Source organism: Tachysurus vachellii, chromosome 18 (genome assembly GCF_030014155.1).
Source record: "Tachysurus vachellii isolate PV-2020 chromosome 18, HZAU_Pvac_v1, whole genome shotgun sequence".
Classification (NCBI taxonomy): domain Eukaryota; kingdom Metazoa; phylum Chordata; class Actinopteri; order Siluriformes; family Bagridae; genus Tachysurus; species Tachysurus vachellii.
This window is the reverse complement of record NC_083477.1, coordinates 7,281,607-7,353,161: the sequence shown is the minus strand read 5'-3', so window position 1 is coordinate 7,353,161 and position 71,555 is coordinate 7,281,607. Positions and strand designations below refer to the sequence as shown.

General features: G+C 39.0%; 5 protein-coding genes across 12 annotated transcripts in view; 3 read left to right on the top strand and 2 right to left on the bottom strand.

Annotated features, from left to right (window-relative positions):
- The window catches only part of LOC132861421 (retinoic acid-induced protein 1), a 35,115-nt gene extending 29,145 nt beyond the window's left edge, over positions 1-5,970 (top strand). Inside the window, exons 1-4 of one of the 2 annotated variants that reach the window (XM_060892935.1) lie at positions 1-1,822; positions 2,619-2,712; positions 2,998-3,047; positions 4,539-5,970. The exon at positions 1-1,822 is cut by the window's left edge and continues 4,119 nt beyond it. In XM_060892935.1, the coding sequence (XP_060748918.1) occupies positions 1-1,822; positions 2,619-2,712; positions 2,998-3,047; positions 4,539-4,547 (1,975 nt within the window). In that variant the 3' untranslated portion in view covers positions 4,548-5,970. Of the gene's footprint in view, positions 1,823-2,618; positions 2,713-2,997; positions 3,071-4,538 lie in introns of those variants that run through there. The other variant, XM_060892934.1, reaches the window with a different exon arrangement.
- Positions 5,971-6,490: 520 nt separating this feature from the next.
- srebf1 (sterol regulatory element binding transcription factor 1) lies at positions 6,491-21,993 on the bottom strand. Of its 5 annotated transcripts, none has more exons than XM_060893283.1 (19): positions 21,523-21,993; positions 18,826-19,278; positions 17,092-17,279; positions 16,862-17,008; positions 16,179-16,397; positions 15,965-16,079; positions 15,603-15,757; positions 15,219-15,414; positions 14,880-15,064; positions 14,450-14,711; positions 14,197-14,363; positions 13,105-13,273; positions 12,877-12,985; positions 12,423-12,532; positions 12,207-12,339; positions 11,626-11,791; positions 10,868-11,062; positions 9,282-9,393; positions 6,491-8,514 (listed from the first exon to the last, which is right to left on the bottom strand). In XM_060893283.1, the coding sequence occupies exons 1-19, from the start codon at positions 21,629-21,631 to the stop codon at positions 8,294-8,296; spliced, it is 3,411 nt and encodes a 1,136-aa protein (XP_060749266.1). In that variant the 5' UTR covers positions 21,632-21,993; the 3' UTR covers positions 6,491-8,293. The 5 variants fall into 5 exon arrangements, with proteins under 5 accessions (XP_060749266.1, XP_060749267.1, XP_060749269.1 ...); XM_060893284.1 differs by having other exon boundaries at positions 17,092-17,276; XM_060893286.1 differs by having other exon boundaries at positions 18,832-19,278; positions 21,523-21,992.
- Positions 21,994-24,185: 2,192 nt separating this feature from the next.
- On the bottom strand, positions 24,186-50,208 carry LOC132860842 (TOM1-like protein 2). Of its 3 annotated transcripts, XM_060892119.1 has the most exons (16): positions 50,103-50,208; positions 43,282-43,366; positions 42,031-42,109; positions 38,394-38,543; positions 37,320-37,454; positions 36,977-37,132; positions 36,680-36,796; positions 36,217-36,350; positions 35,625-35,667; positions 34,810-34,972; positions 33,452-33,569; positions 33,287-33,362; positions 32,288-32,353; positions 28,978-29,037; positions 27,318-27,354; positions 24,186-27,209 (listed from the first exon to the last, which is right to left on the bottom strand). In XM_060892119.1, exons 1-16 carry the CDS (start codon positions 50,152-50,154, stop codon positions 27,061-27,063), a joined length of 1,620 nt encoding a protein of 539 aa, XP_060748102.1. In that variant the 5' UTR covers positions 50,155-50,208; the 3' UTR covers positions 24,186-27,060. The 3 variants fall into 3 exon arrangements, with proteins under 3 accessions (XP_060748102.1, XP_060748100.1, XP_060748101.1); XM_060892117.1 differs by lacking the exon at positions 32,288-32,353; XM_060892118.1 differs by lacking the exons at positions 28,978-29,037; positions 32,288-32,353.
- Positions 50,209-50,327: 119 nt separating this feature from the next.
- Positions 50,328-57,883, top strand: drc3 (dynein regulatory complex subunit 3). Its single transcript, XM_060892593.1, has 13 exons — positions 50,328-50,768; positions 51,696-51,866; positions 51,967-52,083; positions 52,195-52,361; positions 52,995-53,141; positions 54,032-54,151; positions 55,495-55,607; positions 56,254-56,428; positions 56,536-56,658; positions 56,917-56,989; positions 57,085-57,206; positions 57,323-57,454; positions 57,627-57,883. The coding sequence occupies exons 2-13, from the start codon at positions 51,707-51,709 to the stop codon at positions 57,723-57,725; spliced, it is 1,548 nt and encodes a 515-aa protein (XP_060748576.1). The 5' UTR covers positions 50,328-50,768; positions 51,696-51,706; the 3' UTR covers positions 57,726-57,883.
- A 1,005-nt stretch (positions 57,884-58,888) lies between these two features.
- On the top strand, positions 58,889-69,387 carry gid4 (GID complex subunit 4 homolog). Its single transcript, XM_060893295.1, has 6 exons — positions 58,889-59,263; positions 60,913-60,972; positions 61,260-61,367; positions 64,789-64,890; positions 65,153-65,283; positions 67,152-69,387. Exons 1-6 carry the CDS (start codon positions 59,075-59,077, stop codon positions 67,213-67,215), a joined length of 654 nt encoding a protein of 217 aa, XP_060749278.1. The 5' UTR covers positions 58,889-59,074; the 3' UTR covers positions 67,216-69,387.
- The last annotated feature ends 2,168 nt before the right edge of the window (positions 69,388-71,555 follow it).

Below are 71,555 nucleotides of genomic sequence, written 5' to 3'. Positions count from 1 at the left end.
TGAGCAAATTGTGTCAGTTTCAATCAAGAGAAAATCTAGTTTACAAGCCCCAGACTCAGTCAAGAAAAAGAAAGGTCTGAAAGTAAGTCAAACAAAAACACAGGAACCGCAGTCACATGAGTTAGTAGTAGAAGCCCAAGGTTCAAAGGGAAGACGAAAACGAGGCCATAAATTAGAACCATCTGTTTGCAGAACCTTGACCAAAGATAACCTTCCCTTAGAAGATATCAACGACACACCTTGTGTGCCTCCTCAGTGTCCTACTAAAACAAAATATCTGCCTCCTAGGAAAGGCAGAGGACTTAAATATGAAGCAATGGTTCAGAAAATCACATCTCCAGCATCCAAAAAACAGCCTCTAAATATCCAACCAGATGTTGTGATTGAAGAATTAGCACCAAAGCCATCACAAGAACTGCAGGTAACAGAAAAAAGAAAGGCAGTAAACATTACAATGATGACAACAGAAAAGGGTGAGAGTACAGTAAGCATTGATGAGATTCCAGACACAGTTTGTATCCAAACTCCTCGAAAGAAGCGCAGAAAGTGGGCCACAGTGGAGAGCACTGACACACCAGATATAGCGCTGGAGACTGGGAGTCTCATTATCAACACACCAAGGCTGGCCAAACAGAGAGCCATTAAAAATAACCACGAGATGCATCTGAAGCAACGGAAAAAGAGACGAAAAGGCACTGAGCTTGCAAAGAATGTGCCAATTGCGGAAACACATGAGCAGACTGATGTATTCATCTCTCCTCCAGCATCTCCACTGTCGTCACCTCCAACTTCTCTTTTTTCAAACACAGAAGAGAAGACACAGGGTGAACAGCTTTCAATAGAAATAGGCTCAACAGTAATTAAATCAAAAAGAGGCAGGCGGCCGTCACTTAAAAAGAAACAAGAAGACTTCAGTCAGCATATAGGAAATGAAGAACGTCAAAAGGTCAAAAAAAAGCCTGGGCCAAAAAAAAAGACCCAACAGAATAACAACAGTGCCATCAAGGTCACTGTGAAGGGACTCAAGGCCAAGGTAAAATTCAAAAAGGAGTGTGTTCCTATTGTAAAAGGGATATTGACAGATTGTATAAAAACAAATGACAGCAAGCATTCTTTCAAACCATACGTACATATTGACAGGTCCAAAAAGCTCGCTTCCCTTTGCACAATCATAAACAAACCGGAGGAAGAGCATCTGCTCGTCCAGATAAGAAAAAAGAACTTAGAAAAAAACAAGACAATACCAAACTCATCAGCGATGCTTCAGGGCCCCTTAGTTAACAGAAGCCTAACTGACAGGTGTCTAATATGCTGCTTGTGTGGAAAGCCATCAAATTACAGAGAGCTTGGGGATTTGTGTGGCCCATACTACCCTGAGAATACTATACCACGGAAAACACTGTCTTTAACATACCACGAAGACTTCAGGCAAAACAGAGACAGAGAGCAAGACAAGGTGGCCATGTGCACTTCTGAGCAAATCAGTGACATGAAGAGAGAGGGAGAAAAAGACTTACTTCAAGAGGGGACAAGTGAAGGAGATTGCAGGCAGGTGACGAGGGAAAGAAGGGCACAACTTAAAAGTCGTCTCGGCTTGCAGGCAAGGTTTAAAAGACTCCAGCTGTTGCAAGGGAGATCTGGGGGAGGAGATCCCCCTGCTGGTGAGGAGGGCTCTTACTCTGTTCTGCAGAGGTTACAGCTGGAGGCTGAGGTTAATGAGCACTGGGCACATGAGTCCTGCACTGTCTGGACCAGTGGTGTGATTCTAATCGCAGGCAAACTTTACGGACTGAAGGAAGCTGCACAGGAATCTACGCTCACAGTAAGCATAGGGGCGATATAATGTTTTATAATGTACAATTTAAACATATGTGATAGTTGTATAGATATAGATGTATGCTGCGTTTATTAGATTTTCATTTCAAAATGAAAATTTGGATGAAAGGTGGAAGGCTTGTTATTTTTATTTTTGTTTCCTTGGCACACACTAAAACAAGAAATGTAATAGATTTTTTAAAATCTATTACATTTTTTTAAAATTAGATGTTGAATGTTGTCAACATTACTTGTTTCATCAGACAAGTCTAGAAATCATATACTCAGTACCCAAATATGCCACTGCAGAACATTTAATGTAGACTACTAGCAGTTTAAAATGTGTATTCTATTTTCATAAATGATATACAAATTCAATCACCATATCTTTCCATAAAAGACCATGTACTAGCAGTAATGGCATATGCATCAGACACTAATGGCAATCTTTAATCTAGCTTTCTGGCTACTAGCTACTAGTATTATTTTTTATTGCTGATACACATCCAGGCTATTCGAGAATGTTTATTACATATATAAGCCACAAAATTCATTTAAAAATTAACAAAAAAAAAACAGACGAATGAAAAAAAAATAAATTAATGTAGGGGAAAAAGATTTTAACATAAAAAGATTATTTATTTATTTATTTATTTATTTTTTTAATTAAAGGATACGAGAAACAGGATAACCTGAACCAACTAATGTAAAAACGTAGTAACTGGCTTGGGTCAGAAGAATCTATTTTAAATATAACGATCCTCTGTTTTGAGCTGTTTTAATAAATGTATGTGTTATTACAGAAATGCTCTAAGTGCCAGACTGAAGGAGCCTCCATCAGCTGTAGCTGGAAGAACTGTATTCATAAATACCACTATGTCTGCGCCAAAGAGACAGGTATGCCATCAAGAATACATATACTGTTAACTATACAAAAATAGTAAATGTACGAGTTGCTTATACACTGTAAGTCCTTAAGACTTTATCTATCTATTTATCTCAGGCTTATGATTCCACATGGTAAATATTAATGATGTATAGATTTTTCCCAGCTCTCATTACACAATGCCAGCACATCTATTGACAGTAAAAATATGAAAAGAGGCAGATTTTCAGCATGAGCATCGTCTTTTTTCACCAATTCTTTTTTTCTTTTCTTTTTTTTTTCTCTGTCTCTGTCAGGCTGCATATTCGACGAAGAAAATTTCTTGATAAAATGTCCAAAACACCAGGTACGTGTCTGAGCCCATTCTAGAACATAAAAGCACATCTTTGATCTTTAAAAACATGCCTATTATGCCTTGTACATCAGTGGCCTTGCTGAAACATTTGTTGACCTCCCTAACAAAAGGGAGTGAATGGAGGTGTAAAGCGCCGCCGCTCATCAGCTCCATCTCCCAGGGCAACAGACAAGTCTAGCAAGGAGCTCACCCTTATTGATGAGCCATCTCTCCAGCAATAGTCATGCTTGCACAGTGGATGCTAATTAGATGCTCACTGATCTTGGCTTTCTGACACCTATTATCCCCAACCACACTAAATTAGCATTAGGGATACTGTCAGATTTTTAGAGTTGAACGTGTTGCTGAAGATACCGTGCTTCTGAGGATGAATCAAATAGCCTTAATTTGTACAGTGTTTATACCAGTGACTTAAAGTCGTAGTCGGATTTGACTGCTCTTCACTTGCACGTTGACGTGGATGTAAATCTAGGTGATTTGACTATGACTCAGGGCTACAAACTGCCTACAGGTTTCCGGCTTGCATTGCAGCGATAAGCAAGTACGGAGCGAGAGACTGTGCAGGGGTAGAGCAGTAGTTGACAACCAGTGAGAGAAAACCTGGCAACAGATCAAACCACCCTCCCATCTCCTTTCCTGTCCTACGTCAAAGGACAAAAAGGATGGGAGGGAGAGAGAGTGAGGAGTTCAGAACAAGCTGAAAGCACATTGACTCAGGGATCTAAAGGCTTTAGGTCTCAGCCATGCCAATTTGCTGTTTTAATGAAAGCAAGCAGTAGATATTCCACCCCCATGCAAGTCCCCCAGGAAATGTCTTCCTCTTTTTCTTTTTCTCTGTGCCTACACATGCACAGACTCGTTTTCTAGAGGGGGCTTTAGTGGCAGCATGAGCAAGACCCTGGATTACAGCACCATCGGTTTAGAGCGGTCCAAAAGCAGCAGAGGCAACAAGGAAACAAGAGCAGGGCTATGGCTCACACCTTTTCAAAGAGAATCAAGGGCTGTTCTTACATCATGGCTCGATACAGAGGGAAATAGATCCTGGCTGTTAGCCAGAGGGCTGGTTGGATGAGCGCAGAGAGGATGCAAGAGTGAGAAAAGCAGAGGCAGTGTTGGTGCAGGAGATGGAAGAGGAAGAAATATTGTGTATAAAATGCTGTATGCCAGCACAATTAGGGGGTAGTCCTGCTGGGTGGTTGAGGAGTGCTGGCCAGCTTCATTGGCCCACTTGGTACAGCCTTCACATCAGCCTTCACAGTGGCTACTGCCTCAGCATGGGCAATTAGAGAGATCACACCAGGCTGCTGTTTCAGAGCCAAATACACACACACACACACACTATAGTCTTCTACTCATAGCCACGGTATACTGTATGCACTATGGATAGGTCCTATTCATGAAGAAATTAGATAGGTTGACACGTGACTATAATGCTTTTCCTGCTTGCCTATTGTGATTCGACATATTTGTTTTATTTGCCAGGCTATGTAATATAGGAGTTCAAAGACTTTTAGCCAGCATGGACATACGTCTGCCTGCGCAACCAAGCTCAAACTGAAACCGGCTTCGGCTGAAGCACAAGGTTCTGTAGCAATACTGACCTGAGACCAGATCATCTCTGCATCCAACCTACAAGGCTCTGAGGCACCTGCTTACAATCCACTCTACCCCACCCCCCCTGCAGCATCACCGCCTGCCTGAGCAGCTCCTCTGTGAGAAAAAAAAGGGAAGCCGCTGGTCAAAAACCTGAATGTGCCACTCATCCGTTTGATTCCTTTTTCCTCCCCAATCTTTCTTTTCTGGAAGGGATGCTATCAGGCGGGGACACCTGGAGGCAGATTTGGCTGGCGGCCCTCTCTAGCGGCCTGAGCCCTGCCACCGTTTGGCACAGAGGCATGCCTGGTGATTTTGAAAGGCATTCAGATTCGAAGATGTCATGCATCAAGCACCCATTGGATGTAATTCAATATCTGCTTAAGTGTTATTTAAAAAAATGTACATGGTGTGCTATACAGGTCTAAATATTCTGAAAAAGTCAAAATATTATTTTAATATGATGCTCTTCCAAGATGTATTTTGATGTGCGTTTGCAAACACATGGCACCACTTAGACAGCGCTGGTATCTGTCCAAATATGTGATCTTGGGAAACAGTGCAGCAGTATGTACAGGTCTGCACCTTAAATTTAAGGGCCTTTCTTTACTGAAGACTGTTTCATTTTAACATTGAAGCGAAAGAACCGGAACTGAAAAAGAAACTGGAGAAAACACAAAAGAACATTAAACGATGCGCTCTATGTTCATCACTATGCTGTACGTAACAAACACAATATTGTAGGCTATTTTACGTTACTCCACATTCAGCCCATCACAGTATTACGCATAAACGATTAAGTTAAAGTTATTCTTACGATCATTAATTCGAAGTAATTGTGTATATAAGTATTTGCTGCTGTTTAAATGTAAGATGTGATGTACTATTATAATGGTGTATAGTATTTCTTAGAGATGTTTATTTTCTATAAAACAAATATGTTATTGCCTTTAAAATGTTATTAAAAACAATGAATTCAAATGCCTTTTTCAGAATTGTATTTGTCCACATTACCCATAGGATTTACTGCGATGTTTTGATGTTTTAAGAGATGTTTGGAATGTTATTTGTATTGCTGCCATCAAATACACTGGATTTGTGAACATCCACAGGTGTCTTTGCTATTGAGATACATCTTGTGGTTTATATTCTCTTCTTCTGCTATTGTTCTGCTGAAACAAAGCAATCCACAGTCAGCGTCCACCATCTTTCCACCACATCACTAAAGAGTCAAAATTCTACTTATTATAATTGACAGAAGCAAGCAGAATTTTCTTTAAATCTATGAGGCTCGGAAATCTTTCGAAGGTCACGTGAAGGATTCAGAGTTCCGTCGAGCACAACGGTTTTGCATAGCTGTAAGATTAAATGGAGACTAAGGATTTTTTTTTTTTTTTTTTTTTAATGAAATCATTTTTCAAAGTATATAAATCAGTTTAGAGCTTTTCTCTGAATACAACTATTCTCTTTGCATCAAAATGCTTTCTGAAGTCACACGTGCATCTGTTCACAAACTAGTCCATGTCCAAGTCATTTTGGGTTGGTCCATGTTCCAGAACACACTTTAAGAACACAGTGCAGTTAATCAGTGAGATCTATGAGATGCACCTTAAAGGCTTGAACCTTAGGAAACGGATCTGTTCGAGCGGAGTACAGATGAGGAGGTGAGAGTGTTGAACAGACTAAAAGACCAAAGTGCTGCTGCGTCATTCTTTATAGGTAAAGATGATGTCAGGTCTGATTCACCTCACTCACAATATTAATAATCTGTAAAAAGTAACAATAGTTACGATCATATTAATCTTTTACGTGCTTTAAACAAACCGACAAGAGATCATGCATATGTTACAAAACAACTTTTATTTACATTCTCAAGAATAAATCAAGAAGCCGACAATCAGAGAGACTTGTTCAAACGTTTTTGACTATGAGCTCTACACACTGATTAGCATACAGGTCATGAGTCAGCTGTTTACAATACAAGCTCTGAAACTTGACTGTAAATTTAACAAAGCTCATTTGAAACTTTACAGTGGCTGAAAGTTCAATAAAGACGGTATTTGGATCTCTAAAAATTTTGTTTATGGATAAAAGGTACGAACGAAGGTGAACAGTCAAAACTTACTGGCTCAGATATTTTTGAGACCCTTCATTTTATTATTCCAGCCATCCATTTTACCTGAAACTGTTCTCTTAAAATCGAACAGAAGACTCTTAGAGAACAAGCACACTGTAGGAGTCTCTCCCACCTATCTGGGACTAGATGTCCAGCAGTCAGGTTCTCCACTTTTAAAGTGAAACCCTAAACCGTTTCATGTTCGCACTGTTGAGCACTTTTTTTTTTTAACCCCACTATTCTGTTTCTTCATAAGTAATGTTTTCTGCTCCATCACTGTGTTCCAGTGAAACATCCAAGTAGTCCTTTTTTTTCTGTTCCTACAAAATACTTTTCATGAACATCTTTAGACAAAATTATAAATACATATCTTTAAAAATATATACAAGGAAAACGCTACAAGAAAAGAATCTCGTAAAGCCTTACACGCTCGTAAATCATGTAGAAGTCAGCCCCGGTAAGGGTAGTGCAGATTAGAAAGGTCTGTACAGATGAAAATGGTAATGAAAAGGAAATCTCTTCACACTCACCATGTCCCCTAACGCCTAGCTCCCTTGCACACTGATTAAACCTTGATTTCCAGTCAGCTGAGTCACCTGGCTATACTGCATTGAACCAGGAGACTCAGCAGGCAAATAACTAGGTGTCTGATGTGCTGCTTTAGACGGGATCATGCACACGCATGTACGTACACCATCGTGACCTTATAGCCGGAGACAGATTGTTCTGTGTGTGGAAAGCCAGTATTACATTTTCAGAGGAACTGCAATGATTCGTGTCCAATCACCCTCGAATGCCCCTCATAAGCGTTCAAAGCTACTCGATAAAATGCCATCTAGTGGACAAAGCTGGTGCTTACACCACCAGCACCTCATTATAAGTACACTAACAGCGGCTTTATTTGCTCTCTGTGAAATATTACTTTAAAGGCAGAGGAGTAATTTTTAAGAGAAAGATAGTTGCTTTGCTTTGAATCAAAAACAAATCCCCAACCAAAACATGCAGAAGCCAATGTTTGAATTCTTAGTGTGTCTGAGCAGGTTTCAGGATTAAGAGGTAAAATGAAACACCTCTATAGTTCTGATTGATTCGACGGTGTTTCATACCGGTATCCATACTCTTAATTTTTCTCCTGTTCCCCGAGCCTGGGACACCACAGACACTGAAGATTCTCTTCTCACCTTCTGACCTTAAATGGACATCAGCCTAAAACTGAGAACTTTGCCAAATCTCGCAAAACTACTTCTGCATTTAAAATTACTGACTGCACCTTTAAGTAAGATGTCAAACATGAACCATAAGCGCTTCAACATTCTGACAGGAAAAAACAAATTAAATTATTAAATTACTTAAATAGTAGCTGTTAAAGGTAAAAAGAAATGAACAAATTGGGGGGGGAAACGGATTACTAGCTGGTTAAACGATAAAGGCTGAAGCCTGTAGCCAGAAAATGTGGCACAGAAAATTTGAGATTGATGTGTTAGTGCAGGAGGGTGGGGTAATGTTGGGGAGGTCTTTTGCTTGGTCTCTAAGTGGAGGCAACCGTGGTCCCGCTGCCCAGTTTGATGATCATCTGCTGGCAGTCGTGAAGAGTACGTTTGTCCCCCAGCTTCTCAAGAGTGCGTGCAGCGTCTGCCAACATCCCCACCCTCTGGCCCGGGGCCGACAGGAACGACGGAGGCAGATACCAACATGCCAACATGGCTGCTTCTGCCTGCTCACGCTGGCCTGGCCGTGTCTCACACTCCTCTGCGCACACACAAACACACACACGACACTGAATGGATTCCTAATTATAGATGCATGTTACAGTGAATATTAAACAGCTACACATTTCACATCAGTGGAAATAAGCACATCTGTAGCTGAATGAATATTCAGCACATGCTTGCAGACTCACCCACAAATAAAAATAAAGTGGATAGATTCATTATTGGAATTCTCGACTGTTTTTCTAACTATTTTCTGTTAACCATCATTTATCATTTAATCATCAATTCACCTTCTTCCCTGCTTACCTACTTATAATAGAAGCCTTGGGGCAGATGTTGGGGGCCAGTGAATTTGAATCAATGAATTTGTAGTTGTGTTACGAATGTGGTCATGTGGGGAAAGTGTAATTAAGGTTTAATAAAAATAAATAAATGAAAACTTTGTTTATTGTGGCAGTGTTGGAAAGATAAAAGCTGCATAGGAAGCGTATTGATTAGACTCTCGTGTCTCAGTCTAAGAGCCGTTAGAGTATAATGCTTGTAGGCGGGAATTTATGATCTAGTCACGTCTTGAATCTGTTTACCATCTGCTCTAGAGTTCTTTCAGAACTGAGTCGAGCAAATGGGTTTTTCTCTTCTTTTCACAGTACTGGTAAACATCCGCATGTGTGAACTGAACAGGACTTAAAAAGCACACACACGCACACACACACACGCACGTGCACACACACACAACTCTGTATCTGAATATTTGCAAACAAGCATGTAAACACATCTGCCCACACACACCATCTGAGTCCTCACCGATTTTGCCTCCAGGTGTGGCACGCCGGCGCAGACTGCGGTCCAGGAGCTGGTGTGTGCGTGTTGGACTTGCTCCTGCCATCAGCCTGGCAGTGGCTTCATGCAGAAACAACTGGAGAGAGAGAGAGAGAGAGAGAGAGAGAGAGAGAGAGAGAGAGAGAGGAGAGAGAGAGAGGGAGAGAGAGAGAGAGAGAGAGAGAGAGGAGAGAGAGAGAGAGGAGAGAGAGGAGAGAGAGGGAGAGGAGAGAGAGAGAGAGGAGAGAGAGGAGAGAGAGAGAGAGGAGAGAGAGAGAGAGGAGAGAGAGAGAGAGAGAGAGAGAGAGAGAGAGAGAGAGAGAGAGAGGAGAGAGAGAGAGGAGAGAGAGAGAGAGGAGAGAGAGAGAGAGGAGAGAGAGAGAGAGAGAGAGAGAGAGAGAGAGAGAGGAGAGAGAGGAGAGGGAGAGAGAGAGAGAGAGAGAGAGGAGAGAGAGAGAGGGAGAGAGAGAGAAAGCTTAACAAGCTGGCAGACAGCACACCCATGGGGGCTAATCCTTCCTTCAGAAGCTGACACGTCTCTTCCTCTCTTCCTCTCTCTACTGTCTCCTACTCTTTCATCTTCTATCCAGCACATTTTCCCAGCAGCTCTCTCTGTCCTTTGCTCTGCTACAGTTATTAAACTGGAGTCATATGAAAAAGTGGTATATTAATATATTATAGGTGAAACAATAGCTTGATACAAACTGGAACTGTGACTACGAATGAAATGTATATTAGAAAAAAAAATAAAGTTTAACATATACAGCGACAAACAGGTCGAGCATGAATAAATCTAACTGATATCAGTATCATATTGTTTGAAAGTACAAGAAGCCATGACTGTTTCTGGCCCCAAGATTGCTTCATTAGCAAAAAAGGTGAAAATAACACAACTGACTATTAAATGGTTTGATCAGTAAAAAAATTAAATTCGACTGTTTTTATATTCGTATCTGTTATTAAAATTCAGGACTTACTACAAACTGCTGCTCATGCTGCATCACAGGGCAACGTAACACACCTGGAAGACAGTGCACTCTGCCCTCTTCCACATACAGGTGCACTCTAATGCCCTGAACCAACTCTCTCCCTCTCAGTATATATACACAAGTGGCATTCAGGACCAAACTAAACCTTCAGAACTTACTACAAAAATCAACTGCCCAGGATTTAATTATGTAAAACGTACTAATTAATTAGACCAAAACGGAACATGCACGGAAAAAGTTAGCAAAAGCCGAGGATGACAAATTATGGTATTCGAGTTCTATTTTTGAGCGAAATGCTGATGTAGAACTCCACTTCTCACACAAGCTACAGTGGTTAAAAACAGCTCCCCAGCACTCAGCGATTTGCAGAGCAGTGGCCTATTTCAGCGCTACGCCTGAGGAAAATACCAGCGTGTCAGCATGAGAGCATCTAAATCACTAAATCCAGATCAAGAGCTGGAATCCACTCCGACTGTGTCCAGCTGTGGCCACATGCCTCCTCTGTGTAGCCTTCATCAGCACATCGGCAGCGGATTTGTGTGTGTTTATAGTGGATGTTTGAGCGGTGTGCGCGTGTCTTACCCTTCGCATGGCGGGTCGGAAGCTGTGGGCGAGTTTGCGCAGAGAGCTCAGGTCCTGCTGGAAGCCCTGAAGCTCGGCTGGAGAAGCGGCTGAGGCCGAGCTCTGCTGAGGGGAAGCCGGAGAACAAATCTGCTGCTCTCGCCACAGGCTGGTGCGCGTCACCAGCAGCAGATCACACAGTAACAACTGCACTAACTACAGGCATGAAGACAGAGAGAAGGAACAAGAGACAAGAACACAGTATAATGTTATTAGTGTCTTTAGATTATTAGAAAACAATACACAAAATCACCACCACCACCACCATCATAAGCAGTTATTTAATTCTTAAACTACACTGTGTTATATTTATAGGTTTAATTAACTGTTTAACCGATCCAAACTGTAATAACTTAAAATAAATCATGTTAGTAGAAAATGTTTTTAAATTGCTCCATTGTCCTAATACATACGCAATGTATTAAAGTTCTAGACTGATCAGAATGTGACAAGCTCACTTGAATCAGAAATAAAGCATCCTTTGCTCATCATTGGTCCAAGAATTAAAGAGACTCAGCTCTGTGCTGCACTGCAGGAACATTGCACTCTGTTCAGTCACATGCAATGCAACTACAATGCACCACAGCTCAGGCCAAGACACGACGAGTTCACCTCTAACTGTACATGGACTCCAGGTTTCCCCAGGTTTGTTTGTTTTTTTTTACACTTGTCATATTTGAACCCTGTGTGTGTGTGTGTGTGTGTATATATTTCTGTACCTTATCTAAGGTGCTGCTGCTGCAGTGTGGCCCCAGGTTAAGGCTGTCTCTGAACAGGCTGCTGGCTTTCTCACAGTAGTTCAGGCTCAGCTGTCTGTTCTCTGGTTTGGCCAGCAGGGCACGCACTGCTTTAAACATGTTCAAACAGGCTTTGGGTAATGGACTTCTGCATGCAAAAAGAAAAAGAAGAAGAAAAAAAAACAGACAGAAAGGCAGACAGTCAGAAAGGGTGGAGCAGAAAGCAGCACAGACTCACAGAGCACTTCAAATTAAAACAAACCATCAAGACAGAGTTTAGGGTGAGTGGATAGAGAGAAGAATATAGTGATAAAGACCGTGTGACAAAACCTCAAGGATTATAAAGCCTTTATAAATATATATATATAAATAAATAGAGATAGATAGATAGACAGACAGATAGATAGATAGATAGATAGATAGATAGATAGATAGATAGATAGATAGATAGATAGATAGATCATTACTATTGGCTTCTTACAATAATTAAACATTAAAAAAAAAGCTTACAACAGTTATTGTTATAACAGTCTGGACCGCTGTGTGTGTGTGTGTGTGCTTACTCGTCTGCCTGAAGACTGCGCGGAAGGTGCTCCACCGCTGGATACAACCTCTCTGCCGCTACGTCATCTCCCTGCAACCAGTTAATAATCACCACGGCAACGGACGACCACCATTTTGAGTGAGGGTCACATCCTAACACATACAAAAAAAACCCTTCAATTAACCTGAACGATAAAAATGGAGGCTTTGTTGAAAATGACAGACGTGGAACCGACCGGTGACGGTGGCCATGTTAGAGCCGATGGCGAAGGCCTGTGTTGTAGCTCCTGCAGCATCAGATGCACTGTTTAGCAGCTGCAGGTACTCCAGGGCATCGGAGTACTCGCTATAGGACAACATACACATATAATTCACACACTGCCCATCAAATTTATTATCAGTGAATAGGAATATGAAAACAAATAAATTGTGTTATCTAGATAAAGATCTCCGAGCTGTCTTCACACAGGAATATCTTTCTCCTGTTTTATTTTAAGCACAATTGCTCCAAATGCTGTATGGGGAATTGTTCATTCAGCTCAGAGCAGAACCAAACTGTATTCTAGTGTGTACATGGTGCTCACACGACGGCAGACGGCAGTGTGGATAGAAAAGCAGTGAGTACAACTCTAAGGTCTGGAGTGTAGAGTTATAAGACAATGTGTGAAAAAAGAGCTCGCTGTGACTCACCCTTGTCCTTCGTTGGAGCTTTTGTCTCCACGTGGCTGAGCGACGCAGTACAGAGCCTTCTCCAGCAGGTGCTCCCTGAAAGCCTGAGTCACCTGAGCCAGAGGATCCACTGAAACCAAAAACAAAACATTACTTAAAAAAAAAAGCCTTTATATGTGCACATGCTCCATTTTTAATTTATTAGACTGTATGATGTGTGTGTGTGTGTATATATATATAAGGGCACACCTGTGTTTCCAGCCTGGCTGTAGATGCTCTCTTTAGGGGTGCTGCGTACAGACCAGTCGCCATCCACAAAGAAGCGATGACCCAGAGGGTGGCAGAGCCACTGCATGGCAGGAGGAACACTGCCACTAGGGGACAGACAGGCCTGTCGCGCACGACTCAGAAAGCCTCGCTACAGAGACGGACAAAGTCGAGACATATACAGTTAGGGACAAGAAGAGACGGAGTCAACTGTGTCAGCATGTGAATGTCCTATAGGCTGTGTACACTGTGAATGCAAGGGCGTCAATACAAATGAACTTAAGGCACTGTTTACATGTACTCTCAACTTGGCAGCATGTTAAAAAGTCGGGGTTATATATTCAACATACAAACAAATGAATGCGCATGCACTGAGGGACATTTAGTGTTAATTTCCTGTCAAGTAACCAATTAACCAATGTTAATTCTGCATGTTCAATGTATATGCATTTTAAAATCTTTAAAATATCCTGTTATATTAAATCCACCATATTTACTCACTAAAATTCGTAGCATCTCTCAGTTAGTGAGAAAATGCTTTATAAACTACTCTATAAACTACACACCTTTCCTGTGTGTTTTACCAGTAACAAGTCAGGATTAATCCACACGCCAATTACTGAATAATATTCCTTTAGAAGAATAACTGAATCAAGTGTTTAAAGGGTTAATTAGATAGAAATGTCAATTTAGCTTCATGCATTTTTTATACAATCTGATTATTAATGGATGATCGGCCTAGATGTTAACACACACCGACAGACACAAAGGAGAGAGAAAGGAGTGAGACTGTAAGAGGGAAAGCGGGACAGACATAACAGACAGAGAGAGACAGAAACAAAGGCAAGAGTGTAAGAGTGATGAATACAGACAGACAGGCACAAAGTGGAAAATAGAGTGAGTGTAAGAGTGAGAGACAGACAGACATGGAGGGAGAGTCTGTGTGTGTGTGTGAGAGAGAGAGAGAGACAGACAGACACATACATAGTATGCTCAGGGTGAGAAACAGACGGAGAGGAATCAATGTGAGAGATGACAGAAGGTGAGGAGACAGAGCACAATCAGTGTTCTTACAGAGGTGATATGCAGCAGGCGGGGCAAGCTGGTTTTCACTCTCAGGGCAGCAGAGACATAGATCTCAGCCAGCGTGGCCACAGACAGACAGTCTCCAGCACACTCGGCTAGATTGACCGCACTCAGTGCCATGTGCATCGCGAACAGGTGGCTGCCACCCAGCTTCCCTACAGACACATAGGAGCCAGTCAGATTAAGCAGCACCTGCATGAATGTCACACACTATCAGCTATGTGCTAAGACTCTCTCTGACCGGTCATATGCAGCTGATGCAGGCGGTGGTAGACGAGGGCGGCATCACGGCTGCTCTTGCGTGCATCCTCCTGTAGGGGGCGATCGGCACACAGAGTTCCAGCCCTGCAGGCCAGCCAGCGACCTACCCACAGCCTCTGCAGCCACAGACGCAGGGTGGACCAGAGCACAGCACATGCCAAATCCAGCTGAGAGGTGGGCAGAGGACGTCCAAGAGCCTTCAAACATGTCCAAAGGTTCTGAGAGGCCTGGGCAAAGTCTCCCTGCATTGAAATGATAAGAGGAAAACAGACAACACAGGAGATTTAGATAACTGGCTAACATGCAAGGTACTAAATTAAATTTAAATGATGCTCATTCTAAAAGACCTAAAAAAGTGTGTGTCTCTGTGTGTGTGTGTGTGTGTGTGTGTGTGTGTGTGTGTCCCTCACTCTGGCCAGGTCGAGATCAGCCTGTTTACGGTGTCTCCAGAAGAGGACGGAGGATTCAGAGTGTGGTCTAGTGATGGGCTCTCCATACACCAATAGCTTGATCAGAACACCAGCTACCAGAACACCATTTAGCAGCCACACCAACAGAGTGGGCAGCATCCAATCCATCCAGCCCCATGAATCAGCTGCAAAATACACACTCCGTAAGTGCCAATAGTGTACGTCAGCGTGAAGGAGTCTGCATATCTGGTTTAGTGAAAGCCTGACATATCAAAATGTTAAATAGATGTGGCCACAGTGTGTATCAGAATTCATCCTGTATGTTACAGGGAACAGAACCTGCATTATCAACAGCAAGCATGGTCCTGCCAGTTCCTGCGTGGCCTGGAGAAACATCTTCTGCAGCCCTGCTTTGGCTCCCACACATCAGAGACGCCAGCGGGTTGAAGGAGAGGAAGAGGAGGGTGAAGGCGCACAGAGCCATCCGTGAGCGGTCCAACATCCCTCCAGCAGCCTTCTCAGCATTAGCCATAGGCTGTGTGGGAAAGAGAGAGAGAAATATTTATATTAAATTTTAAAAAAAAATCAATGTTTTCTGAAATCTATTCTGAAAGCTGTGATATGATCAGCATGGTCTAAAAACAACTTACTGTCCGTTATGAAAAACTCTTTTATATGGACCTTTTTCCTAAATGTACAATACTAAAAACTTAGACACACTACCTTACTGTCCTCTCCCATGGGACTGTCAGGTTCAGAGTCACTGCTGCAATGGGAGAAGGAGCCGCTGGGCTCCGGAGACCCAGCATCAGAGGCTGGAGGAGTGGGAAGTTCAGCCTTTACATCAACCTCCATGGCCACCAGGTCTTTGAGAGACTCTGTACACAAACACAAAAACAGCAGGCTAAAGTCAAGACCCGCACTGTTACACTGTTACACTGTGAACATCAGCTGGATTTAGATCTTCAAGTTTCAACTGGGTGTAAACATTTAAGTAGTTAAACCTGGCAGTGCAACCAGCCACAGAGGTACAGAAGTCTTTGAAGCATTATTAAAGTAAACACATGATACATGAATGGACTCACTGTTCTTTTGGTTGGCCATTTTGAGAGCCATGTTCTCCTGCTTTAGTTTCTGGTTGGACTGCTGAAGGTAGCGGATGTAGTCGATGGCTTTCCTCAGCACTGCAGATTTATTCAGCTGGAACACAGAGATTCATTCGCCCACTGAAGCCCAAATATCAGTAGAAGGCATTCGACATATTACATTTGAACAGAAAAAAGGCAGTAGCAGGCAGACCTTAGCCTCAGTGCCAGCCACCAGGTCTTTGAGCTCGATGATCTTGTCGTTGATGGAAGAGCGGTAGCGCTTCTCGATGGCGTTGTGCGCTGTGCGCTTCTCGCCTTTATGGAAATGCATGCCTGGCTTGCTGCTAATGGCTATACGGTTAATGGGCAGCTTCTCTGTGTCCACCATGACAGGAACTGTGGTCAGGATAGTCCCGCCATTCATCAGAGCCTGACAGGGAGAAAGTGAGAAAGTGAAGAGAAAGTGAACAAAAACCAACTGTGACTCAAGAACATACAGTGATGTACTTTTGCAAATGTAGTTGCATAGATTAGATTAGATTAGATTAATATTAGAAAATATTTAAATTCTACATTTAATAAGGTATTATACAGTTTGTTATAAATGATTTATCAAAATGCATTAAACTTTACAACTCTATTTATTACAATGCCTCATACATTGTTGACTATAAGCATCATAAATAAGAATTTACTGCTCTATGTCTATTATGGGTGCCATAGATAACTTTATTATTCATGCTTAATATCTTAAAGGAATTGGGATGTAATGCAGAGAAAGCGTCAAGAAGTCTTCTGGATTAGAAAGGAAATTTAAAGCTTTGGCGGAATATTGAAAGACTTTGTTGTAATGAGTAATAAGTAAGAAAGTGGATGGAGGACCAAGAGTGCTACCTGCAGTGAGGTGCTCTGCATCGGAGCTGTGGATGTGGTCAGAGACGTGATGCATGGAGACGCGACTGTAGTTATCATAGACACGTCCGGCTTCAGGGTGGTGAGGAGGAGAGATTCTGCTTTGATGAACTGAGGCTGCAACAAGACCTGCAGATCACACACACACACACAATTAATCACAAGGTGTAATACAGAACTCAGTAAATGGCACAGCGTGCACATGTACTCACACTTACAGGAACTTGCTGGACATGAGTCTGTGCTGGAGGACTGGAGGAGGCGGCGAGGATAGGAGTTGGGGACAAACTCTGGACCTGAGCCTGGATGGCTACCGGCTGAATGTTCTGTGGAGAGCTGGCGACACTGGGCACAGGCTGGGGCACACTGGGCACAGGCTGAGTGCCCTGCTGAGTAACTACTGCAAATTACAATTTAAATGTTATTCCTTGTGAAAAGAAAAAATAATCTTCCTTTTAAAATCTGATTTGAGTTGATCTTTATCTTTATTTTCCCGAAAATAATTATTCTTATTATTCTTATCCTCAGTTGGAAGAATTTTATGATTACATTATAAATTTTGTGTGTAGTTAAACTGAACTACAGAATGTAGTTTCACTTCACAACTTCTATTATTAAAATCAGAATGTCACGTAATTTAAGCGGCCAAACAACAAAATCTCTTTTATGCTATTAAGCACTTGTGTGTGAATATTTTATCTATGATCTATGAAGTGGTTTCATCCTTTAATAAGGCAGTCACTTAGATTTTTAATTAATTTCATGTAGATCTTTCCTTATTTAATTGCTATTCTATATCATAAAATTTGTCCTATAGCAATAAAAGTTATTAACGTGTTATATAATAAAACCTGAACTCTGGATTTAAAAAGCAAAAAAAAAAAACAAAACACCTGCAGAGTCACATACACACTGGATATCTACCCTTACCACCATCATGGGGCTTTTATTTAGAGCAGGTGCTAAATGAGTATTAGCGATCTTTGTGCAAAACACTTAGCTGAATCGGAGAGTTTACAGGATGTGGTAACAAAATAAATGATCCAATAAATTGAACACAGATAAATTTAATCATTGGCTCTCACTTTATATTCACCCGAGAGTCAGTCATATAATCTACATGGATGACTCAGACTGCGATCAATCTACGTGTCTGTGCACATTGACCTGTTCTTTGGCCTTTCTGCATCACTTTCCCATAGTGAGATCAAATTTGACCTGCATATTAACATACTGACAGACAAGTGTAATGCAATACACTGATGGTCTGAGAACTAAACACAGCAGCTTGATAACAATATGGGGCAAAGGGCCACTCCGCCTTCCTTCTTTACTAACACTTTGTTGAGTCACAGGAGTGTCAAATTAGACAAGCTGCTTTCTACTGTCCTGTTACAGGCCTATACACTGTCAGAGAAACACATTAAATTAAAGCATATCCAACCACAACAGCTGTAACAGGACCGAAATATACATGTAAATAATGTGCCACTCAAATTCGAGCATACGTTATCATGAAAGTATCAAGAGTTTTCCTCTTTTATTAAGTGACTTTAAAGTTTTTCCCTAATAAGCAGGCTTGACATCGTTTCAACCGGCTTCATGTGAGTTTTTTAATGTTCCAAAAAAGTTCAAGCTCCTTATTGCTTCTCCTAAGTTCTAAATAAAAAGTACTACTTGTTTAGGAAAACAAACAAACAATCTAATGTTGTGTAAAATCTATTTGTTAATAGATTTTGATACTGTAATAAATTTATACACAGATATTAACATTGGTCTTGGAAACAAATTCCAACCATAAATCAAACTGTCTTTAACATGTAGTTACCTGGTAATAAATGGTATTTGTTTATTATTATATTTGACACTATGACAATGTGAATATCATTACAAGATGATCTAGCATGAGCTTATTGCTTAAATATAAATGATAATGGTAGAAGCACCTATACCAGTGTATCCATTCGGGTTTGTGTAGTTAGTCACGGGCTGCTGAGGGCTTGAGGTGAATGTAGGGCTCTGAGGAGCCTGGCTTGGTGGGTGAAGTACAGGTTGAGCTGTTTGAGCTTTGAGCTGCTTCACCTGACTTGAGGCCACAGGAGTAGATGTTACCTTGGTGGAGGAAGACTGCTGAAATTTTGGAGCATGGAAGGTCTTTTCTGGGGTGGAGGAGCTGTGACTGACAGGGGGACCCAGCAGAGCATCCAGATGTGGGCTGCTGCTCAGGATGGTTGACGAATTGGATGAGGTGGAGGAAGTGTGAGAAGTGAGAGCCAAGCTGGAAGGAGCCAGGGTTGAAAGGTCATGTGTTGGAGCTGGTGGTGGAGGAAAGGTGGTGTGATCAAACAAGAACTCCGGGAACTCCTGGATCTCCTGGTTGTGGATGAGCTGGAGCATATCTGGGAAAGAATAAAAAGAGACGAGCTGATGAGAAATGGTAATTATTATTAAATTTACCTGGAAGTCAGAAAACATGAATTAACGACTCAGTATATACACTATAAAGGTTTGCAAACAGCTGAGCATCGTAACCATTTTGTAGGCCTTCCCTAAATTTGTGTGCCCCATAGTTAGAAGCACAGAATTGCCTAGGTATGCTGTAGCATTATGATTTACCTTCACTAAAAATAAGAGCCCAAACTTGGCGCACAACAATGTCCATTTGCACAAAGCAATGTTGTGCAAGAAGTCAAGCGACCTCAACAGAGCCCTGAACAAAAGCCCAATCAGCACCTTTGGTATGAACAGGAACACCAATTAGACTCCAGAAAGCCTCGCCCAACATCAGTTCCTGACCTCATTAATGCTTTCATGTCTGAGAGAGCACAAATCCCCTCAGCCATGCTCCAAAATCTAGTGGAAAGCTTTCACAGAAAAGTGTAGGTTATTATAACAGCAAAGACGATCCGACTCAATATTAATGCCATGGTTTTAAAATGTTTAACATGCACATGTGTGTGTGATGGTCAGGGCTCCACAAACTTTTAGCCATAAAGAGTGCACCCAAATACTGTAAAACAAAAAAAGCTATTGATGGCTATTTACTTACAATTAAATTGTAATTCTATTTGATTCTTAAGATTCTACTGCAAAAAGCCAGCAGTTTGCTGATCATTGGGCAGGTAACGTTGGTTTACGGGGCCCAGTGAGGAGACTGCTAATGGCACAGGAAAGCATTACATATTCAGGGCACAGACACAGGCTGAAGAATCTCATTAACTTTCTCAAGCTCTGACACAATCAACCAAATACTCTAAGGAGGAATTATTCCACTGCTAAATTCCCAAGCGGTGTGGTATTTCAGACGCCTTCCAAATCCGGCTTTTCTCCCAAACTTTTAATCAAAGAAGAGTCACATTAAAAGTTATTTAAAGCTTCTTTTTAAATGAAGTATTAACTGTTAAAAAATATCTGGAAATGTGAATCAATAGTAATAAAATATGTAGTCGACTCTATGCAGAGAGGCAGCCATTGAATCTGAAGTTCAGAAGCTATGTTGCTAATGTGTTTGTTATTACTGATGAAAACTACCTGGTTTGTTTTGTTATTGTTTATGAAACCAACAGACAATCTTAAATTTACATGTATTTAACATGTCTCACACACACACACACACACACACACATACACACGTGTCTGTGCACAGTCCTGACAGGAATCTGTTCACCACTGTTTTGGATGAGGTGATCGCTCTCCACCAATCAGAGAGCGCGCGAGCTCAACAGCACAGTCACACACGCGGTGGGAGGAGCGCGCGCACAGCTCTACTAACTACGGGTTACTATCGGACACCGGGGTTACTCGAGGTTATACAGCTCCTTATTATGTGCTGTATAATTGCTCGCCTGATAGAGAAAAATACACTAAAATGCACAATGGAAAAAAAAAAGCACACCATAATCATACAATATCACAATATTTAATACCATATTAAATGGAATGTATTTTATTTATTTATTTATTTTAAAATGACACAGGGGAATTTTATTTATTTATGAATTAGAATTAAATGGAAATGATTCAAATTAGGTTTGGGTGAAATAATAATAATAATAATAATAATAATAATAATAATAATAATAATAATAACAATAATAAAGCAGTGATCGTGATGAAGCATGCTGCTTAGCTAGCTTGACACAGTAAGGGGAATGAACGGAAGTAACCTCTGAAGTTCTTGGGGGCGTGGCCTTTAGCAATATGCAACTCAGAACTCAAACAATGCCTACACATGATACACTCAATACAATGAACAACTCTTTTTTTCTTCTTCTTTAAATTGCTTGATTTATACCTTGTTTGTACAGGTTTACGTAACGTGTGCTCACTAATATACGGCTCTGTGTTGCTATACATTGCATTATACACAGTCACGAGCTTCCTATTCATACAGCAATTCCCTTCATATTCACTACACGTTATATGTTATATATATATATATATATATATATATATATATATATATATATATGTCAGATATGCTGTAACTTCCCTCCAGTGTGTATCAGAATGTGTCTAACACGTGTGCATTTGTCTGCACGACTGACTTTAGCTTCATTAAGCCAAAACACAAAGCATCAGTGAACGTTAAGGGAAGTAAATAAGTAGGTTAGGAAACGGACTCCAAAACAGCTTCATCTTACCGTCAATGTCGTTCAGCAGAGCTGTGTCAATATCACTCGGATCATTCAGGGATATACTTGGATCCAAGCTATCCAGTGACGGATCGTCAAAAGACATATTATTATTCATTTTCTTGCAGACTCTCTTCTTTCTTTCTCTCTACAGCTGACTTGTGTAAGGTTTAAATCCAAAGACAAAACGTTATTCCGTATAAACTCGAAAAACTTCATGTATGTACGTGCAGGTTCATTTGTTTATAACAGAATCGTCCAAATCCAACTTTTTGATGTTTTTTAATCTGTCAGCATCCTGCCTGCTTCCATTTCCACACCGGTGTACAAGACAAACTTGTCTAAAACAGAGTTTAGGTCGGTGCACGCGCGTGCTAACGGGGCGAGCAAACCCAAAAGAAACCGACGCTTTTGTGTGACACCGCCTGAGACCAATCAAAACGCAGATTTGATCTACGTCACGTTTCCCACGCTACTTTCAGCACCTTAACAATCTTTAAGGTTTAAAGTATAGGACGTTATTTTACATTAATAAGCTCGCTGTGGAGCCACTGGTTTATATAAAATTTTGTCTGTATTTAGTTTAGAAATCGTCTGTCGTTATGCATATGATCAGGTAATTAAAAAATGGCAAATAATACACCAACACGTCAGGGGATGTACTATTTTTCTTACCGTGATCATAATTAGTATTACAATGATTTACGTTAACATGGATATTAAACATTTTCAATAAAAAAAACACGACTGAAATTAAGCAACAATTCACTTGTTTACAATACGTCAACCTCTGACAACTGCGGTGGGTATGTCTCATTCAGCCAATCAGAATACGCGAGGGGCGGGATCTATATAGTCAAGTTTTCATGATCTGCAGACTCGACACCGCCTGTAGAACCAGAGAAACTGGCCAATAGGAAGACAGAAATGGAATGGGGTGATATGACATCACGACTGTGGCTCCCGTGGTTACGTCATGCATTTTAGCTTATAATAATAATGAAGCTGCTCGAGGAAGAATAAAATATATATACATTATATATATAAAAAAATAACAAAATTGTACAATACAGTCATTTTTTTTCCTACTTATGATATAATTCGTCATAAAATATGATGGATCTGATTATTTCTGAATAATTATTTTATCATTTTTTAATATATTTTAAAATATAAAACAGATATTGAGATAAACAGTTAGATCACTTCCTGATATGCATTATGATATTTCTAAACAAAACAATTAGAATCAAATCTGGGGAAAATGTCTGAAATAAGGTGAAATAAGGTTAAGTGGGTCAATGACCGACAGTAACACAGGCGATACATGAGTCGGTTCTCAAGATTCACTCATATTGTGTAGAAACTTACAGAGCCTCCATTAGTGAAATAAGAGATTATAGTGGGGTGACAGGATAATAACTTCTTTTATACGTACAGGTTGTTGTTTTTTTACATTATTTGTTACATGCAATTGTTAAATTAAGGATGCAATGTTTTTCTTTTATAGTAAAATATTTCATATAACAAAGATACACCATAGTGATTTTCTCCAAGCTCTATTTATTTAAATATATATATATATTTATTTATTTATTTATTAGGATCTATTAGAAATGTATTTATTATTATTATTATTATTATTATTATTATTATTATTATTATATAAATATTTTTATTCTTTCTACCCAAAATGGCAAAACATTTACATTTATTTGGGAAATAAAATTGAAATGAATTTTTAATACTGTGTAATAAGTATTATAAACAATACTTGTAATTTCTACTGTGAAAAGCTGTGCTCAGTATGACACAGTAACTGATTTACAGTACTATATACACTTAAATGAGTACTAGTTATTTAACTAATAATAATAATAATAATCATATCTTCTTCTTCATCATCATCATCATCATCATCATCACATATTGCTTTGTTTGTTGGGGGAAAAAACTCCTTCCTTTCTAACAGGAATTTATCATGGTTCTTGGCTTGACCCTGGGAAATGATTTCGAAAGAGACAAAAATAACTTTTGTAAGTTTGCAAAACTGAGATGAATGAAATATGTTCTTCTGGACTTTTCTAGAAGTTCCTATATTCCTATAAGTTAGTGGTTTCTGCTAGTAGATTTGGAATATAGGAGCTTTTCCTACTTCTGACAGCTAATAACTTTATCAGCTAATTGTCACAAGCTACATTAAAGCAGATATTCAGACCAGAGATGTACAGTATTTTGTGTAGATATGTTTGGGAATTGCTACGTATTCCCAAACATATACCAGGTACAGGTTTAGCAGGAACAACAGGATCAGCTGAATTATGCTGAACCTTTATTTAAAAAAAACCTTTAATCTTATATTGATTTATATCCTAGTTCAAAAGTGCCCTGTAATTTATCTTTGCTTTATTACACTACCTGAAGTGTATTATTTACTTGATCCTTTGTGCACTGAAAACGTTTTGTACATGTTGCGTAATTTTAAGCATAAAGCTGCATCAGTAATCAAAGCATATCAAAGTATTCAGTAACTTACAGGTAATAAAGTACATTCAATTGCAGTAATTTTCTTCAAATATAACTTCAATATAAATAACTTGTTTTTGTAAACAATGTTAACCCTATTTTCAAGACTCAATTTTTTTTTCTTTTCTTATAAGATGACACAGACATTCACAATAAGAATCTTTATTACATATCCTAAAATACACAAAGACGTCTGAGACAAAAAATCAAAATAGTTAGGACTCAATGTCACATTCATTAAAGCAGTTATTAAAAATAAAAGATTGCCACCTTATTGGAAAGCAAAGCTTTTTTTATAGGACATAGTTACAAACAAGTCAGCTTTATTGTTTTAAATTATACAAAGCTATAAACAAAAAAAAATTAAATTATTCGATAAATAAATGTGACTCGTTGAAAGTTTCTTTTCGGACACGTGTAATTTAAGTGTTAATGTCTGTTATCATCTGATTTATGCTTTATATTCACATAAAGCACATCTATACTCAACATTTTATCACTGATTTAGAACAGATTGTATTGTATTAAGACATTATATTAAGTGCTGTCAATCCGAACAACCAAAATGTTAAAATCTCAAAATATTTTCGTCTAGATTTGACCAATTTGTGAGTAAAGGTACAATGAAACACACTATTACACGGAATGACCACGAAACTGGACTACTGCGTTTCAAGAGCTGATGTACACCAGGATAACCAATGAGGTTCAGGCATCTTATATTCCTTCCAGTTGTGCTCCAGCTGTCAAACATGCCATACACTACTATAACCATCAGGATGAAAAATATGAAGTCACCTAAAATGAGCTCCTGATTGAGTCATTTGTTCACTTTCTGAATATTAACTTACTCAGAAATGATAACAGGCATTTATATCCAATTCTTTTGTTGTATATACATATATTTCTGTATACATATCAATACATAATGTACAATTTATGCTATCCTAATTTAATCCTTAAACCCACCCGGAAACAAATTTCTTCTATTTACTCTTTTAATGCCGTGGATCTTTACTGTGGCCCAGATTTTCATATGTATTTTTTTTTTTTTTGGGCTATGAACTCATGCATAAAAATACATGAATACATGATTCCGAAAATCAAATAGATTACAAATACTTATGAAGCATTTGAGAACAATGTTTCTTCAAATCACTTAATGGTAAATGAATGTTCCATACAGTATTAAATAGGCAGTGTGTTTTATAACTTGATTCTCGGAACCATTCGGAAATACTCTTAGCTCTTTGAAACAAGAGGTGAGAGATCCCTTTTTGGAAACGGTCTTTGGTCACTATTTTCATGATTACGACAATGCGACTTCATTCGTCAACTTAACACTCAAATCAAATAAGAAATGAAAACCAGACAAAGGATGAGGGGGAAAAAAAGAAAAAGAAAAAAAAAAAAAAGCAAGAATGACTTTTTTTTTTTTTGGTTTTCCCTTATTTTTTCTCCAAAAAAAAAAAAAAAACATATCATAGGTTTGACTGAATACATGCAAACACAAGACAAATTAAAGGAAAAACTGGTAGTACAATGGTGGGGTAGGGACAATATATTAAGGCTATTGTCTTAGCAGTGCTTGAACTTTTATAGCGCTTTTTCACCAACCAATGCAAATCATCAGAACTTAAATCCATATATATAACTCCATACTATCCTGACTATTCATCTCCTGGCTGAGAATTTCCATCATGTAACTGTACTCATGAGAGTAAGAAGAGTTTCTGTATAGCATATCAAAAGGCTAACATAAAAATACTACTTAAATTATGGAAAATATGGAAATATGGAAAAACATATGGAAAATGTAAATAAAACTAAGAATCTCTGATTTCTGTTTCTCTCTCAAAAGAAGAAGCCGGAGTGAACTTATTTTTACCAAAAGCACACATCCAAATACAACACTTAGCTCTCTAATTAACAGAGCTTTTAATTAATCGCCCACAGACCAAAACACATTTACAGCCATGTACTGAAGATACTTTCCAGTACAGACGAGCTTTTAGCTCATGAGACATTGATCACTAACTGCTGTTTGACTGTTTTAGCAATTAGTGCTCAGCACTATTTCAGCTGCGCTCATGTGTTGGTGGAAATAGCAACAACGTGCTCTGAGGGTGATTTGCTGAGTGGAAAAGCGCTATTAGTGGAAAGGGTCACTGCAAATCAATACAACGTTAACTGACTTTTCTATCATGATGGGAGTGGTCTCTTATAGGATGACCCCGTTTCCCATCCACAGGGAACAAAGATACACTGAATGGTTTGTTGAGTATGAAAGTAATGTAAGTCATATGCCACTGAGTATATAGTCACCAGATTTAAACCGAACTGAACACCCCTGGGAGATGGAGTGAGGGTGTTGGAGTGATGGAGCGCTCTCCACCACTATCAAAATGCAATTGTGAGGGAATACATATTGGAAGAATAATGTTCATCCAGCCAGTACAGCTATAAAGATTTATATAGAATCTATAAAATGTGTATCAAGGTACAAGCTGAAAAGTCCCAAAACCTAAGACTGTCTGTTTTTCATTTAACTTGTCACTCTTAAGTATATGAGACCCTTAGTGGTATAATGGCATTGGAGCACAAGAATTACTTTTATGGAACAGCAGATTTCAGATTGCTAGCTAACTTGCACTGGAAATCTGATATATTATGTCACTTTTCCAAGCTAGATTCCACAAGGCTTCTATTAATAAACAGAAGTAAGTTATATTCTTGGCATGTCTTAAACTACAACATGACTTCACTGAGGAGAAATTTGCTCATTTAAGAAGGATCATCCCTCTGCCCCTGAAGTTACACATAAAAGCATGCTGAGTCTGGAAGAGGAGCCGGATCACAGAAGCCGCCCAGCTCCAGCCAGCAGCTGGAGAGGTGGAAATGAACCGAGAGTCCCATGATGGATCAAGAAACGTGTGACAGTAAGCAGCATGGAAAGGCAGCAGGCATCCAAAGGAATGCTGACAGGGATAAACGGCGCTTTTCTTCAAGTTCATGTGCAACCTACAACGCAAACAGGTTGTCCTCAGTCCGCTCGGCTTTCTTACGGCTGCTGCTCGGTGCGCTCGCTGGAACAGAGGGCTCGCCTCTAGGGGGTGACGGCGATGCTGCATCTGCAACTTTGGCTCGGGCTTCCAAGAACTTGTCAAACTCTAAAACAGAAGCAAAGTATAATGACAATTCAACAGCAGTGCTGATCCTGTTTTGATCCAAAAAATGAACTGATTTGCTGTGTTAACGTACAGTTTAACAATTCCTACCTTCACTGGTCACTCCCTCCTCAGCCTCATCACCTTTCTGTTCAGTACAACACAAGGAGAAAAATAAGAATTGGATTGTTGAATGATTGGATTCATTTATTGTACGGTTGACATTTGATCCCATTTGTAATTAGAGTTAAAGGAATACTCCAGTGCTTTTCAACTATTTACTGTGACTACTACATATCTATGAATACCAAAAACAGAAATGAAGAACAAAAGAGAAAACCTGTTTACTTAAACCTCATTTCTAATCAAAGTTAAATGCAGTGCACAGGACTGAACATAATTATATAAGCTATCTTTATGAATTAACTTGTAAGTAATTAAACTATTTGAATAAAGTTGACATTGGATCATTTTCTTAGTAGAAACAATACATTTTTTAGTACATCCCATGTGTCGTCAAGCCGATACCCTGCTTTTGGTTGGCAAAGAAGTCGATCCCAAAAAAAGAGCTGCATCACTGATCAAAGAGACTTTGAGAAGTCAACCCCAAAGCTTTCCATGGGCTGAAAATAATTTGTCTCAAGCCCTCACACAGCAATAAAAAAAATGCTTTGGAGTGTTTCAGTAAGTGAGACAGACAGCTGCTATATATTTCTGCCTGTTTTTTCCGGTTGGAATTGAACAGAACAGAGCTTCAAATGCAAAGAAGTTTAAAACTATTTCCAGACCTAGAAAACAACATACAGAACATCATTACATCTGTAGAAGTACTCTTTGTAATAATACTACGTTGATAGAAATGCAAAGAAATATTTTCAGTATTTCACTACTACTCATTCGACTAATAAGTTCATCTGAAAAATAATAGTCTTAGTGGTAAGTTGCTCAGTGGTTAAGGTGTTGGACGACTGATCGGACGGTTGTGAGATCAAATCCCAAAAGCACCAAGCTACCAGTTGAGCAAGGCTCTTAACCCATCATAAGAGCATCTTATTGTAAAATGTAAATATGTTGTGCATCTGTGTTACAGCAATAACAGTGGATGTTCAGGTCTTATGAGACAACAGCAGGTGAAATACCAAAATTCCAGACACTGGTGGCATCTTGACTTGGTACGATTCTTGCTAATGTCATGAGAAGTTAAATACGTAAAATACTGGGAGAGGAGAAACAGGATTAGATTGAAAGGCAGTGGAGCATTCCTTTAAATGATACCTACCTTCCAGAGCACCTTCATAATACCAACACAGTTTAATGCAAGCATTCCTTGACTGAACACAATGAACAGATCACTTCAGATTTAACAAGCCGTTTTCATTTGATCAACACAAAAAAAAAACAATACAATCCAGCTGAGTATGAGGACATTTCACTAGACCCACAGAGCAATTTGCACCATTATACTGAAACATTCAGCAACCAGCACTTTCATCATTAGCTTTTTAGTGCACACAAACAAGCCAAATGACAGACAACCTTACTACATGACTTCCTATCGCTATGAAGCTTTTTCCTGATTAAATAATAACAAATGATATGAGAACAGACGCAAGGCAAGCTTGACTGTGGACTGTGTTAATATGATTGTTCGACTGCCGAGTACACACATGAAGTTAAGAAACCCATAAAGATTTATCGTGTTACGTGAAATGGACATGGAATGCGATGGCAAAAACAAAGAGAGAATGAAATCAAGGTAAAGAATTCTCACCACATCAGCACCGAGCCACTCCTCAATGTCATCCATGACAGACGACTGCGATACAGGAATCTATGAAGCAAAGCCATGGAAAAACCAAGGGCCACCGCAAAGCCACCAAATAAAGCCGCCCCCGAACAAAAAACAGGAAAAAAAACAAAACAAAAAAAAAAAAAAACAGAAAATCACAAGGAGCACTGCGAGGAAAATAACAACAGCAACACATGCAATCACAGTATGCATGAATTCTCACACACACACACACACACACACACGCACACGCACACGCACATTAAGCATGAACACTGCTAAATTGTACAGCATGCAGTGGGAGGCAGAGTGAAAAAATGAGGAGCTGTGTGGAGAGAAGCATGGTGGAGCTCAGCTAGGAACAGGACAGAGGCTCTGATCAATGGCTCTAGATATGCTAAAAAAAAAATAAATTATATTCTTGCATGGAATACATAAATATGTATGCCAGGACATATGTTTCAACACAAAGATCTTAGATGACAATACTACTGTGTTTGTGACTAACAGGAATTTCCTGAGATGTGGAAGTTGACTGCTCCAAAGCAGCTTTAAATCATTACAACAATGCACTTGTTTAAACATCCTAAATTGTGGTAGATTTACCTCAGCTGATTTAGCTTGGTCCTAAAATACTCACCACCATTACTGTCATAACACACAGGCAACTTTTCAGTCATTTTCTCATTTGTGTTTCCTATTTATTTCTGTTTGCACCCAGGTGAGAAAAAAACAAAACACTAGCCACACAGTACAGTGATGTGTGCCCTTAAAAACCAGCAATGTGAACAGATAAAAGTGGTTATATTACACAGGGGTGGACAAAACCGTAACACCACAATCAAGGAGAAGCAGATTTTATGTCTGTGCTGTTCAAAGTTGCCAGCAGAAAAATTCAACATCCAGAGGAAAAGAAAAAAAGCAATACTTATCGACTTCTGCTAAATAAACCTTCTCTTTTGGCATGTAAACTTACCAAGCAGTATTAGGAAAGCTATACTAACACTAGGTAGGGTATCCCTTTGCTCTTCAAACAGCCTCAATTCTTCATGGCATGGATTCCACAAGATGCTGGAAACATCCATTTGAGATTCTGGTCCATGTTGCAGAATTGCATCAGGGGCTCATCGAGGCTGAAAATTTCTGTTCTACCACATCCCAAAAGTCTTCTACTGGATTTAGATCTGGTGACTGGGAAAGCTACTGAAGAATGCAAATGGTCAGCAACAGACTCCATTAATCTGTGGAATTCGTCGTATACGTTCCTGTTCATCCAAAAGGTCTTCATAAGGGTTGAGGTCCCACCTCAATGCAGGTCACACAGGCTCTCTGACACCATCCTTGGAAATCATGTGTATGGCAAAACACTGTTCATCTGGAACAAGTCTACCCCTTAGTTCCAGTGATAGGAAATATTACCAGAGCATACAAAGACGTTGTAAACGGATTGTGCTTTCAAATTTGAGGCAAGAGTTTGAGGAAGGCCCACATATGGCTGTGATGGTGAGTCGTACACACACTTTGTGCCTCACAGTTTATGTAAAAACACACAGAGAACCAAGACACCATAAAACAAAGCTTTCATATGACACTCCTGATTAATGTGCACATCTTCATGAGGCAAAAAAAGATGATGGGCTACTTTAAAAACTTTGGTAGAAGAGAATAATGCTTATTCTGTGTTACTGTACATAACTAGCTCACCATACATTAACGCAATTGCATCAGCTACAACTATTTTCACTTATTCAAGTAAAAAAACTTATGATTTGTCCACCTCTGTTACCCAAGATTACTTCTCTAAACATTAGCGTTTACATTAACATAAACATTAACATACATTAAGTACTATGTCCTATAACTAAACCAGGTGTGAGCAAGTTAAAATTGAGCTAATTATCTATGACTAAACTGAGTGCAAATACCATATTTTGTGTAATTCTGACTATTTTCATGCAGATGAAAAAAGGTTACATAAAATGTGAATTATGTTAATGAGTTTAAGGATTAATCTACAGCCGGGTTCAAACTGGATGAGTTAAGTTCTTTAATTTGTGATTCGTCGATATGAAATGTAGTTAGACATCGTGTTACACATAATAAACAAAGACGTGAGTGGAAAAGCTTTCACTCCACAGCTGTTGGATCAGCATACAAATGCAGAGTAGGCAATTATTGTAACAAAACCTGTAAAGGAGTGTCAAACGGCTGAGCCATGCCAGACTCGTCAGTAAATAGCGTGTGCCAGCGCTGTGCATGAAGCTGTACCATTAAATAATTTTAAAAAAGTGCTAACTAGACCATCAGTTTTGCACTGTCCAAATCCAAATAATTTGGTGCCCTGCGTAAGCATTCACCCCCAGCATCCAGATGTGCAAATCTGAGAGAAACATTCAAGAAGACTTGCAGCCGACAACAGAAAATAAATAATATATACACACACATAAATAATTTATACCATTTCAAATCCATCTTGCTAAATAAAATGTAAATAAAAAAATCAATTATACCATTTAAATTTCATCTTGCGTTAAAAAAAAACAAAGATACCATTTCAATTTTTAAAAAAAATGAGGGTGTGAATACTTATACAAGGCATGACAATTGCATATGAATATGTCTGCTTCTTCTTTTTAAATATATCAAGATTTTTCCCCAGATGTAACTCTGTCAAGTGCAGTAAATATACTCCATACAAGCACGATACTTCAGCGAACTAGGGCTGGGCCATTTGGCAAAACCTTAAGACCAGATCCTGTTTGTATGATATGAAAATCCACACCTGTACCAAGGAACAAGCAGGTTGTTTCATTTCCATATTTTGTATGCAGAGAAGACAGACAAGGATGGAGTGGCTCACAGTAAAAGGGACAGAGTGAAGAAAAAAGTCTTGAATGAAATTTTTTCGAGCATTCTGAGAAGCTTAAGATTTCAGACAAAGAGAACTGAGTAGAGCAAAACTATTTAAATCAATTCTGGCTGTGTGCACTTGGTAAGTTTGTTAAATCTTTATAATCAAACCCAAAAAAACCTTTTTTGATATTCTTTCTATCTCTCTCTCTACCTATATATATATATATATATATATATATATATATATATATATATATATATATATATATATATATATATATATAAAGTCTATATTGCATCAGTTAAGATTATTAAGTGAGCTCTCCCTTTTACTGTATGGGATGGGCTTGTTTAGCGGTGGTGAGGAGGTAGGGATGACATGTTGGATGGACGCAGGAGGACACTGAGGAGGAGACAGTGCTACTGGTGAAGTCCTCACCATTCCTTGGGTAATGAGCCAGCTGTCTATGGGCTCCAACTCTGCGTTATCACCCTTTACACTCAGCTGAATCAACAACAGAAAACATCTTACAGATGTGAAACAGAAAGCCAACCAACCCCCACCCCACACCATATAGAGAAAAAGACAAGAGAAAATGAGAGAGAAAGAAAAACATAGGAAAGTCATGTAGCAGTCATCTTTAAGGTCTAGAACTCTATTTATAAAAGAAATGGGGAGACAAACTATAGTAGAATCACCCAAGATCGGTGGAATGAAAAAGAAAAAAAAAGAGGAAAAAAAAGGAATAATCTTTGACCAGTGGGCTGATCAGTAAATTCTGCACTCGAGTAACACAGCAAACTGACTTTAACCTGCTGATTTCAACACTCGAAAGCGCCTGGCACTGAATACCAGTTGTAATCAGTCTTCATGTACTAGGTGATAAATATTGTTTTCATAATCCCTTCATGTACTTCCATTCACAGATGAAAAGGTGAAAAGATTTGGTTTAGTTGCTGCACGCTTGTAATTAATATTTTATTGCTATGACTGTGTGTTTCAGACTTTACAATCAAGCAAGGCCTCTAGCATAAATAGTCCATCTCAGTAAAGTTGTGTAATTTTATTGACCAAATCATTTATGAGACACATTTGAAATAGCTGAAAATAAAATGGACAGATTTTTTGTTTGTACTAAATTCATTTCCTTCTTCCATTATCTACATATATACATTGCAAATGTACCAACATACTCGATATTTTGAACAAACCATACTAGGATGCAATCTCTACTTTAAAGCAGTCCTCTATGAAGGTTAGTTAAAGCTACAGTGGGCTACACTAAGCATACACGCAGGCCATGCAGATTTTAGATACGTAGAATAAAAGACTCATCAGCTAAAGTTTCATAGAACCACGATCCTACATCACACGACACATGGCAGGTTGGAGGAAGAATTAAAAGTGATATTTCCCAGCATGCAGTGCGGTACTCACCCCGGCTGCGTTTTGTTGTCGGACGTCCAGAGCAGAAGCTAGGCTGCCGAGAGCCTGCGGGTCTTCGTATTTCACGCTGGAATAGAGAGATGGGGAAATAATTAGAAAGAACGTAAAGCATTGGTGGTGTTATTGAGCTTAATATCTGGGGTCACAGGTACTTACTTTTTGCGCTGATCAGCAAGGGAGCTGCTTCTGGTGTGGGCAAACATGTCAAAGTCATCACGAGGATTGGGAGCAGACAGTGCACTCAGAGTGCCACTTACTGAATCAGAATCCAAATCTGCACATAGATATAATTATAAAGTCAATGAATAATTGGTTAACTGACTGATCTGTGTGAAGTGTGTGGCATTTAGGCTAGTGCCTAAATAATATAAGCATCTTTAAGCTGCTAAGAGATTCTGTCTCTCAGAGGCTGCAGACACGCACGCAGACACGCACGCAGACACGCACGCAGACACGCACGCAGACACGCACGCAGACACGCACGCAGACACGCACGCAGACACGCACGCAGACACACAGTCATAGCCTTTTTGGTTTTGAGAAAAAAAACGATAAATGTAGCATCCTGGGAAAACCTCATACTTTCCCTCTGGCAGAATTCTGGCAAAAAGATGAAAAGAAAAAAGGAAGAAGTTTTTTCTGTCTACAATATACACGTTTGTGGACCCCTGTCTATGTTGGCCGCCCCCAAATGTTTGCCACAAAACAGGAAGCACACGACTGTAATCTTTGTAGATTGTTTTTGCATGCTATAGCATTACAATTCGCTTTAATGGAGCTCAAAAGGTTGAAAAATGCACCCAGGCCTTTATACCTAAAACAGTGAAGGAAATTATGCAAGCAAAAGAAGGACTAAATTTGGAATGGAATGTACAACAAACATGACTTTGAGGGTCAGGTGCCCACTAACCTTCAACCAAATAATCTCTCTGCATCCTTACTTCAGCGAGAAATATAACCTTGTTATCCTCATGTGATAAATACCAGGCTTTGATTAAGTTTTTGGATATCTGTGTGCCATAGTGAAATGTGCATATGCTTAATAAACACGGATACCAGCTGTCAAAATGTTCACCCTACTCTAGCTCCACATTAGGAATGGGATCTTCATTTTTTCATCTTTTTCATTTCTGACAGTAAAACAGATTATAGAATGCTATAGCTATGCTTATGGTACATCTCTGGCAGAGACAAATCTTGTATGTTTCACAGCTAAACATTCATTTTGAAAAGGTTAAGATTTTACCAAGTGAATTATTTTCCACAAGTAGTACAGCATTTTTCTTCCCATCATGTAGAACATACAGTATGTGCTAGTTGGACATCGGCTGCACTCAGTGAGTACAGGAGCTAATAATCAGTCAGCACGAGTTTTGAAGGTCGGCGTCAGGGTTTGTGGGTGAAGGTGCATGTGCTCACATTTTAATTTCAACATACGCATGTGCTCCCTAAATCATTCCAGTGGTGACCTTAATAACAGGTTGTAAGTGCATGGCTGTGCTTGTGTGTCTTACTCAATCCTGCAAGCTGTGTGGAGAGTGACGGGGCAGCAGCAGCAGTAGTCAGGCTGGGGGGAGGTGTGGGGGTGACTGCAACGCTGGCTCGTGGGGTGACGACGGCTGGGGATCCCGGGCCCAGATCTATCAGATTATCCTCTGCTGAAGCCTCGTTCAACACCTGCACATCACAGCCACTTACTATAACATCACACCATCACATAGACAGGAACCAGGTTCAGCAAAACACAAGTGCTGCTGTCTATTTAACCAGTTTTGTAGCTGCTATAGGAAAGTAAAGGTGGACAAGAAGTAGCTATGGGATCAAGGACCACAGACGACTGCAAGAATGTGTGTGTGCAAGAGGCAGGATAAAAAAATGAAGAGGACTGCTCTAGTGAATTCTACAGCAAGTTAAAGTTAAAACATGTCAATGGGGCATGTCGGACATGCTCCACACGTTAAAAGCCATGTTTTAACTTTCCCCATATTTACCTTCACCCATATTGATCACAAAAGCTGGAGTTTTACTATACTTGCCTTCATTAGCTATCCAGTGCACAAAATACACAAAAACACAAAATAAACAAACAAAAAAAAAACAAAATAACCAGTGGCACATCAGCATGCAACATATACACACCAGATGGGTAAAACTCTAAAACTTCAATTGTGTACAAATTATCAGGTAAATAAATTTATTCCTGGACATGTAATAGGCAAAAGAAATTTGCAGGCCGAATTTTATGAACTGCATTACAAAGCAATATAAAGGTTAAAATTATATGTATAATATAATATAAGGATTATAAATTCAGCACATTCCATCTCACCCCGTTGTTCTGTGTATTCCGGCCCAATCTGTATCTCTCATACCTGTAAGTACAAAAATAGTGAATCAATTAGCAAAACACAATACCTTGTAAAAAAAATGTAATTAAAAAAAAGATTTTTAAAAAAGTTCTTAAATTTTAGTGTTATATTAAACGTCCAGCAGATTTGCTTGATTAGCCAAAATCTCTGAGAAGATTCTTCTAAAAAGTGAGCCATATATTTTAATAGGCATTCTTGACTGACATGCCTCCTTTCAAGACTCCCAAGTGTTTTGCTTCTCAAGCAGAACTAAATAGTATAATACAAGCTGAGAGACTTAGGACTGTTCAACGTGACGTGTTTCAATCGTGGTGTTATCACAGTCATCTGCACTTGATAGGTTCTCACTATGTTGCTTCATCTCAAATCATTCAAGTATAAAGGCAGACTTTTTGACAAATACCAAGTGAAATAGGCCAGTGATGGGTGAGATTAGATCACACACTTTACAATGAAAGTCAGTAAACCTTAAAACTTGTGCAGGGAATAACATTAACCACATCATAAAGGAACTGATTTAAGCTTCCTGGGACATCAAATATAAGTACTTACCTTTCGTAGCGAAGAAAGATATTGTTTAGGTCATCGTTGACATGTAGAAGTTCCTCTGTGACCTCTTCATTGGAGACACGAGAGATGAGCTCCACTATCCTCTGCTGCATGGCCCGACATGTCCTGTTCAGCTCCTGCTTGCATGCAACACATGCAGGTCGTCGGCATGTCACTCTGCGCTAGTTTTTTAGTTTTAAGTTTAACGTACTGGAAACGAATCAAAGCTTCTATTGATAGTGTCGATACTAGTCTATTTAGTACATTCAATCTGTCCATCCCACAAAACTCAAAACTGAACACTTCTATGAAGAAAAGGGAATCCTTGAAAATGTGTTTCCTGATATATACGGTGCTTCAGCTCCCCCTAGTGGTGAATTCTGCACTTGTCATTATGTGATATGTTGTGTGACATATACTGATTGAACACAGGCAGTCGTTAGAAAAACACAGATGGATTTAGGACCTGGAGGAGCTCAAGGTCAGAGGCATCCTCTTGCCCTGGCACAATCTCTGTCAGCATCTCTGACATCACTTTGCAGTTGCCACGCACAATGTCCAACTCACTTCTCAGTCTGGCAATCTTTAAAAGATCACACACACACACACACACACACACACACACACACACACAGAATACATGTTATCTCTTACATTAGACAAACAAAAATCCAAGGCTGTAATGAAATAAACCAAAGTGGTATTAGGTTTGTTTATCACTACGTAAACAATACAAGACACAATGGCAGACAGTGAGACTGACCTGCTCTGCATTTGGTGTGACGGGCCCTGTCACATTTGCTATTTGATTCTGAGCAGGTAAGCCACTAGCTGCAGAGGTCTGAGGTGGCTGGGATGCTGGCTTGGGCTGGAGAGAAGCTTTGTACTTATGTGAGGCTGGGTCAATCTCTGGGACTCCCTGATAACAATAACAATAACAATAAATTCTTGTTTTGAATGAATGAATATTCTGCATTTCCCTGAGAAATAAAACATCATAAGCATAAGAGTGATGAACGATGCATTTAAGGTGCTGGGATTTCAAACACTGGAAAATAAACTTATAGAATAATAGTAGAATGTGTTGAAAGACATGGCTGTCGTACTCTCTGTGGCGTGTGGATTGGTGAAAGTGCGTCCAGGTCTGCCATGGGGAACTCGACGCCTTTTCTCTTCAGCTCCTCGTAAATTTGGACGACTCCAGTGAGGTCTGGACTGCTTCTGAATGCATCAGCCCAAGCCTGAAAACACAACAAAGTGTTTGCATTTGACACTCACAGTCATAGGCTCTTTTTTTTTTTTTTTGCTCCGGCATGTAAAGATATATGGTTGTAGACATAAAGGTAATACATTAACACAGACACACCTGCCATTGCGATGCCAGCTACTCCGTATGATAAAGGTCACTGCAGATCGGGTGAGGTAAATTTTTATGCCCCAGACCTGACAGTGTCTTGCAGAAAAAGACTAGCACTATAGAGATTTCCTGCCTTAATCAGAGGTTATATTAAAATGTATTTCATTTCAGTATATTTTAGGGGTCGAATCTTTAAGAAACACTAACTACTAGTTAAACTATAAACAGAAGCGACATATATAAAAGTATCATATAAAGAATATCTATTTTCTCAAACATTCATGCTTCCGATTTGTTTGTTGTTTTATTTTCACTGTTAAAAAATAAACCTGGGATCTTCAATGTTTTTAAGGCAGTTTTCTTTTTTAATAAATAGAAGCTACTTCAATATTCAGGCTGAATCCCAAATGTCTTAGAGATTAGAGCATAAAATAATGTTACAGAGCCTTCGTAATGTCCTACATGCCAAATAAAATGCTGTTTATAATTCATACACAGAAAGATGTAACCATTACATACAAATATAATATCATTTATAATTTATTTTGCTGATCAGTAAATGTAATTGGAAAATCTATATGTAATTGGAAAATAGTCTAAAAAACACTATGGTCATTCAGTTGATCAATTTAACCAGATTTAAGGCAACTACAAAAAAATTTATTTATGTATAACAACTGTTCTGATTCAACAATCAAACTGATTCTTTGTCTGAACAAACAGAGCATATAGCAGTCAGACTCGGGTCACCAGCATGTTATTAAAAAACAAAGATAAGGAAGATGGATTTAGGAGGAGAAGAGTAGTAGATTAAACTGCTTGCCTGGATCAGCGCCAATACTTTATCCTGCACTATAGTAGGAGGGTTGTTTTTTGGAGAAATGATCTTCACCAGAATGCCATCGATGAAGTCCCGCGAGGCCACGAACACGTGGAAGCGATGGCCACAGTTCTTTACACAAGTCTCTAGCACCTGGGGGAACACACAGGGTTTTAATTCCGGCTGGCTGATGAGCTGCGTTCCCGCAAATACAAGTTCACTTTTTTTTTTTTTAACTGACAGTCAGAAAAGAAGCTTTAAACTAATGAGTCAAGAATCAAAGAGCCAAGCAAAGCTCACAGCTGAGAAGCCACAAATCAGCTCATTAAAAGAAAATAAACAGCCTCTAGTTGGTACTGCAGTGTGCATCACGTTGTGCACGAGCACCATCAAGTCATGAAGTGAAGCAGAACTTCACAAACATGCTAAATTCTTCACTGCTTAGTATGGCTTGTTAGTAACTAATGAGTGGGGCTGCTTCCTACCAATCGGCAGGCAGACACTCACAGTCAGAGTCACAGCCATAGACACTAACAGTCAGAGCCACAGCCATAGCCATACACACTCACAGTCAGAGTCACAGCCATACACACTCACAGTCAGAGTCACAGCCATACACACTCACAGTCAGAGTCACAGCCATACACACTCACAGTCAGAGTCACAGCCATACACACTCACAGTCAGAGTCACAGCCATACACACTCACAGTCAGAGTCACAGCCATAGACACTAACAGTCAGAGCCACAGCCATAGCCATACACACTCACAGTCAGAGCCACAGCCATACACACTCACAGTCAGAGTCACAGCCATACACACTCACAGTCAGAGTCACAGCCATACACACTCACAGTCAGAGCCACAGCCATACACACTCACAGTCAGAGCCACAGCCATACACACTCACAGTCAGAGCCACAGCCATACACACTCACAGTCAGAGCCACAGCCATACACACTCACAGTCAGAGCCACATCCATAGCCATACACACTCACAGTCAGAGCCACAGCCATACACACTAACAGTCAGAGCCACAGCCATAGACACAGACACTCACAGTCAGAGCCACAGCCATACACACTCACAGTCAGAGTCACAGCCATACACACTCACAGTCAGAGTCACAGCCATAGACACTAACAGTCAGAGCCACAGCCATACACACTCACAGTCAGAGCCACAGCCATACACACTCACAGTCAGAGCCACAGCCATACACACTCAGTCAGAGCCACAGCCATAGCCATACACACTCACAGTCAGAGCCACAGCCACAGCAATACACACTCACAGTCAGAGCCACAGCCATAGACACTAACAGTCAGAGCCACAGCCATAGACACAGACACTCACAGTCAGAGCCACAGCCATAGACACTCACAGTCAGAGCCACATCCATACACACTCACAGTCAGAGCCACATCCATAGCCATACACACTCACAGTCAGAGCCACAGCCATACACACTAACAGTCAGAGCCACAGCCATAGACACAGACACTCACAGTCAGAGCCACAGCCATACACACTCACAGTCAGAGCCACAGCCATACACACTCAGTCAGAGCCACATCCATACACACTAACAGTCAGAGCCACAGCCATAGACACTAACAGTCAGAGCCACAGCCATACACACTCACAGTCAGAGCCACAGCCATACACACTCACAGTCAGAGCCACAGCCATACACACTCACAGTCAGAGCCACAGCCATAGCCATACACACTCACAGTCAGAGCCACAGCCATAGCCATACACACTCACAGTCAGAGCCACAGCCACAGCAATACACACTCACAGTCAGAGCCACAGCCATACACACTCACAGTCAGAGCCACAGCCATACACACTCAGTCAGAGCCACAGCCATAGCCATACACACTCACAGTCAGAGCCACAGCCATACACACTCAGTCAGAGCCACATCCATACACACTAACAGTCAGAGCCACAGCCATAGACACTAACAGTCAGAGCCACAGCCATACACACTCACAGTCAGAGCCACAGCCATACACACTCACAGTCAGAGCCACAGCCATACACACTCACAGTCAGAGCCACAGCCATAGCCATACACACTCACAGTCAGAGCCACAGCCATAGCCATACACACTCACAGTCAGAGCCACAGCCACAGCAATACACACTCACAGTCAGAGCCACAGCCATACACACTCACAGTCAGAGCCACAGCCATACACACTCAGTCAGAGCCACAGCCATAGCCATACACACTCACAGTCAGAGCCACAGCCATAGACACTGTCAGAGCCACAGCCATAGACACTAACAGTCAGAGCCACAGCCATAGACACAGACACTCACAGTCAGAGCCACAGCCATACACACTCACAGTCAGAGCCACAGCCATACACACTCACAGTCAGAGCCACATCCATACACACTCACAGTCAGAGCCACATCCATAGCCATACACTCACAGTCAGAGCCACAGCCATACACACTAACAGTCAGAGCCACAGCCATAGACACAGACACTCACAGTCAGAGCCACAGCCATACACACTCACAGTCAGAGCCACAGCCATAGACACTAACAGTCAGAGCCACAGCCATACACACTAACAGTCAGAGCCACAGCCATAGACACAGACACTCACAGTCAGAGCCACAGCCATACACACTAACAGTCAGAGCCACAGCCATAGACACAGACACTCACAGTCAGAGCCACAGCCATACACACTCACAGTCAGAGCCACAGCCATACACACTCAGTCAGAGCCACATCCATACACACTCACAGTCAGAGCCACATCCATAGCCATACACACTCAGTCAGAGCCACAGCCATACACACTAACAGTCAGAGCCACAGCCATAGACACAGACACTCACAGTCAGAGCCACAGCCATACACACTAACAGTCAGAGCCACAGCCATAGACACAGACACTCACAGTCAGAGCCACAGCGATAGACACTCACACTTAGAGCCACAGCCATAGACACTCACAGTCAGAGCCACAGCCATAGACACAGACACTCACAGTCAGAGCCACAGCCATAGACACAGACACTCACAGTCAGAGCCACAGCCATAGACACTCACAGTCAGAGCCACAGCCATAGACACAGACACTCGCAGTCAGAGCCACAGCCATAGACACTCACAGTCAGAGCCACAGCCATAGACACAAACACTCACAGTCAGAGCCACAGCCATAGACACAAACACTCACAGTCAGAGCCACAGCCATAGACACAGACACTCAGAGCCACAGCCATATACACTCCCAGTCAGAGCCACAGCCATAGACACAGACACTCAGTCAGAGCCACAGCCATATACTGTACACTCACAGTCAGAGGCACAGCCATAGACACTCACAGTCAGAGCCACAGCCATAGACACTAACAGACAGGGCCACAGCCATAGACACAGACACTCACAGTCAGAGCCACAGCCATATATACTCACAGTCAGAGCCACAGCCATAGACACAGACACTAACAGACAGGGCCACAGCCATAGACACAGACACTCACAGTCAGAGCCACAGCCATATATACTCACAGTCAGAGCCACAGTCATAGACACAGACACTAACAGACAGAGCCACAGCCATAGACACTCACAGACAGAGTCACAGCCATATATACTCACAGTCAGAGCCAGCATCACCTCCCGGAAGTTTCGATTGCCATTCAGCCTCTTCTTGATGGCACGAATGGCGTCTTTGGGCCTACACACAAACACGCACGCACACACACACACACACACACACACACAGAGCAGGAGATTAGAAGCAGAGATTAGCAATGTGTTAATCCATCGGAATGAAGTCATCTTACTGAATTTGCATTTATACCACACTAATCTGTACTCAACATTAATCAAGCAGTCACTAATTTCAATCTGACCACAATCACTACTTTACCTCTATAGCAAAGCAAACCAAATCTGTAACAACAGTGAATGCAAAAACCTGGATAAAAGAGAAAGTGTTTTAAATAAATCATTAAACTGTTGCACTCCAACACTATAGATACAGACTATAATATAGAAAGCTTTCAAAAAGTCATAGAGTAGCTTTATACCTCCTCAACAACAATAAAAGAAGGAGATTGTGAGGTTCTCTGATGACCCTGTTTATAAATCAAAGGATCCCTGGTATAAAAGTCAAGTCAATGTTATGCACAATAATTCAATATTACACTAAAAATGATTAAATAATTTTTTTTATATATTAAAAAAATCATCCACATTAAAACTACTTAAGAAAAAAGAACTGCTATATCCTTGAAAGGAAATGCATTAGCAGTTAAAAATATGTTTTAAGCACAACCAGCTGCTTATATGAAGCACTTCCGCTTCTGATCTCTTATCTTACATGTTAAAGCCATGTATATAATACAGGCCCAGGAAAGATGAACCAAAAAACACACGTATGTGATTATGTTAAGTACGTTCTATATACACACGGATTCACTTCGCAGAAGAGTGACTGGAAGACATTTTTCACATTCCTGTCATCACCCACAAATTCGGACACAAAAGGCGACGCCAGGCCCAAGTAACCTGCTGTTGTCCTGCACTACAAGACACTCTTTCACTCACATGGAACAGAGGCAGGACTGTGATGCTGGTGTGACACAGAGAGAGCGAGAGACGAAGAGAGAAACAGAACATTTTTTAAGAAAGTTGATGTGAGGAAGTGCAGTTGAGAGGAACGTCTTCAGCTGCTGCAAGGCTGATTGCCTCGTCCTCCTCGAGTACTGATTTGGCCTTCAGTATGCGCAGAAGATTCAGAGGATTCTTTTATAAGAGTTATTTCAGCTGAATGAGTCAATGAGAGCAGCAGTGAATCACCAACATACTTTATGGGTGTGTGTCTGTGTGTGTGTGAGGACTCACCCTTCCTCTGTCTCATTAATAATGTCACAGATCTCCATGTTGAGCGTCCAGTCCTCATTTTGCAGGGACCCATCGGTGGCCTTCTCTGTGATAAACATATTACAGTAACCAACTTGCACACAAACACACACAAAACTTACATTTACAGCATTTGGCAGTTGCTTTTATCCAGAGTGATTTACATCTATCCCATTTTAGATCTGGGACTAACAACCTGCTGATCAGTAGTCCATCACCTTAACCAGTGACCTACCACTTCCCAAAGATAGCATTCAAAGTTACACCAGTGGAATAGTGAGGACTACATGGGTGCAAAAACTTTACACAAGGCTATAAGATTGATCTCTTGACTATTGATCTATCATCTAAAGCTCTAGAGCCCATAAAAGATCAATAATCCTACTACTACTGCACTGTCATAGCATGAGGCTTTAGTGGTATTATCATGATAGTGCATATCTTCAGAACTCGCTCGGCTTGTCTAATCGCTAGGCTGAGTGACGCCCTTGCTTCTAATCAACTCTTAAATGTTGAAGGAGTGTAGACAAGATGCCATTGTTTTACACTCACTCAGTGTCTTATAGTATATTTTGTGTACTTTTTTGACACTGAAACTTATATTAGTTCACTCGAGTAATTCACTCAAAGCATGTAGAGCCACCTTAAAATGACAATGTCCCATGTAATGATTTTAATACATTGTGAGATTATACACTGGGACGCTGTTGAAAAGGATGTCAACAGGATTTATGTCTTTTAAGTACACTAAATTGGAATCATCCCATATTTAAGATTTCACTTTCAATAAGCAGGGATTGTTTTTAAAAAGCAGGTTTAACTGAGTTGCTCTTGAACAAGGTGAAACACGAAATTATTTTTCACTCCTTGGCTCAAACTCTGATACCCCAAACTGAGTGCACAAACACATTCAGGGTTTCAGAGCTCGCAGCCTGCTGAGATGCAAGATCTGGACTCATATCCTGTCAGCTCTTAGAAGAGCTCAAAAGCCAAACCTAAAGGTCTCTGCTCTCTGTCTGTGCAGCACCTTCTATTGTTGAGGATGTAAACAAAGCCTGCATGCAGAAGCACCTCATGCTCACAGGATTAAAAATAAAGTAACAGAACAAAGTACAAGTTGTTCTGTCCAGGGTGAGGGTGTATGGATGGATGGATGGATAGATAGATAGACAGACGGACAGACAGAGCGAGCCATAATGATTTGGCACATCTCAGCGGTGGACAGCAGCCGCCATCAGTTAGCCGTTATGGTCCTAGGTTCTGCCTGGCAGTGCCAGAGAGCTGACCATGCCATGCTAGAGACAAGCTGGAGTACAGAGCTGGCTTTCATGCATGGTGAAGAGAGCATTTTCAAGCCTGGACACTTAAATCCAGGCCTTATTCATGTACTAGCCTCTTTGATACTAGCACTAATTGTGCTCTGGCCCACTCGCACTCATGTCATTTTATAGACTTGTATTTTATGTTGCACCTAAACTAAGCAGCATGATCAGTATTATTATTTTTTACTTATTATAGACAGGAACAGTATACCTTTTTACAAAATCATTTATTAACCAGCTTAGCCAATGACAAACCTATTTAAGAAAGAATGAGCCTCATTTATCAATCTTTGTGTTTAAATCAAATCGTGTGTAAATGCCTGCGGAAGCTGAAGCGAACAAAACATTGGCATGCGGTACATTAAGGAGTGTACAGAACAGTGCAGCATGAGACACACCTCATCAGTCACCGAACACGATTACTTAGCGCTGGTTCTAATGAAGCGATTTATTCTAAGAAGACAGCAAACTGAACCAATTTACACACCTACTGAAAAACTGCGCATGTGGGTTACATCTATGCGTATACCAGCGTCCTTTGTTTATTCTTATTATTAAGGATTAATCTTATTGGTTTATATATATATATATATATATATATATATATATATATATATATATATATATATATATATATATATATGGATTTGTATTTAATTTCATATTGAATATTTCTGTAATTAATGCCATTTATAAGACGCAATGCTTTTGCTTTTATATTAAGTTTATTTGTAACTGAAATTAATGAGCTACTTAAACTTGACAGCATAATCCATATGTCAAAGTGCAGCAAATTCTGTGACTAGAAGCAATACCGAACACCAAATGTTTACAACGGTTATTCTTTTTGTCACTCAGGAGAATGAGTAGGATATGAACAGTTTCGCAGCCTTAAGGGAATTTCATCCTTTCTTGTAGAAATGTTTTTTGCAATTTTGGTTTGCTTGCAAAGCATTTCTGTTCACTTGCTGCAGTCAAGTCGATTTAGGGTCAAATCGCTTTCTAGCTGTCATCCAGCAGTGACCGAATTCACTTGGAAACAAAACCTCACTCACATTCTAAAGGTTCCTAAATCACAGGAAACAGTTCCTAAATCAACCACAATGAGGGTAAACGCAACGGGACTCGAGTCAACCAGACTAAACGCTGCATATTTGAAGTCATCCTAAGACAGAAATATTTTTAGGAGCTGTAGGAGTATGTAAGAGCTGAAGAACTGGAAGACATTGTAAGAAAGATGGTACGTAGCTTGCTGCTAGAGAAATCAGAAATTCTCTGATAATTAAGTAAATCAGGTACACACAGAAGGATAAATCGATCTTGAAAGCAAAGGTGATTAAAAGAGACAAAAACAGACAAATACATACAGACAGGAAAGGAAAACATGTCAGAGATGGTGCAAAAATCAAATAACTAACAAAACGGAAGCAAATCTGAACAGTTCTTCAAATCAAATCAAATCAAATCTTATGTGTCACATACACATACATACAGAGTACGACATGCAGTGAAATGCTTTTTGCATCTGACCGGTATTCAAACATAAGGAATGCAATTTGGGATAAAAAATATAACCAAAAGGAGGTCGATAAGTTTAAAAAAGTATAAACCATATAAAAAAAACTATAGAAAATATGGAAATATAAAAATATAAGTGAAAAATAATGTATATACATATACATAAATACGTATGGTTTTTAATGACTGTCCTTGTGCGGTATGGTGTGTATAAAGTGTATAAAGTGGTATAAAGTATATAAAGTGTATAAAGTATATAAAGTGGTCTTCTACAGGATGCTGTGAATTTGGTCTGAGAGTAAAAGGCAGTGCAGGTCATGTGACTCTGAGCAACATGCTGTACCATCCACTGCTTCTATCTCAGATCCAGACACACAACCAGCACTATTGCTCCCAAATTACTAGTCACTTACAAGCACTATATTTAACATGTAGAATAAGTTAATTATACAATTAAAGAAGTAATAATATATGCCGCTGGGCCAGGAGCAGTGGTAAAACTTTACGTGCATGTAAACCTGAACAAAAATGTTTTACAAAACTGTGGCTTGGTTTTCACCAGCATTGGTTGGCATTTTTAAAGATAGTAGGTCAAAGCAAACACATTAAGGGAATACACTATTTTAATATATCAGGAGGAGTAGACAACATGTGCTCCTAAAGGCCGATTCCTCCTTCTGTGTTAAAGGGTATTTGCATCCCAATACAGAGAGATCATAGGGATCATGGGTAAATGTGAATGCTAGTTGGAGTGCTAGTTGGATAGCAGGGCTCTGGAATGGCAGCTAATAAATCAACATCAGCAGCTAATCCCTTTCAGGACAAGCACAATGATCTCTTTTCCACAGTCACAAAAACAGCAGCTTGTTACCGTTAAGGAGAGTGGAGGAAGCTGAAGGGATCCAGGACATCCACCTACTGTTAGAAAGGTTTTATTGAACGTGGTGTGAACACAATATGGTGGATCAGCAGGCAGGCAACAAGAGGACAAGTAAAAGGATGCAGAATGTGTATCGTCAACTGTAAGAGTTTCATCTTGCTATGCCGTTGCTATATGCATTGCTGGTGCTGCGGATCTTTAATCACTTAGCTTCCACTATGCTACAGAATGCTAGGCCCATTTACATCTCTATCTTGTATCATGTTTGTACAAGTGGAAAAAGAGAATAGACGACCATTCTGTTTGTTTTTTTAGACTTCTGCTGAGGTAAAATCATCCATCAGCTCAGAAGCCTTGAAACGAACACTAACTCTCTGAGGTCTGTACTGCTATCCTCGGAGGAGCACATCCGATTTTGCTCTTTCAAGCTCCAGACTACAGATTATCCAGACAACAGGGTGAATGTCTTTCAGTTGTGTCACTCATCACCTCAACCTGACAGGCCCAGAGTGACCTGCCATGAGACTCCACCATCAGGGAGAACAGCTAGGGCTGGATGATATAGCAGCAATTACATGACATATATCATTTTATAGGGTATTTTTTAATGATTAAGTAAATATGGTTAGATAAATGTAAGTCTCTCTAAAAAAGGGCATCCGCCAAATGGCGAAAAAAAAGAAATCTGAGCAAAACATCAGCGCATCCAGAAATGAATTCTAAACGTGCTAAGAATATAAAGTGCCTGAGGCTTGAGAAAGCTACAGCGATCTACTGAGAAATCTTCAACTTAATGCAGCAGGATGTTTTTTTCTGGCAAAAAAAAATAAAAAAGCTACTAAGATACTGCTGGAAGGACATTTCGTAATGAGGGTTGTGCCGTGTCAATCCACACAGTACGGATTAAGCTCTTAGTCGTGACTGCCAAGTTTATACACATTCAAAGAGAATTCAAGGTTCTATCTCAAAAAACACATAAAGTGTACTAAGAAGTGTGCCTGAACACCTCGCTGGTTGACATGTTACGTGGATAAACCCGACTGATAGTATTTTCTCTTATATTCATTTACTGGTTCACTCTCTCACTGCTTTGTTTACACTCTCAGGCTTGTTCTCTTGTCTGTTGCTCTGCATTACTGTTTCTTTCATGCCTAAGGTTGACACTTGATGGCATTTGATGCATCTGAGCCAGGGGCTGCTTACAGCACCCTAGAATATTTTCTCCTGTAAAAAAAATATTTCATTTTTTATCATCAATCAACACCTACCATGACCTTAATACCAGACCTATTTACTACGAACCTCATTTACTCCCGTTTCATTTTCATCAGTAAACAGCCATTTTTTTTTTTTACTTTTTTATTTACTAAACATTCACTGTATTTATTTGCAAATGTTCAGTGGGATGATTAAGAAATCTCACAGCCGTGCATGATTCATATGTCTACTTTTACACAACAAACTGATGAATCACACAGAGCACCACAGAGGAACAGGAAACCCAAACTGCCAACAAGATCGTAACAGCTTTTTACTCAACCATACTGACGAGGATATTTTTTTTGTTGTTGTTAAAAAACCTGCATGTTAGCTGCAGTGACCATGGTGTGTGATTGATTCATTCATTTCATTTACAGCATGTAGCTGACACCTTTATACAGAGTGACATACATTTATTTTATCTTTTTTGGGTTAAGCAGTTGAGCATTTGAGGGTTAAGGGCTTTGCGCAAATGCTCAGCAGTGTCACCCTGGGAATCCTGAGATATGAATCATACTCTTCCAAGCAGTAGGCAAACATCTATATCGCAGAGTTTCCTACTTCACTGAATGGTATTTTGGAAAGCAGGAATTGCTTGTGAAGGTGTGTGTCTATTCAGGAGCCTGGGGTGGCGCTCGATTCGGTACAAGTCCTACTGCCCCTTTTAAGTGGCTTTCTTTTGTCATTACCCATCACTACACTTTCTGCTGTGTTTCATGCAGTTAACATGTGTGAAGTTCACGGACTCCATGCATTCTTGCACAAAAACACAGGACACGACATGTCTGAAAGCACATCATCATCATCATGCCTGTAATATCTCAGCAAGAAAAGCTTTATATATATAACGAATCCATCCTCTGTATGTTTCCTCTGTTATTTGAGTTTTTGTAGACAGGTGAGAGCACAGTATTAGCCTTCAGGTCAGCACGCGTCCAAGCAAGCTGGTTTGGAGCGATGAAGCAACGTGACATTGAATCAACCCAACTGAACTGTAGAAACATGACAAGCTCCAGAAAAATGAAAGTCAATTTGAAGAGAAAAATAATCCCTTGTTTAAAAGCAGACTCTGTCCTGTGTGCCTTTTAGATTCATGTGTTTTAGCAGATGTTTCTTTACACTTTTCACTTGCCAGACTTCTTGTCCAATAAATGAACGAGTTTCGATGTGTTTTATTCCCATTATTTTACACGTGTTTAATCACGTATGCTCAAAATCTGACTCTTAAAATGGACCAACAAGTGTAAAAGCATCCTAAAGCCTCATATCGTCCACACAAGTTATACACCACTTGTTATCACTCTGACTTCAGACTCTCAGTTCACTCAGGGTTCATTTTACAGTCTTGATTTCGATCTTGAATGATCGAGCTAACGGAGAAAAACACGTCAGTATAAAAGAAACGACGCAATTACATCATTACACGATGACCATATATGGTGTCCAGCAGATTTATTAGTCTGTCTTAAAACACTACAACGTTGTTAAAAAGTACAATTAGTTTCATGAATGAATATCGTGAAGACAAACGTGTATCTAATTTAGCGTTTTAACACTTCCGGAAGCATAAACATGACTCAGCAGCAGTGACACTGAAGCATAACCTTAATATTTAACGTTACAATAAAATACAGTTTAGCTAACACTGTTAGCCACCTAGCTAGTTAGCTAGGCTAGTTCACCAGCTAACGGATGCTGCGCTAACCGGTATTATGCTAATTAATTACGGAATACGGTCAAATTAAAGCAAAGTTAAACAGCCTATTTTATAGTCTGTCAAATAAATATGTTAATAAAAGCCCTGCCATAACCATGTAACTTACCAATACACTGGCCGACCGGAGTGCTAAACGGATTCCCCAACAAGAACTCCATCTTGACAACAACAAACCCTGCACAGGCAGGAGAGGACAGTGGGCGGGCACAGAAGGGAGCGTCTGCCATAGCGGGATTTGATTGGTCAACACAAATAAAACTCTTCACTGAGTGATCATAAGGCTTGTCAATCAAACATCGAAGGCTATCCGTGCTACCTTCACAGCCTTCACAACTGTAAAACCGATTTCTAAGTACTCGAGTGTAATTATTTGCATTAACTATATTAAACTATATTAAACTGAATAAGATTAAGTAAGGAACAAGATATGTTATGTTTTTATCAAGAGCGGAATGGGGCTTCTTATAAAAGCGTAGTTTCTCTTATACCGCACAGTATACAGTACAAAGTTCATATATTTACGATTTGTACTTCGTTACCACCAGTAGTTGTTACTAGTTAACAATTGTGCCCCATAATAACAACCATATGCCACTTAAAGATTAGGCTTTTCCGTGTAAATATGCACACAGCTATCATTTAAAAGTCACTCGTTAAAGAACCAGAAGAACGTTTCACGCTGTTGAAGGCACCCTAGGAATAAGATTCGTTGCTACGCAACAGCTGGTCTAACGCCACGACGCAGCTTCCTATGTAAATAGAAACAAAATATGTAAGTTACTTTTTGTTTACTTAGACTTTTACTTTTTTTCCTTGATATTACTTATGTATAATATATTTAAAGTATTTTGAGTGTATTTCAGGTTGCTAGTGTAGATATTCTGCGTTAGAGAGCTTGAATAGCGAGTTTACTTCATAACTAATGCACTGCATTCAATAGGCTTTAACAATAAACTAAGGAAAGGGACAAATATTAAAAGTTTTAATATATCCTAAAAATATATGTGTAGTATTTAATTACTAAACGGCTTTTTTGGTAATAGAAATAGTAAAAATAAAATAAAATAAAAATAAATAAATAAATAAATAAACCACTACAATTGATTACACAAGTTTTTTTTTTTTTGTTTTGTTTTTTTACTAATTTCCAATCAGCTCTGAGAAACATTAAATATAGAAAACAATTATATGTTTGTTGTCCTAAACATTTTCCTGAACTCAATCCTCCTTTTTAAGTTATAATTGCAGTTACGAATTTTGAAGTAATATATATATTACATTAAGCTAAAATTTTAGATGTCATGGAATAATGATGAAAAAACAAGAGAAACATTTCAGTTTTAAACTAACCTGTAGCTTTTCCTTGGAGAAAAATGTCAAAACTGCATCAAGAATTTTCCAGGCTGCTACAAAACCCAAATCCATTAATACCTTTAATGACTTTTTGAATCAACACAGATAGCCTGTGGGCCAAAATCTACAAATAAATGTTGCATTTTAACTAAAGATTTTCAAGGGTGTTTATAAAAGCTATGAGGACCAATACATATACAGTATGTGTGTATACTGTTTAATAACCAGGTTATTAATCAGAATCAGAATCAGAATTGCCAGGTACTGCAGGTTCTAGGAATTTGTCTTGGTGTGTTAGTGCATATAAAAACACAATGTGTTAATGTAACGTGTCACACTTTGGCAGCATCTTCAAAAATGAGCGGACCATATGCTATAAAGGAATCCAGTGTAATTGATGAGGAAATGCTGGAAAAGGCAGTTGAGGAGCAGGGACCACCAGGGAAGGCTGGACTTATTGCCAAAGAAGAGGGCTTAAAATATGACAAAGTGTCTCAACTGCACCTGGACTACAGAAGTAAGATTTAAACATACTGAGGTCCATTGTCACATGTCAGTTATGCTATATACAGCATTTATTGCCTTCATGATGGTGGTATTTTACTGTGATTCTACAGAGATCTTAAAGATAGAACATTTATGGCAGTTTGCATCTCTAACCAAGCTTCAGCTCGACAATAATATCATCCAGAAGATTGAGGGATTAGAAAAGCTTACTAACCTGGTATGGCTTGGTGAGTTCAGACTTTTTTTATTATAATTTTTTATTTTTAGAACTGCTATATGTTTAAAAGTTCTGATTTGATTTTTTTTAAATCACACTCATTCTTCTACCGTTCTCTTAGATTTATCCTTCAATAATATTGAGGTGATTGAAGGGTTGGATACACTTGTGAAACTGCAGGACCTGAGTTTATTTAACAATCGAATTTCAATAATAGAGAACATGGATTCTCTGCAAAACCTTGAAATCATCTCGCTCGGCAACAATTTAATCTCACAGCTTGAAAATGTAAGTCCAAAAGCTTTGAATAGTTCAATAATACAATTTTGTTATATAATTGAAAAGATTATATAACACAAGAAATGCATATTTTTACATTGCTTTCAATTACTGCTTTTATGTTGTAAAATTGTATATTGATTGAAGTAAATTGGAATCACAGCTGCTTGTGTAGATAGTTTGACCTGGATACTGGACAATTAATCTATAGATTAAAGAGTGTCCAAAATAAGTGCAGGTAAATTAGTTGTTACAGCTAAAGCAATAATGTATTACAACAAGCTCATTAATAAACATCATCATTTGAATAAGATCCAACACTAACCTCAGAGCTTTGCTGTCATCAATTAATAATTAGTAAAATAATAAAATATTCAGAGAGAGAGAGAGCGAGAGAGAGAATTATGTATTATTATAATACAGTACAAAGTTTGATAGTTTTGCAACACCAATGGCATAAATGTAGCCTCTAGTGTTAACAAACATAGGTCACTTAATGTCTGGGAATTTCAGTGTAAATTTGCAATCAGCAAACATTTGACAATCATCCAATAAAGAACCAGCATGACCGTTGTTCATCTAAATCAGGATTTCTATAAAGCTGCTTTTTCAATCATGAGTCTCACCCCCACTCTGTTTTAGGTAATATATCTAAGAAAATTGAAGAACTTGCGCACACTTAACCTTGCTGGAAATCCAGTATGCAAAGATGAAAACTACAAAGTTTTTGTGGCTGCGTACCTGCCAGACCTGGTTTACATCGACTTCAGGCTGCTAGATGAACAAACCGTGAGTTCAAAATTTATGTAACAAGTACACAAGTTCTGAGTCAGTCAGTGCATAAATCTATGAGAAAACAAAGTGCACAAAACCACTAACTAACTATGAAAACCGAAGCTCCAGAAACCGAAGCTCCAATTTACTCTCGAGCATTTCCTTGGTGGTCAATTGATTCAGTGAAAACATGCACATTCTGCTAAAGTGTAAAAAAAAAATGCCTGCTAATTATAGTTGTTTCTACTACTGCAATGCTGCAATGCTAAAACTTATACAAGAAATAAAATAAACATGTCAGGGCGTTTATAGCACAATAATCAACATGGAACACCATTACCATGACACGTCCCAAAGTATTTCATTCATCTTATACCACAGCAATTTCACAACGATTACATATTTATTTATTAAAGAACATTGTGGTATTCATTTTAATTAGTTATCAGTTATGTTTGATGTTGGGGAGCATCTATGAACCAGATTATTTCCTGTTATCAGCTATAAACAGTCATTTTCTCTTCAGGCTCTCTGTTTTGAAGTTAATAAGATAAAAATCGTATTAACAAAGAAACAGGGCAGTGTATAATCTTCTGTCCTCAAGAATTTCCTGTCAGAAAACTTAAAAGACTGACACTGAAAATATTTGCTTCCATAAATGCTACATAACAGAAAACCTCACTATATCTACACACACCGAGAAACTGTTTATCTACTGTTACTAATAAAAACATATACTAATACAATCCTTAGATTTGGATTATGTTTTGACCTATTAGAATGAAGTATTCAATAGCATTGTGTTATAATATTAAACATATGGGAAGTATTTTGTGTTTATGTTTACGAGTATTGGCTGAAATGTGCTTTTTTCCTCTTTTTTCCGATGTCTGCTTTATCCAAAGCGAGAAAAGGGACAGTACCAGTATCAGACTGCAATTGAGAAGATAAAACAAAATGAACTTGATGAGCAGAAGGCCACAGAGGTTCAGGAAGCTACAGAACAAGAGCTTCAGCTGCATAAGGTGACAATAGTTCAAGTAAAACTGCAACAAGTGTGTAGAATATTTCATTCGTTAGTATTAATATTAAAAGGGTGGGGGGGGCACGAAGGCAGTAAATAGTTGGGTTTTTTAAAAAGAGATTGTGCCATGTGATAGATGGGCATCCTGACCAGGGTGAACCCTGCCTTGTGCCCTGAGTTTTTGGGATATGCTCCAGGTTCCTTGTGACCCAGTATGATAAAGGACATTAGTTGTAGAACGGATATTATTTACATTTACATTTTTTACTGTCCAGTGTCTTCTGAGCCTGGTTCCTCCCAAGGTTTCTTCCTCATATCATCTCAGGGAGTTTTTCCTTGCCGCCATCGCCACCGGCTTGCTCATTAGAGATGAGGATAGATATATAGTATTTTAAATTTTAAGTTAATATTTTAAATAGATTGAATTTGAATTTGATAAGAGGTTTAGAGAATGGATGGATGGAACATTTAAAGGTGACGGGAAGTGATCTGGCAGTGCTTGTGAATGGAGGGCTTGTACAAGGAGTGGGTAATTTCCTGAATGTATGTATGCCTATGTGTGATTCACCATGGTCTATTTATACACTGTGTGGCTTGTAGTGAGGTGCAACATGCTGACAGCGTGCAGTGTAAAGCAATGCCAACTTCCACCAACTGCCTCCTGCTGAGCTGTGTGTGTGTGTGTGTGTGTGTGTGTGTGTGTGTGTGTGTGTGTGTGAGAGAGAGAGAGAGAGAGAGAGAGAGTGATTACAGTAAAAGATGTGACCAAGCTAAAATGCCTGGACAAAAAGCTTTAAATGAATGTAACGTGAATGAACCGTATGATATCTATCTATCTATCTATCTATCTATCTATCTATCTATCTGTCTGTCTGTCTGTCTGTCTGTCTGTCTGTCTATCTGTCTGTCTGTCTGTCTATCTTGTCTCAAACATCTCAGTTTATTTAGCCCCATTCTAGCCTGCCATCCTAGACTAATACCTTGTGAAATGCTAGCAAACTGTTAGGTACAATGTCAGGAGTGGGATATGAGTGGGATTCTGAGATACACTCTAAATAACTTCTAGTTGCTACTACTTATTCCAAATAACTGCTAATAATATAGCTTGCCATTATTATGGCTCTTGAAGTTTGTATCATACTGGCGAGGATATTTGAAAGTACCTAATCTGTCATATTATAGAATAACAACAATGACATACATATTGCAATGTTATCACTGCTATCCTAGCACTGGACTAACAGTTTCATGTTATCAACGGAGTGTCCGCGGTTGATACGATGGAGGTGACGTCATTTACCAAATGACAAGCTTAACATTACAATTTTTGTGTCTGTCTTGTAGGATGCATTTGTGGAATATTTGAATGGGCCTCAATTATTCGACAGCATGTTTGCAGGTGATGTTGAAGCTTCCAAGTTGGCACACCTTCCTGGAATTGCTACATTACTGGAATCATATCCTTTCTTTGCATTTTGCTTCATCATTATGCGGTCATCAGACTCAGAATGATGTTATGCATTTAAACACCGCTTACATTCTGTGAGCCAACTACTGATCCCTGACAGAATTTCAGCTTGGTACATAGAGTAGATTCAGTGTTCAGGATGTCAAATCAACATGGCTGCTTACAACATCAGCAGAAAACAGTCACACTTCTTACCTTTAAATCAGTTACACTGTACAGTATATATATATATATATATATATATATATATATATATATATATATATATATATATATATATATATATATTAATCAACATGCAGATATGTTGTTTAATCTAACACTGACTATACAGTTTCCTACATTTCACTAATATACATTATTCATCACCATGTTTTTTTTCTCTTATAGTAGCTCAAACACTCAGAGGTGTAAAAAATGAAGTTGTATGCAGCATACGGCTACACTATGCAGGAACAGAGCTGCGCAGCCCTGCCTCTTTTTCTTAAAAGGCAGTTCATTAGGCTTTGTCATTAGGTGGGTCAAATCGTAAGGAAATGCCCAGAAGCACAGGTGAAGTACATTACTATTAATATTACAAATGGCGGCTTTAAAGACAGCATCTTACATTGCATCTGCCTTAACGACATTAAAACATACCAGACAAAGTTGGAGGCATTTTGTATGCAAATTTTTGAAGCAGGTTTAACTCAGAAAACACAAAGGCAGAATGAGGTGGAGTGCTTCTTCACCTGTTTGCAAAAGGCCATGGCTGACAATCAGCAGAGAGGAGCTCAAATAGTAGCTGACTTTGAGAGGTCCAGGAGACAGGTGGGTTGCTTTTTTAACTCTGCCATAAGCAGACAGAAGACAATAACTGAAACTGCTTTTAATGCCACTCACATAAATAACCCACACACCAGTCTCTTCTGTTGTAGGTAATGGTCGAGATTCAGCAGGCAGCAGATCACAGTTCATTGAAGGACAGAGTCAGAAATGAGATTATACAGATTCGTGACACTCTCCTGACTCTGGAGCTGCAACTAGTGGCTCAGTTAGAGGTACGCTGCACAAAATACTACTGATATATTACTGACATCTAACCCTAGAGCTGTCAGTTTACTGGTGGATATACATATAAGAGGAATAAAGCATTTTGAAAGAGTTGTTATAGGAAAATTATTAACCAATGCATTTCCCATCATGTGAATTAGGCCTGGTGCTGCATGTTCACCTTAAAACAACAAATTCTTCAGTTATTTCTGCATCCTATAATCATTTAACTGTACATATATTTATATGTATCTCTCTTTTCTCAGGAAATTATTAAAGACTTTGAGAGAAACATCACAGACATGGTTGGAGGGTTTACCGAATATGTGCAAGGCATATATCCTTTTAACAAAACAAAAAAATCCAGTTGTGAATCTAATCTAACTTTAATGTGGAACTTTAACAAGTGCACCTTCTTTAACTCTGTTGCACATTTGCTCAGTGTCGAGATCTGGAGAACCTCCATCATGAGAAAGTGCTCGAGACTTCTATGGCAAGACTGGAGAGAGTGGCTAAGAATGAAATGGAGGAGGATTTGCCTGTTGAGGTTCAATTGGTTAGTAGGACAACATACAGTTCTGAATGCTTTCAGCTTTTAGATAGATGGATTATTACAGAACAATATCACATCATTAGAGAAGGCATCTGGTCTCATTTCTCAGTGTTGTCTAGCTCTTTGTGGACAAAGACACATTGATGAATGCCGTCAGTCTGTCACATGACATACACCTGCTGAAGATCGACAACAGAGAGGATGAGCTCCTGACACGGATCCACAACTGGATGAGTGCACTATTGAAATCGGTAGGAAAGAGTCCGAAAATGATTAAATATTTAACTTACGCAGTTCTCTGGTGATACAGGGAATAATAAGTGTATCATATTACAATGCACATGGGATTTTGAGACCTGCACTACAATTGCTCTAATATATGTATATATTGTTTTGATATGAAAGACATTTTTGTGTTAACAGATACATGATGATGAGGCTAAAAGGAATCGAAAACGCATCTCAGAAATCCATAAATATGTTGATTATGCTGTGGACCAGCTGGAGGAGACACTTGCCTGATTACCAGAAGCAAAAAAACAAGGCAGAACTGAGACAACATTTCAGGCTGGGAGTCTGATACCCACCACAGGCCACTTACTGTACTAACTAAACATATTCTGTTGTTTTGTGTAGAAATTAAGAATAAAACAATAATAAACATGTGAAGTTTCGGAAAATATATTCTCTGGATTTTTTAATGCTGAAAAGGTTAGTAGATGTTTAATAGCCCGGTTATCACTACAGTGTACTCCATTAAATATTTCAAGGTATTTTTTTTTTTTTTTGCTGTGCAGTTCTGCCATCTAAAGGGCATAAAAGTCGTTGCAATAAAATACATAAACTTTCACGAGTTCCCTTTTTCCATTTCTTTTGAATTCATGTGATTTCACTTAATATGTCTGCATAACTTACAAAACATATAACATCACATTGGTGGCCTGACTAGCTAACTCATTAACTGGCAGTTCTATTACATTTGTAGGCTAACCCTGTTTGATAAAATAAGCATATTCCATGATTTACATTAGCAGATAAACTAGAATTTACGGATTTTAGGATTTCTTTCATGGGTGCCAGCTATTTGGGAACAGTGACGTTAGAAATACGTCATAAAAAACGTCATTATATGCAGTTATATATATATATATATATATGTTTTTTTTTAAAGAAAATGTATATATTCTTTTAAAAAAACCTTTTATATATATTAAATGTTTTTTTAAAAGATATTTTTTCTCTGGAAAAAATACACAAAAACATTTAAAGTTTTCAGAACATTGAGGGAATGTTTCTTGTTGGTTTTCAAAACTTTCTGAAATTTTATCTTTTGGTTTCTGTTCCTATATTAAACCTCTTTAATATAATAATAAAGATGGTTTTGTGTAATACAAACATGGCGCCTTACTTTACACCATGAAACAATGTTAGAATATCGTATTGTACTAATTTATAATAATACCTAAACGCAAACTGTCATTAGAGAAAGTTGTCTTTAAAGTTACCTTAGCTTTTAGGGGGAAAAGCGTTTACTTTGTTAATACAGTCCGTTAGTATTCATTTCTGGGCTCTGCACTTTTCAGAACTACATCTCCCAGAATGCTGTTCTTCAAACGACGAATCAGGATCGCGTTCTTCTAACACGTGACACGTCTCTATCCAATCAGGAGAAATGTTGGTTTTTAACGTCCCCATTCCTTGATAGATGCCGAGCGACCGAAGGCGCGTCTGCCAGGAGCGGACCAGAGCTCTCTGAATTAACACGCAACACCGCCCCATGTGTCAGTTTTATATATCTTGTTGAATTCGATCCGTGACTCTGAGTCGGGGTTCACCCCGCCGAAGCGATCAAAAACCACAACAACAACAACATGCCGGTTCGTACCGAGTGCTGTGTTGCTTCAGCAGCGGCCTGTGTGTCCTCGGCCTCTCTTGTTCCGCCGCCCCCAATCAACACACAGCAGCCCGGCGTGGCAACATCGCTCCTGTACAGCGGCTCTCAGTTCCACGGCCACCAGAAGAGCAAAGGCAACTCATACGACGTCGAAGTGGTTCTACAGGTAACCATGGTTACATTGTACTTAGCATGTCCTTAGCATAACCTGGTTTTGCTAGTTAACTATCTAGCTAGTTTCATTTCGTAACCCAGGTAGTTCTTCCTGACATCTGGCGTTACTGTTAGTAAGCCAAGTCATTTCGGTAACAGTTTAACCTAACAGCTTGACTAGCTGGTTAACTAACAACTCACGCTAGTTTGCTGACTTCACACGTTAGACCTCAGTGTTGTTGCTAACGCTAGTTCTGATTCGAGCTGTGTGTCACAAGACAGACACGTTTTCTGACCTGTGTGGATATGAAACAGGTCAGATGTTAACGTTACTTAATTAAACATGGCCGATTAGACAGGCGACGTGTTTTAGACACGTTATCGCCTTGACTCACGTGTGTGTGATTTGTAAGTGCGTGATTAGTGCTTTGGGCTTCAAGTGACTCAAGTCAAATACTCTATCATCATGCAGCACCGGTCTGGTTTTTTCAACACACACACACACACACACACACACACACACACACACACACAGATGTGGTAGCTCAGTGGTTAAGGTGTTCAACTACTGATTGGAAGGTCATTGGTTCAAATCCCAGGTCCACCAAGTTGCCACTGCTGGGCCCCTGAGCAAGGCCCTTAACCCTCAATTGCTCAAGTGTATAAGCTGAAATTAAAAAATGTAAGTAACTCTGGATAAGAGTCTGCTAATAAATGCTGTAAATGAAATGAAATAAAACACTGATTTGGGCCATTATGGCTATATTCATTATGCAGATAACATTCACAACAAATCTGAATTGAAGTTTTTATTTATCAAAGGACCTTTGACATTTGGACCTTTTTAATATAAAGAACTAAAATTCAGTACAAAGCTCATATGTACCCAGGTAACCTCAGTCTGAATGGATGCCACCATAATGTTTCTACAAGATTATTGTGATTACACAGTCAGCTCACGGCAGTTATTTTGTAAATTTGCTTCTTTTAAATATACAAAATCCGCATGAATTAAAGCCAAAAGTACAAAATCTGCATATGTATTCTACCATCGAGTGTGTGTGTGTGTGTGTGTGTTTTAGGGTATTAATCATTTCAAAAGGTTTTTTTTTTTTAAACTAACTAGATGTATAAACCGTTTCAATTCACCTCCAATGCACATAATGTGATGCCAGTAATATTAGCAGAATGTGGTGAATTTTTAAAATGTTGACACAAAACACACTATGGATTCATTTAAAAGACGTTTCTAGGATGTTTTCTCATCCGGTGTCAGCGCCTGGTAACTCACTTCTGATACGTAAGCAAAGCTGTGATTGTTGAGTGAATGAAGTGTCCACTTTTGCATATTTAGTTTCCTCAGTTGAATAAGTGCACCATCCTGGTTCTGAAATTGCACTTGAACATTAATTCTGGGACTTTTCAGTGTGAACACATGACTCACTATTTACACTACAAAATGGAGCAGTTTAGTGCATAAGCATGTGATTTGGGATGAACCTGAAATATCTCTGTGATACTAATACTGTGATATTTCTAGCCATCACAAAAGTAAAAATCATAGGAAAAGCATAAAAATCCTAAACAAACAACTTTGTTCAGTGCATCACAGTTTTTGCAATAGATCCCATTTTTGTTCATTTTTCCCCCTTCTGGTTTTAGTACGTAACGATGGAGGACTCGTACCTGTGCGGATATCTCAAAATCAAGGGGCTGACTGAGGTGAGGCGACTTTCACATCCTAATGAATGTGAGTTAAGGTCTGCTTTTCTAAACATGGCCTTTAGTATGGATTTAGGTTTAATTCACTTCCTGATATGGTCCAGAAATCCACAGAGGCTCAGATTATGTTTTCAGCATGAGAGATATTGGATGCTGCTATCAAGAGTTTTGGGAACACAGAGTGTACTTTGCAGTACCTTATGCTTAAGGGTGTTCAGCCATACTGACACATTTTTTAAATGGGTTTTGTGTCTGCGAGTTAAGCTCTGCACATTTTCTCTGTGTAGGAATATCCCACCCTGACCACTTTCTTTTCCGGGGAGATCATCAGTCAGAAACGGCCCTTTCTAACCAGGAAGTGGGACGCAGATGAGGATGTTGACCGCAAGCACTGGGTAATGAATCTGAATTATTTTTTTAAGACTTTGCCATTTGAAGAGTCACAAATATGGCTGTATTTTAAATAGTAGTTTTTCCAGTCTACTGTAGCCTGAAACTGCTTTGAGTGTTTTACATTATTTTATCCTGCTATGTTTTCTTTGGGCCAAACACATTAGATAATTCAAGTTTTAGAGCAAGTGGTCATACTGATTTAGAGACATGCTTCAAATACGTATTTACTTATACGAAGTGGGATCAAAACACTGGACACATCTAATAATGCCAACATTATCATGCAGAATTGTGCAGTGATTACAAATCTATACGTTATATTTATATATAATTCTATACAGGATTCCTGATTAATATTTACACACTTCTAATCTGCGCAACTTGCTTCATTAAGGGGCTTTTTTCACGAGCCTTTTCTTAAATGTCCTAAACAGGATGAACCTCCTCACTGTTTATTTTAAGCTGTAAATGAAAGCTGTTTTTTGGAGAGTAAAACATTTTTTTGAACCTTTTTAAAACCAATGAGTGTATCGATTAATTGTTACGATGCAAAAAAAAAATTATGTTGATTGGAGGATTATGGTTCAAGCCCCAGCACTGCCAAGCTGCCACTGTTTGGCCCTTGAGCAAGGCATTTAACCCTCAATGCTCCAGGGGTGCTGTATCATGGATGACCCCGTAATCTGACTCCAACTTCAAAAAGAAAAACAAACAAACTGGAATATGCTGAGAGAGAATCTCACTGTACTGTAATGTATATGTGACAAAATAAAAGCGTCTATATTAATTATGCACCTCATGCAGTTGCAGCGTTTGAACACCAGAGGGCCAAATCTACTCAACCCATAGAGTTTAAATACAGTGTCCCAAAAGTCCTTATGTATATTGGAGAAATTTGCTTACAAAACATTCTCTCCATGTTTGCTATTAATTTAGAATCATTTTAAGAGTCATGTTAAAACATCTGCTGTTCTGAATTGACTTGCATTCCTTTAAACCATCTCTGTGCGGTATATTTTCCTAGAACACCATATTTTTCTTTTGTCAAAGGCATTCTTTAAAAAAAAAAAAAAAAAAAAAAAGGAAAGAAAGAAAGAAAATCTAAAAACTAAGTATGCATGTTTCTCTCTTTCTCATTTTCTCATATGCTGGGCTCAATAGCGTTGGAACACAATGACCAGCAACATTATAGCTTATATAGTTACACAACCGCGTTATAACAGTTTGTCTTTAGTGGCTTTCACCTGACACCAGAACACAGTGCTGTGATCTCTGGTGCCCAAGATAAAGGTCATGACCCTCAGGCATTTTAGCCAACTTTGGCATTCTGTGTCTGGCATTTAGGCAGAGTGACGTTTCAGATGCTGCTTTTTTTTGTTAATCATTATACCTGGGTTAGAGTCATTATTTATTCAAACAACTTTTGGGGAGATGTTTATTTAGGAATGTATTTCTTTTTTTATTATTATTATTTATTTATTTATTTCAAAATAAAAAAAAAAGAGAAAGAAATACATTTCATACATTTGATTTGATTTGATTTGATTTTGGGGGCACGGTGGCTTAGTGGTTAGCACGTTCGCCTCACACCTCCAGGGTCGGGGTTCGATTCCCACCTCCGCCTTGTGTGTGTGGAGTTTGCATGTTCTCCCCGGGCCTCGGGGGTTTCCTCCTGGTACTCCGGTTTCCTCCCCCGGTCCAAAGACATGCATGGTAGGTTGATTGGCATCTCTGGAAAATTGTCTGTAGTGTGTGATTGCGTGAGTGAATGAGAGTGTGTGTGTGGCAAAACCAGGTTGGCACTCCATCCAGGGTGTATCCTGCCTTGATGCCCGATGACGCCTGAGATAGGCACAGGCTCCCCGTGACCCGAGGTAGTTCAGATAAGCGGTAGAAAATGAGTGAGTGAGTGAGTGAGTGAGTGAGTGAGTGAGTGAGTGAGTGAGTGAGTGAGTGATTTGATTCTGTATTGTTAATAGTTCAAAAATGCAATTAGTTTTTTCAGTCTTTTTATTTATATATATTTATATATATACTCTTCAGTCGTATCGTATCCCCCAAAACTACATATTAAATGACATTTGGAATCAGTAATAAATCAAACATCAACTATTATTAAAAATGACCATTAGAATTTTGTATTTCATCTAAATAGTGTGTCCACGTATTTGGCTGCTAATTTCATAATGAGTATTAACTTGAATGTAACACTGTACTTTAAGGAATACTCCGCCGTTCTTCAACCTAAGAGCAATTGTTGAGCTCTGTGAATAAACAGAATAAACTGTCACCATTGCACTATTACAGTAAAGGTGTTGCTAGAACTTTCTTTTTCTGTTCTGCTGAACAAAAAATCTTTTGTGTTTGTCTATGTTGATAACACAAAGTGTTTCCTGTGAAAGAGTCTCAGTTCTTTAAAGCTAAATTTATGACTCTGTTGGAAGAGAATATGAAAATGTTTGCAGAGAAATTGGACCTCGATACCTCGAAATGTGCCTCGATACCGCTATATTATTATTATTACTATTAGGTATTTTGATTGAACATGGTTCTTTCATGGGCATCGTCAGGCCATCCTTAAAAATATTTTGGTTTGCAGTAACAGTAAAAAATAAAAAGGGTCGGTAGGTAGGTCTATATTTTTTTTTCAAGTTTCAATGTAAAAAAAAAAGTACAATTTTGGTGACGGTGATTACGTAGGTATGAATTTAAACAAATTAGCATGTCATAACGTCACTGACTGGGTCTTCAACCCGTGCCTTCGGACGCATCATTGCAAACCTCAATTTGATGCAAGCTATATAGACCACAAACAAATTTGTTTGAACGGTGATCACGAACATTTTGTTTACTGCAGCCGCAGCCATCATTACCAGGTGCGAACCGTTGACTCTGACCATGAATGAGAGTATGAGCCGAAGCGAACGCACAGGCCATAGTGTGACATCCGTTAACCAATAGTGTAAACATAGATGACGTCACAGGTTTTTATTTAAAAGAAAGAACGTAGCCTTCATTTGTATGTAGGCCTAGGCAATTTATACATTTACAATACTTACTAAAATATACTTATTACTAAACTATACTTACTAACTATACTTACTATATAATTAATATTATTTTATTGCTTTTGTATTAGTTGTTTGACGAGTAAAGAAAAATCAATTGGTCGGTCTTAACGCAAATTTACAACCGGCAAGTCGGTCAGACTTAAAGCAAAAATAAAAAATAAAAAAATTTGAGTCAGTCCTAAATGGACAGGGTCGGTCGTGTTACGGCAAACGAATATTTTTAAGGATGGCCTCAGAGAAACATGCGCATACACTCCATACCAATCGGACAAGAGGTTATGTTGAAAATAGCTGGAGTATTCCTGTAATAATGGACTGAAATTTACAATTTGATTTGTTTTGAATATCACAGGGCAAGTTTCAGGCGTTTTATCAGTATGCAAAAAGCTTTAACTCGGACGACTTTGACTACGAAGAACTCAAGAACAGCGACTTTGTCTTCATGCGGTGGAAGGTACAGTATATTTAGATTGTTTGGCTTGTGGAATGAGTATCGACCGATGTCACAGGAGTCGCGGTGTTCATCTTTTTGGTGTCAGTTTTTGTTTTAGAATTGAGATGAGGAGTGACATTCAGGACATTCAGTCCAATGATCTGATTAGTAACATGTATTTTGAAAATGTTTGCATTTCTCGATCTTAATGTGTTACATTGTCCATCTCTTACAAATGAGGATGAGTTTATATTCTTAAGAAGTCTCCCTCTCTCTATCGCAGGAGCAGTTTCTAGTCCCAGACCACACAATCAAAGACATCAGCGGCGCTTCCTTTGCTGGTTTCTACTACATCTGCTTCCAGAAGTCCACAGCCACCATCGAGGGTTTCTACTACCACAGAAGCTCTGAATGGTACGCCTTTCTCTTGACTAGCAGTGATCTAAATGCCTCTTTCTTTCTTTTATTTACAATTTCTGCAGTCATGTAAACACATTTACACCCTTTTTTGGAGCATCTGGTGGATATTTAAATGCACTACACTGACACCAGGCATCAGATTGTAGAAGCCTTTATTTTATCACATATACATTACGGCACAGCGAAATTCTTTTCTTTGCATATCCCAACTTTGGGTCAGCCGTGATATGCTGTGCCCCTGGAGCAATGACGGTTAATGGCCTTGCTCAAGGGCCCAACAGTGGCAGCTTGGCAGTGTTGGGACTTGAACTCTAATTCTCCAGTCAACAACCCAGAGCATTAACCTCTTGAGCTGCCCCACTGAACCCTAAGCATTATGTCATTAAATTTAAAATGCTTTAAAATATAAAATTCAGTCTAAAAATGTTCATCTAAAGACTGTTTCAGCTCATGTTTATGCCGCTGCTGCTTGCGGATCTGTACGAGCTGCTCGTCACACACACTATGCTCAGTTTAGTTGCTGTAACAAGCTCGTCTCCTTTATGGGATCAATGCTGAGGCATTTTTGATTCAAGGCAGCACTGAAGCTACTAATTGAATTGCTAATTATAAACGTTCCCAGATGCAGGAGCACGATATTTAGCTCTATCTCCTTCCTGCATGTTTAGTGCGTGCATACTCATCATGAGCAGTGCTTCACAGTGAACAGTATCTTACAATATTTCATTCTACGCCAATAACAAATATGGTGTTGATCCATGTATAAAATGCTGTGGCTAAAGGAATAGGATCTCTCTGGATAAAAGACTCATCAAAGCTACGACATGCTTAATGTTTCTCAGGATATAGTAACAGCTGGTCATGAAATTATAAATAAGGGCTAAAAGTCTGTTACCTCCTAAAAAGCATGACAATGAAGCTATCAGGTTTGAGCAATACACAATATCACAAACTCTCTAGCAGTGACATAAACAGAAATGCACACACACACTTAATAACCTTAGGGGCTTTTTACATCTGGTCACTTCATGCATTTTCTGTGATCAGACAGCTATCCGATCGTAAAAAGACCAGGTCTAAATGCCCTCCGAAACGTTTTCGAGATGGATATAAATCCGATCGTTCAAACCACTTCAGGAGGTGGTCTGGGACGCGTTTCAGATGAAACTGGACAGGTGTAAATGAATGTGGTTGTTCAAGTGATCTTTCACCCAGGTGTCTCGTTGGGTCTTAAAATGCACTGCTGCCGCCAGCGAAAACGCAGCAAACAGTAAATGCTGTTTTTTGTAGCATAACCGCATACAACAAAGCATGTTCCATTTCAATTACACCAGAAATAAGGGTCAAATGTATTTTAATTTTGGGCGGGAGTAGAAAGATCGGATTAATATCTGATTCGCCAAGCCGCATTTATGTGGCCTAATGTAAATGGAACAGTTTTAACAAATCAGATAGCTATCGGATCATAGAAAACACATGAAGTGACCAGGTGTAAAAAGGCCCTAAGTGAACTAGCATGAGGATGTGGTTTTGATAGAGACTGCAAAGCACATCCTCGATCAGAGCAAATCTATGAGGCGTTCCATTCACCGTCACTGGTAGGCTGCCTGAGTCTACAGATTAGGCTTGAAAGAAATCAGCCCCGGATTGGTCCATCATCATCTCTCAGGATACAAGAAAGGTACACATCATGACTCTTGGCTGACGCTGAGTCAATGGCTGTCTTCATACCACTGCCAAAGACCTACTGCTTCCTGAAATACTTAAACACTGACCAGCTACTTTTTTTTTTTGTTACCTCACTTGTCCATTCTTGGTTTTTCTCATCCATGGACATGATCTCTGTGCGTTTGTCTCTGCAGGTACCAGTCACTAAACCTCACTCATGTTCCTAAACACAGCGCCCCAATCTACGAGTTCCGGTGACACTAAAGCCCTCTCAGGGGGAAACTTTGAACAGAGATAAATAACAAAAACACTGGTCTCAAGGAAACAATGCAGAACTGCCTAATCATGCCAAGTACTCAGTCATTTTCTCTCACAACGGAGTGGATGACAAAGACGGACATGCGGAAGGAAGAAGTCTTCAAAGGCCATAAGCAGATCGTTGTGATGGATTGTAGAATTTACAACAGTGTATTTTTTTGTTTTAGTTTGTTTTCGGTTTGTTTCGGGTTTTTTTTTTTCCATTATCATTACTTTCATTTTGCCTCCAAGTTTTTAAAAGCTTCCATCTGTCCTTTTGCCATCTTAATTATTGAAACTTTTTAGCCTGTGTTTTGAGATTCAAATTTCTCTTAGTTTTCTTTTCCACAGACGTTTAGCATTTAAGTTTTTTTTTTTGTTGTTGTTGTTTTTTTTGTTTTGTTTTTCCACTAGGGCAACTGGATCATTAGGCCAGAAAAAAAAAATCTAGATTACTAAACGCATGTAGCCAAATTCTTTCCAATCAATCTGTCTGAAAGCAGCTGGATGTCTTTGAGAGAGATGAGGTTTAAAGTGTACATCATTACTACACGCCTGAGTGACTTGGGCATCGGAGTCTGTGTTTTCCGAGGTGGGAAGAACCTAAGAAGGATCAGAACGATGAGGTGCTTTAGTTTGTTAGAGAGATTGAATATAATTCTATATTTTCTAACAAATCTGATTCAGATGTTTTGACAGAGATATTTTATATCCCATGTTACTAGTTAGAAGCTGGTTATGGTGAGCAGGTTTTTTTTGTTTGTTTGTTTTTTTTGGGGGTCAGGGATTAGTAGCTTTTGAGAAAAGCTAACCGACAATATTTTCTCCATTTTTGCTATGCAACATAAAAATCTTAGCTCACCATTATTTCCCCACACATTTATTTTCAACACACCACAGGTAGCGTTTTTCACATAACTAATCACAACCAAATGAGTATTGCTTGGCTTGACAATTGGCTTATCAGCTCGGACGGACGGGATGATTTCTAATCCCGACTGCGTGACGATTACAGAGTTCAAGCTGAGTGTTAATGTGCAAACAGGTGACAACGGCCTGATGGCAAACAAATGAAAGTTTGTTTTTTTTCTTAACCGGCTTTCAGGTAGCAGGCCTGGAGATACATACATTATATATTGAAATACATATATATTCTATTACTAGCTGTAACTATAAGATAAATTGTTCTGTTCTAAGCTGCAAAAAAAGTTCAAACCTACTTCAGAGATATTTAAAGCGGAGAAAGAAGGTGTGAACAGAAACGTTCTAAGAGTAACAAGAACTAAATACCTGTTGCAGATAACTACAGCTTAGTCCTTTTAAGCTTTATTCAAACCCTTTTGCCTTAAATGTCAGCTGTTTGTATGTTATGGTTTTGAAAGTGTAGGAATGATTTCGGACAGGAAACGAATTACGTATTGGTGTTGGATTGTGTAAATAGGTCGCTAAGCAATTGCTGAAAGAAATCTATTTGCACACGGTCACAATACTCGGACGTACAATACAACGTGATCGGTCTCACTCAACGATCTACAGGCCCCATTTGTGTTTAGAGCTTTGTTTTTTTTGGAAACAGAAGAAGCATCTATGATCTGAGCAGAACAAACAGTAGATCTTGGTTTGCATACATTTAATCACAGTTTTATATTAAGGCACCAATTCCATCTCTTTCCTGTAACTATATTCTTTTAGATACAAAAGAAAATGCACACTTCCTCATAATCAGCACACTGAGATCACTGTATCAGTCACGATCGAGAGCCGCACGTGACGGACTACAAGCGTTTTAAGACTGTTTTATAAAAAGATACATGCAGGAATGTAAAGTGAAATGTTGACCCAAGAGTGGTATATATAAATATATATAAAATAAAAGTTTGTGATGTAAATGGCCTGCTTCCTTCTAAACAGCATTTTAATTGCTATATATAAAAATGATAAAAGATTTATAGCTATTTGAAGATGGAAGTGACAGCTGCGTAAGTTGTACGTGCTTGGGTTTTCACCCACCATTGAAGACTTCTGCATGGAGAACCGTCTGGAACATGACCCAGGATAAGAGTTTACGTGCAGAACAAACAGATGAGCTTTGTTTAATTTGCAGTGAAATAAAAGATGCTGTTCAAAGACTTATATCTTCTCTTTTTGTGTGGGAAAGTCTATAGGCCAATAATTGTGCTAAATCCTCTGGAGTGTTCTGTGCAATTACTGATAGTACGCTGTAATTAGGATGATTTACAAAGCATCTCATATATACTAAATATTAAAAAAAAAAACAAATACCACGTCAGCCTCTATCCCGTCTGCCTGAAACAAGAATTTGAGGCTATAGTGGGCACAAAATGAAAAAGACAATTATTCCAGTCTTCAGCTGTCCGCTATCAGTGAGCCTGTGACCTCTATAACCTGAGAATCCTGCTCTTGGCTTACAGGATATTTGCTTTCTGCTCTTTTATCCCATCTACCTGAAGGTTTGTTATGCATTCTGTGATGCATTTTTACTCTGGTCATGTGAGTTATCACCTGCAGAACAGTCCCAGCTTTCTGATGTGGTCTATTATAATAATCCATCTGCTTAAAGGTTTGACGTGTCGTGCACACTGAGATGCTTTTCTGCTTATCACAATTGAGTGGTTATCTGTAATCTGTAATACTGTAATCTTTCTGTCAGCTTGAAACAATGTTTTTTTTTCTTTATTGCACCTTTCGGAGTAAACAATAAGACACGTGTGTAAAAATTCAAGTAGATCAGCAGTTAAAGAAATACTCAAAATAGCCAGTCTGGTAACAACATTCATGCTACATTCAAGATCACTGAGATTTTCCCCATTCAGATGGTTGTGAAAATTACCCAAAGTTGTGGGCCATGTATTGCATGATACATGACACTGCTGCCACATGAATGGCTGATCAGATAATCGTGTGTGTGTGTGTGTGTGTTTGTGCGCGCATTTACAGAAATTTATATTGACCACTAGATAGAGCTGTTGTGTGTGTTTCATTTACACTCTGGGCCTCGTTACATTTAACATGTATTATGGAAACAGTTTATTTATCTACATGAATCAGAATCAGGTTTATTGGCCAAGTGTGTTCACACACACAAGGAATTTGGTTTCAGCTGTTTGTGACTCTCAAAAGTACAGACAAATAAATAACACTATACTATACATTTAGCTTGGACTATACAAGACAAAACAGACAATACGGACTATACAAGACAAAACACAAAACAGTCTATACAAGACAAAACAGACTATACAAGGCAAAACAGACAAAACAGATTATACAAGACAATACAGGCTATACAGGACAAAACACACACATATATATATATATATATATACACATATAAACGGTACATAACTACATGTATTAATATGTATATGGACTAACCTTTATAAAAACTAAATGTAAAAATGAACTTAAAGTAAACATTTTCTTATTTATTTTTAAATTTTTTTATGAAGATAATGTTAAAGTTATCCTGCCAATCATCCTTGTTAGAACATCTTGTTATCAACATTTTCAATTGAAAATCAAAATTTGGTTAAAGTCTAGAAGTCTAGAATTATTTATCCAAGCAAAAGCTTCTTTTGAGCTTGTTTGCTTTTTTTTTATTTTTTTTTATTGTGTTTTGTTCTGGATTTTCCTGTTATGCAATTCAATGCAATAGAAATATAAAACAATAATAGATATTGTTCTTACAGCTGAGAATAACACTGCAGTATAAGCTGTAAGACAAATATAGATAAATCAACACCATTTCCTCTAACAAAGCCCTCATGCAGAGTGCCAGCAGGATCTGAAAGTGAACAATGAAGAAGTCCTAAAACATGATTCATTATTTGACTTTGTGTCACTGTTATTTTGACTGATAGCATTGCAAAGATACAGTAAATATAGCAATGTGATTCTAGGGAAACGATATTTCATTGCTAACTTTATTTCCTGTCTCTGATAGAAATGATATAAATAAAGTAAAAGCTTATTTGAATTTGAGCTTGATTTGATGGAACACGTTTATATTTTGCATTCCTTATTTTATTGGCACTAGCAGGTAAACTGCAATAACAATAAAATCCACATGATTAAAAAGCTTTGATAGGCGTTATACTTGACAGGGTTTTATTTACAATAGGCCGTGTTATGATATTTTCCTGCCAACTGTCTTTGTACCGCTGTATTCTTCTACAACTCTGGGGATAAATAATAATTAAACATACATAAGTTAACCAAATCCAAAAGATGCTCTGTGTAGTAATAGTAAAGTTTTGGCATTAAGTAAAATGAGTAAATGC

Bases quoted from the DNA above. Each gene is read 5' to 3' on its own strand.
- srebf1 (XM_060893283.1), bottom strand. From the start codon at position 21,631: ATGAATAATAATATGTCTTTTGACGATCCGTCACTGGATAGCTTGGAT. The intron at 15,415-15,602 runs GTAGTGTGTCTA...TTTCCCACACAG, and splicing joins CCATGGGAGAGGACAGTAAG to CCTATGGCTAATGCTGAGAA. The intron at 13,274-14,196 runs GTAAGAACACTG...CCGTCTCTGTAG, and splicing joins GCCTGCTGCATATCACCTCT to CGAGGCTTTCTGAGTCGTGC.
- LOC132860842 (XM_060892119.1), bottom strand. From the start codon at position 50,154: ATGGAGTTCTTGTTGGGGAATCCGTTTAGCACTCCGGTCGGCCAGTGT. The intron at 33,570-34,809 runs GTAAGACACACA...ATCTATGTGCAG, and splicing joins CACACAGCTTGCAGGATTGA to ATTTGGATTCTGATTCAGTA. The intron at 33,363-33,451 runs GTAAGTACCTGT...TCTCTATTCCAG, and splicing joins CTTGCTGATCAGCGCAAAAA to CGTGAAATACGAAGACCCGC.
- drc3 (XM_060892593.1), top strand. From the start codon at position 51,707: ATGAGCGGACCATATGCTATAAAGGAATCCAGTGTAATTGATGAGGAA. The intron at 51,867-51,966 runs GTAAGATTTAAA...GTGATTCTACAG, and splicing joins ACTGCACCTGGACTACAGAA to AGATCTTAAAGATAGAACAT. The intron at 57,207-57,322 runs GTTAGTAGGACA...AGTGTTGTCTAG, and splicing joins TGCCTGTTGAGGTTCAATTG to CTCTTTGTGGACAAAGACAC.
- gid4 (XM_060893295.1), top strand. From the start codon at position 59,075: ATGCCGGTTCGTACCGAGTGCTGTGTTGCTTCAGCAGCGGCCTGTGTG. The intron at 64,891-65,152 runs GTACAGTATATT...TCTCTATCGCAG, and splicing joins TTGTCTTCATGCGGTGGAAG to GAGCAGTTTCTAGTCCCAGA. The intron at 65,284-67,151 runs GTACGCCTTTCT...TTGTCTCTGCAG, and splicing joins TACCACAGAAGCTCTGAATG to GTACCAGTCACTAAACCTCA.